Source organism: Phoenix dactylifera, chromosome 4 (assembly GCF_051530095.1).
Source record: "Phoenix dactylifera cultivar Ajwa chromosome 4, Ajwa_hap1_PhDact_Kaust_v1.1, whole genome shotgun sequence".
Classification (NCBI taxonomy): Eukaryota; Viridiplantae; Streptophyta; class Magnoliopsida; order Arecales; family Arecaceae; genus Phoenix; species Phoenix dactylifera.
In genome coordinates, this window is record NC_143193.1 from 7,742,208 (window position 1) to 7,814,296 (window position 72,089).

The window sequence follows — 72,089 nt, forward strand, 5'->3', positions numbered from 1 at the left end:
TTTCTGCTTCATGGCCAACGAAGACGAGGTAACTTCCGATACGCATCCTGATTTTTCTTTTGATGAACTTTATGATGCGTTCAATGAATTAATGATTGAGTATAAGAATATAAATGTTAAAAACAGAGAACTAAAAGTAACTAATCAAACTTATATTCATAAGCATGATTCATTAATTAAGGATAAAGATAATCTTACCAAAGAAAATCTAGAACTTAAGACAAGCAATCAACTTTTAATTAAGAAGACTAACACCTTAACTAAAGATAATGAAAAACTAACTAAGGAACTTTCAAACCATAAACAAGTCTTAAACAAGGATCTAACAAAAGAACTAAATGATTTAAAAACAGAAAATCAAACATTAACTAAAGAACTTAACAAATACAAACCCTTAGTTGAAAAATTTACATATAGTTCAGAAAAGTTAAACATGATACTAAATAGTCAACGTGCAGTATTTAATAAAGCAGGCTTAGGGTACAAACCAAGGAATAAGCAAAAACTTCTTAGTAATTTCTTTGTTAAAGCTGGGGAAACAAAAACTAAGAAAATCACCTGTTTCTGTTGTGGAAATATAGGACATAAAGCAAATACATGTGACTATAGGAAAAGGAAAACTAAAAGAAAAATTAAAAGGGTATGGGTTCCAAAAGGAACCAACTTGACTAACCATGAAGGACCCAAGAAAACTTGGGTACCTAAGATGACATGATTTGCTTGTGTAGGAGTGTCTTGCAGCCAAGGTCAACAAAAATTGCTGGTATTTGGATAGTGGCTGCTCAAGGCACATGACGGGTGATAAAGACCAATTTTTCACCCTTGAAGCTAAGAAGGGAGGTGTTGTGACGTTTGGAGACAACAACCAAGGTCACATCATTGGCATTGGTAAAGTTCAAATCACCCCTTCTACTTTTATAGATAATGTTAGATATGTTGATGGTCTTAAACATAACTTGTTAAGCATTAGTCAATTATGTGATAAAGGATATGATGTTATGTTTAAACCATCACTATGTATTGTAACAAATCCTAATGATAATAGTTTGGTCTTTAAAGGGATTAGACGTGGAAATGTATATGTTGTAGACCTAGAAGATCTTGCAAAACATAACCAATGTCTAGTTGTAAATGAAACCAAAGAAAATGATGCTAGTTGGTTATGGCACCGTAAGTTAGGTCATGCAAGCATGGACACAATAACTAAACTAGTTAAAAGAGACTCCGTGATAGGTTTGCCAAAATTAAAATTTGAAAAGAACAAAATCTGTGAAGCATGTCAATTTGGCAAACAATCTAGGAATTCTTTTAAATCCATAAAATGTGTCTCTACCTCTAGGCCTCTAGAATTATTACATATGGACTTATTTGGTCCTACTAGAACAACAAGCCTAGGTGGAAATAAATATGGTCTAGTTATAGTAGATGATTACTCTAGGTACACATGGGTCATGTTTCTAGCGCATAAGGATCAAGCATTTTCTATGTTTAAGAAGTTCCACAAGGAAGTAACAAATGCTAGAGAATCCTCAGTTATAGCTATTAGAAGTGACCATGGTACCGAATTCGAAAATCAATTATTTGATGAATTCTGTAGCAAAAAGGGGATAACCCATAATTTCTCAGCACCTAGGACACCACAGCAAAATGGAGTTGTTGAAAGGAAAAATAGAACACTAGAGGAAATGGCTAGAACGATGTTATGTGAAAGTAACCTCCCTAAGTATTTTTGGGGAGAAGCCATTAATACTTCTTGCCATATATTAAATAGAGTTCTATTAAGACCCATCATAAAGAAAACACCATATGAACTGTGGAAAAACAGAAAACCAAAGGTTAACTATTTTCATGTTTTTGGATGTAGGTGTTTTGTACATAATAATGGGAAAGATAATCTAGGGAAATTTGACCCTAAATCTGATGAAGGAATATTCCTAGGTTATTCTACAACTAGTAAAGCCTATAGAATCTTTAATAAAAGAACTCTAGTTATAGAAGAATCCATACATGTTGTTTTTGATGACTCTAGTGACATCTCATCTAGTAAGAAGGTTAATTTTGATGATGATATTGAAATACTTGAAGAAAAGATAGATGAGATGGGATTACGAGATGATAATCAAAAGTTGATTGAAGGAGAATCATCAAACCAAGAGCCTATAGTGGATCATGGGCTAACTAAAGCTTGGAGGTATGCTCACGGGCATCCTAAGGAACTAATTCTAGATGATCCATCACAACCGGTTAGGACTAGAGCATCCCTTAGGAATATGAATAATCATCTAGCCTTTGTTTCACACTTTGAGCCCAAACATATAGAAGAAGCCGAAAATGATGTAAATTGGATAAATGCAATGCAAGAAGAACTAAACCAATTTACTAGAAACAAAGTGTGGGATCTAGTAGAGAGACCTTCTGAATATCCAATTATTGGTACAAAATGGATATATAAAAATAAGCTAGATGAAAATGGAATTGTTATACGGAATAAGGCTAGACTAGTAGCAAAGGGTTATAATCAAGAAGAAGGTATAGACTTTGATGAAACCTTTGCTCCCGTAGCTAGACTTGAGGCTATTAGACTATTATTAGCATATGCATGCTCTAAAGATTTCAAACTATTTCAAATGGATGTAAAGAGTGCATTTTTAAATGGGTATATTAATGAGGAGGTGTATGTAGAACAACCTCCTGGTTTCGAAAATCATCAATACCCTAATCATGTGTATAAACTAAACAAAGCACTTTATGGGTTAAAACAAGCACCTAGAGCATGGTATGAGAGACTTAGTAAATTCCTATTAGAACATGAATTCTCTAGGGGAAATGTAGACACAACATTATTTCTGAAAAGACAAAATAAGGATATGTTGTTAGTACAGATTTATGTTGATGATATCATTTTCGGTGCCACTAACAATCGCCTCTGCGAAGAATTTGCTGATTTGATGCAGAGTGAGTTTGAAATGAGCATGATGGGAGAACTGAACTACTTCCTCGGGCTTCAAATCAAACAATCTGAAGAAGGCATCTTCATCAATCAAGTAAAATATATCAAGGAGATGCTCAAGAAGTTTGATATGGAGGGAAACAAATCAATCAGCACCCCCATGAGCTCATCATGTAAGTTAGACCAAGATGAATCAGGTAAATCCGTCGATCAAAAACTTTATAGAGGTATGATAGGTTCTTTACTGTATCTTACTGCAAGTAGACCTGATATTATGTTTAGTGTGTGCATGTGTGCTAGATATCAGGCTAATCCTAAAGAATCACACCTAGCTGCAGTTAAAAGAATCTTTAAATACTTAATAGGAACTAAGAACATAGGACTGTGGTACTCTAAAGAATCTAGCCTAAACTTAATAGGGTACACAGATTCAGACTTCGCTGGATGTAAACTTGATAGAAAAAGTACCAGCGGGTCTTGTCAATTTCTAGGAGAAAACCTAATCTCATGGTTTAGCAAGAAACAAAACTCGGTTGCATTATCCACTGCAGAAGCTGAATATGTTGCAGCCGGGAGTTGTTGTGCTCAAATCTTATGGATTAAACAACAATTAGAAGATTATGGCATTAAACAAGATGAAATCCCCATTAATTGTGATAACACAAGTGCCATAAATCTAACTAAAAATCCAATTCAACACTCAAGAACTAAACACATTGAGATAAGACATCACTTCATAAGAGATCATGTATTGAATGGTGATGTGTCACTCCACTTTGTGTGTACTGATAATCAATTAGCAGATATTTTCACAAAACCCCTAAGTGAAGAGAGATTTAGTGTGCTTAGAAGGGGATTAGGAGTGATTGATCCATCCTAGTGGGAGTTACCACTAGATTAATTGATTTTGATGATGAGAATGAGGTTAAAAGAGAGTTTCTATTCAATGATCATCATATCAGTCCTTAATTAGGTGATTTTCCCTCATTTGGCGCGATTATAGCAAGAGTTTTAAGTGCGTGCCAAGGTTAGAGACGACTCGAGTAAGTTTCAGAGCCGGCTCCTAAGGGGGAGTCGACTCGCGCATTTGCGAGAGTCGACTCGCAAAGCTGGCAGCAAAAGGGGAGTCGACTCGCGCATATTCTGGAGTCGACTCGAGGTCGAGTCGACTCGCGACTCAGGGGAGTCGACTCGCAGTCGGGATCCGACTTTTTAACCCTAGGTTTGTCGTTTCGCAAACACTTTTCCTCAAGCCGCCACTGTTCACAAAGCCCTAGAGCCGACTCCTAGGTCATCCCCGATCGTCTCCAAGCCTTTTTCCCGTCGATTCTTCGCCGGACATTGAGTTTCCATCCGTTCCTAGGTCATTTCCGGTCCGTCCCGAGCTTCCTCTGTCCGTCCTTCATCGTCCTCAAGGTATTTTTATTCCCGTTTAGGTCAAGATGCCTCGTAAGGCCGTCGTTAGGAAGAGGTCCCGTCCCGCGGCCGTTCCCGAGCGGCGCTCCAAGGCGCGGCATGATCCCGCGAGGCAACCACCTCCGGATCGTTCCCCGCCTAGGGAGGTTCATGTTAGGCCATTGGCCGGGAAGGCCGTCTCCACCGGGAGGTATGTCGATTTTGACTTCCTCTCCCGGGAAGGGTTCACCATAGGCGATAGGCTTAGAGCCCAGGGTCTAGAGTACTTCCTCACCTTGGACCTTCCCACCTATCCTGGCCTAGTTCAAGAGTTCTATAGTACCGTCCATCGGGGAGATGGAGGTATTGAGGGCACGGTATTAGGTGTCCCATTACGTGTCACGGAGGATCTCGTTGCCCATATCCTCCACCTCCCACTGGTAGGGGTAGCTCCTGCACATCCTGAGGATAGATTTGAGGCCCTTACGATCGTCTTAGGGCAGCCACCTCAGTCCCCCCTAGATGAGGTATCTGCTAGCTCACTTCCTATTGAAGTGAGAATCCTCTTGAGCATTCTATCCAGGTCCATCTTCCCTAAGACAGGAAGATTTGATTTTGTGAATGAGAGGGACCTAGCTATTATGTCTCACATTCTTCAGGACACCCCGGTCAACTTCCCCAAGCTGATTTATAGGTATATGTGTGAGCCTTTAGATAGACCTAGGCTCTCCCTCCCATACGGGATGATATTCACTCTCCTGTTTAGGCAGTACGAAATTTCCATTCCTGAGAGGGAACCCTCTCGTGCCTTGCGATGGACTGATCGCTTGGGTACGGGGACCATGCACAGGATGGAATTTCGGAAGAAAGACGGGATCTGGGTTAGGAAGTCCACTCTCACTGCTCAGACCACCAGACCATCACCCAGTCCTGAGCCAGACTCTGATTACCCAGACTCTCCACATCATCCAGACCTTCCATCCACTCCTCCTGCTCCTACCACCTCTGCCGGACCTTCCTCCTCAGCTCCACCATCTATGGAGGTCCGTATTGATCCAGAGCAGCTCCGAGAGCTGCGGCAGGAGATCGTCCGAGATTTGAGGGACGAGCTGCTCCGGGAGCTCCGAGGTTCCGTGCCAGCTGCCACTCCTGCACCCACTCCTGCACCCACTCCATCCTCCGCATTGGTGCCATCCTTGACAGCCGTGACAGACATGACGGCTAAAGTGCGGGAAGAGATATATAATATCAGGGATTTGATGCAGGCCCAGTTCCGCAACATGAGGGAGATCAAGAGCACCACTCGACAGTTTCGAGAGGAGATAGGCCGTGACATGCACACCACTACCGAGGGGGCCGAGCGCTTGTCGAATGTGATTGTCGGCAAGCTGGACGCACTTCAGACCTCAGTGACTGGGCTTCAGACGTCGGTGACTGAGCTCTCCACTATGCACAGCAGAGCCACCTCGTCTATCATCACACAGCTTAGCCATGTCACAGAGGCAGTCGCCCTCCTCATGGAGCGGAGCAGATTGGGAGGAGGAGCCACATCCTCCAGAGGAGGAGACGCATCCTCGAGAGGAGGAGACGCATCCTCGAGAGGAGGAGCTACATCCTCGAGAGGAGGAGCTACATCCTCGAGAGGGGGAGCTACATCCTCGAGGAGGACATAGATGATTTTGAGTTGTGTTTTATCTTCTTTTGTATTGTTTTTGCCTTACTTATAGTATGCTCAAATGTATTCACCTTCATATCAATACAATGAGTAGACATCTTATCTTTATTTCTGTGCCAATTGACTGTGCCATTTGATGTTTGATTGTGCCATTTGTGCCATTGATTGTGTGTGTGATTACCTCCTTTTTGATATGATGACAAAAAGGGGGAGAAATATGTATAAAATATGTAATAAGGGGAGAAATATGGTTAAAATATGTAAAAGAACTCTTAAAAACACACACAAATTTGTTCTAAGTGGATTCGGTACCTCGAGGCTCATTATCTCTCTTTTGGGGCTCCTAATGGAGTAATCTCCAGAATCTATTCAAGGGATATTCGGAGATTAGCTTAATCGTACTCAAGAACAAATTGACAGATTTTCCCTCTAAAAACAAAAAATTCAGTTCAAAAATTTCAAAGCATTAAAAGGAAATTCAGAAAACTAAAACTAGTTGAATGCATATGTTGAGGGGGAGAATCTGAATTTTAATCAAGATAAATCATTGATAACATATAAGCCAAACAATTGATTGCATAATATGGAGGCTTATATAATTCCAAATGAAAGGGGGAGCTTTAACTCCGAAATTTAAATGTTTCACACCTTTCAAACTTGGATAAATTAAATTTTCAGACATTTGAATTCACTTGTGAATTTTATTTCATTATTTATTGAGCAATTCATTTTACGTATACTCAAAGTTTTGTCATCATCAAAAAGGGGGAGATTGTGGAGTGATTGATTAAAACCCCGTTTGATTTTGATGAGCTCAAAGCATTTGAGTATATCGTGTGATTACTAATGAATTCAATTGAGTGTTTCAGTGAAAATCCTGCTCAAGTGTTTCTAGACATGGTTTACAGTATTTTGGATAAGTTAAGAAGTCTGCTGAACCAATGTCTGAGACTCGAGTCGACTCCCGAGTTTCACGAGTCGACTCCAAGCGTATCAAGGTCACTGGCACGAGCTCGAGTCGACTCCTAATCAGTATGAGTCGACTCCGACTGAAAACAGACAGAAGGATAGAAGAGCAGTCTTTCAGATCTGAGATTCGAGTCGACTCCAGTGGAACGCGAGTCGACTCCCAGCGGTGCACAAAGAAAAAGTCAGAGAGTGTTTTATGGACTCTGAGATTCGAGTCGACTCCAGTGGAACGCGAGTCGACTCCCAGCGGTACACAAAGAAAGAGTCAGAGAGTATTTTATGGACTCTGAGATTCGAGTCGACTCCAGTGGAACGCGAGTCGACTCCCAGCGGTGCACAAAGAAAAAGTCAGAGAGTGTTTTATGGACTCTGAGATTCGAGTCGACTCCCGCATTACGCGAGTCGACTCCAAGATTGTGCGACCATCAACAGAGAAAACCATGTTACTGCCACTGAGATTCGAGTCGACTCCCAGACAGCTCGAGTCGACACCAAGACAAGCTTCACGTCAAAAGGCAGAAGACCAACTTTCGGAAACTGAGAGCCGAGTCGACTCCAAGGAAGTTCGAGTCGACTCCAAGACTGGATGAGCCAAAAGACAGAGAATCGGGAGTTCGGGCTCTGAGATTCGAGTCGACTCCCAGGACAGTCGAGTCGACTCGAGAGGGCAAAATTCAAATTTGTATCCACGGTCTACAGAGGAAAAGCCGACTCCAAAATTGCCAGGTCAGCGCCAGAAGTTGGCGAGTCGACTCCGGGCCAAGACGAGTCGACTCCCAGTCGTGACGGCAACTTTAATTCAAACTTGGAACAGTTGCCGAGTCGACTCCTGAAAAGCTTGAGTCGACTCCCGCTACAGCCGAGTCGACTCCTGATCGCGCGAGTCGACTCCAACCCACCAACGGTCACATTGTCAGGCTGCGCAGAGTGTGCAGAACGGCCAGAAAAAGTGGAGTAACGGCTAGTTTCCGTGGGGGTTGGCTTAAATAGCCACAGAAGACTGTAGCAAAATAGAGAACATACATTCCACTCCAAGCATTCAAGTCTTCAAGCTTTGCAAGTGCTCTTCAACGAGAAAAAGGGGAGATCAGCATTTACTGCGCCACCAACTTCTCCCCAGCATTCAAAGCTTCCTCCTCCTACATTCAAGTCGATCACTCATCCAAGAGGAGACCAGAGTCAAGAAGCCATTCCTCTACTTAAGCTTAAAAGCGTTTGAGGGCTTCTAAACTCATCCTTGAATATATTGTTTCATACCTGCTTTTGAGAAGCTTATTTTCTGTTTTCTTTCTACTACGTGTATTTACTTGGTTCAATCGGGGGATTGAATCAAGGGGATAAAGGTTAGTTGGTGAGCCAGTTTTAAAACCAACGTGTGAAAGGGTTTGATTGTGAGCCCGGGAAAACAATCGGGGTTGGTTCTAGTCGGTGAGCCTGGGAAAACCGACCGAGTTCGTTGTTAGCTCGTAAAACAACAAGTTTGGTTGTGAGCTTGCAAAACAACCGGCTGTAATCCAAGGGGGTTATAGTGTATTCCCAAGAGAAACTTGGGGAGTGGACGTAGGAGCAAGGGATAGCTCCGAACCACTATAAAACCTGTGTTTGTGATTGATTGTCTCTTCCTCTTCTCATTTCATATTGCTCACAGCACATAGTAATTAATTAAATAACTTGGCATAGTTTTTAATTAATCATCCATAACGTTTTAAATTATCCAAATTGTTTTAAAACCCAATTCACCCCCCCCTCTTGGGTTGTCTATCTGGGCAACACCCCATCCTTCATACGTGCGCTGAAAATAGCACAACTAATCTTGTGCTTTTCAACATCATCAGGAATACCGAAAGATTCATTCAACACTTGAATGATGTCTTCCGGCTGCGCATTCTCAAAATGCCTACTAAACTCATCATTCATTGCAGCGAACATAATGTAACGGACAGTGATATGATCACTGAGCCACTTCTGATAAGTGTCTCTGCCTGTACCCCGTGCATTAGCAGCGGGCTGCTCAGGTGCCGGATCTGTTATCACATAAAGGATCCATTCATGCTCTAGCACAATTTTCAGTTTTCTATACCAATTATTGAAATTTGGACCAGTCAACTTGTCATTATCCAATAATGAGCAAAGTGACAAATTAGTGGCCATTTCTGTATAAAAGAAAATTTGGCTATTAGTATATGAATTGACTAAACACATTAGACTTGGACTTTAGTCTAAAGGTACTCCCACTATTTTATACAAATTGGTAGCCTTTTACCTCCAATTCGAAAAATTACTCTTAATTCTTTAGTGGGCACTAGAACCCAATAGATCGTATATAGGCCCGAGTGTGGCTCGGCTAACCCATATGCACCTATTGGTAGGTTATAAACCAGTTGCTTCACCAAGCAACTTCTAGTGATAATTTTGTCCTAGGTTCTTCGGCAGGCGTGTGCCGCCTCCACCGAATATCCTAGTTAGGTCCAACCATTAAATGATAGGGTTAAGTCTAATCAACTAATAGACGACCAAGCCCGAGTGTGGCTCGGCTCACCTGACTGCCTATTGAAGGTACACTTAACTCATCATATATTGAATGACAATTCCAATGCTTGATAAGTACCAGGTGTGTCGCGCCTCCAATAATTATCAAAACATTGGACCCATTATCACCCAACTTAATGGGAGGCTATGACCTAGTTATCTCCATAACTATTTCATTTTAAGGACCTAATAATTTTAGCGGATTTCATAATTAGGATAGATGAGAAGATCCGGTTAGTCTAATTCTCCCACTGACTTCACCAAATCAGATTAGACTCAAACCGGTTAAGGAGGCACCTAAATCAGTCAAACTGATTTTTCTTATAGGCATGGGCTAACTCGAATCATTAAGCGATCCAATCAAAATGAGATTGACCATGTCGGTCAGGTAAGTAAGATCGGTGGAAGGGATATGCCATTAACTCGACAAAGACGAATCAGTGCGAGTAGCTCCCAATAAAAAACCATCGGTCAAAACTGCCAAACTTACCTTAGACATCGACTGGTTAATCAATTTTGATTTGATTACTCAAATGACTCGGGCTACACCTCTAAGCCTAAATCAAGTTTCATCTTGGTCTAATCAAAGACATGGACTTGATCGATCTACAACTATTGTAAATTGACCTAGAATTTCCTTGACCTAATTTAGTTACTACTTAATTAGATTTGATCAATTAATTCTATTTATCCATGTATGATTCTAACCTTAGGTCTAACCCAATCCTAGAAACTTGATTCAAGCTAACCCATATGCCCCAAGAATTATGCAATGTCAATTAATTGAGTTACAATTCTATTTCATAACACTTAATTTTTAATTAACTTTAGACTTATGAAAGTTTTGATCATTGCATATTTTTTTTTAATTATATATTAATTACAATCTTTCAGTTCTTAAAACATATTTTCAGATCTGAGTTTTTGTAATTAATCACATGTAATCAGATTTAATTCATATTTAAGTCATTATATTTAATGTTCATGCAACACATATACATAACAACATGAATTAATACAAACAACATACATCTGACGTATTTATTTTTTTATTTTTATTTTCAGATCTGATTTGTTTATTAAAATCAGAGATCATATGAATCATAAATTTTATTTAGATCTAATCTAAACAATATTATAATTTTAGATTTATTTATGTTACAAATCTTAACACAAACATGCATCATATGCATCCAAAATTTCAGATCTAGTTAATCATGCATATTCAGCAATTAAATCAATCATAAAAATACTTTAGATCTAATCTAAGCATGCTCATGATTTCAGATTTAATTACAAAAATTAAAACATAAAAGTTTAAACATGAACCTGGCTCTGATACTACTGAAAGTGAATCCTAGGTTCTTCGATGTTAAGCATGCTGAAATTTATTTTTTTTCTAAAAACCATGGCTGAACCTGATCGGGTTGCCTACGTACCCCTTCATAAGGGGGATCAAGCCATATGTAGTTCTTTTTCTAAAAATGCAGCGAAAAAATCGAATCAAACAATTTAATTCATGCATACTTACAAGATCAAATCTAGAAATCAGCACCTTCAGAACATATAGGATTATGCCGGAATCGTTTAAACAATTATGCTAAAACTTTCATGCATGATTAACTATTAGATCTGAAACTTAAGAACTCTATTCCGATTAATCTCCAAATATCCATCGAATGAATTCTGGAGATAACTCCGTGAGGAGCCCCAAAGTAGGGTAAAACCTCGGAAATTAGACCTAGACCCTGACTCCAAAATAAAATATTGATGTAGGATTAATACCTTTTATGATGGAAGAAACTTATAGATCTGATCCTTGACTTCACAGCCACACACACAAATGGCCTCTATGAGAAGTACACGCGAAGCCCTAGGTAGATCGTCTTCCACGGGAGTGCTAGCTCGCGCACGAACGTTGCAATGGCTGAAGCTTTCTCCTTCTAAACACTCAAGCTTTGATTGTTTTTCAAGGAGATGGAGGATAGACGTGAGGAAGAAGGAGAAGAAGGGATGGAGGCTCTCAGAAAATTTTTTCAAAATTTTTTTGAAAACTCTAAATATGGTATATCTTGAACCCAAGGCATGGGGGTCTTTTATAGCCAAAAGACCACCCCACGCCTCACACCTAATTTAGCCAACTAATTTGGCTGATAAAATTTCCAAAAAATTCTGGTGGTTTGGCAGCTAAGATGAGATAAGCATATCCAAATTTTGTGCATTTTGAATCCCTAAAAGATAGAAATTCATGCATCCAAAGTTCAGCCGTAGACCACCCTATTTCATGTACCATGCAATCCCTACAAATTAGGAAATTCATCTAAATCTTTTTAGAAAGATTTAAGGCACTAATTTTATAGAAAATATAGCCCCACGCCTCTTCTCTTCTCACGCCAATTTTTGGCCAAAAATAAAGAGGATAGGCTTAGAAAATATTAGGAATAAACTAAGATGTCATTCTTCTCCAAGAAGATAAGGATGGTTTCCTAAAATTTAGGGATTCTTCTCCTTATCCAATTCTGATTATTTGTAATCATAATCCTCATCAAATAAGGTCTTCTAATTGATTTAGATCAAGCCCAATCCAATTAGGTCAAGTTCCATCAATTGGGTCAAGCTCAATCTTCTTGGGTTGAACCCAATCCAATTAGGTCAAATCCTGATGCAGCCCAAATTGAATCCTATTCAATTTGGCTAAACCTAAGCCCAATTATTTAATCAAATTGAGTTCATTAACAATCTAATTGCTAATTAGTCCTCCAATAATTCAATAATTATTTTAATGCAATTTTTGCTTTGAATAATTTATCAATCGAATTGACCAAATTACTCCTGAATGATTCTTAATCATCAATCAGCCATTTGATCAACCTAGAAACTTCTATGCGTGTGACCACATAGGTTTGAACCTAAGTCGGTAGTATAGGAACGTCTTCCTATACTAATCGATGTGATCATCTAGCAATGGTACCCGACGTCCGAATAGGCCGAATATATGCGAAGCAAATATTCTATAACCCTGGACTATGGTTACTGTATAATTCAATCCCTTTGACTCCTAATGCCAGGATGACTTAGAGCTCACTGTCAACCCTATAATTAGTTCATCCATTATATGATTAACTTTAGATATCCCGTGACTCCTCACTGGGATTATTCTGGCCAAGATTTTGCTAAATTAATCACAAGATATTATCTCCTGTTTCCAGGAGGGATCAATTCCATCTCGACTCACAACTGACTACGCAAGTACTTGACTGCGCCCAGTGACCTTCCATCACTGAATTAGAAATTCAGATAGTCCGGTACCAAAGTAGAGTGAGTTGCTTGCTAGTCATAGGTTGTGATCTCAGGTTAGAGGGCCAAACTTATACCCATATCCACTCGGAACATCTTTTGACAGTAGAGCATTCCGGAATTGGTCACGTTCGGTAAAATATACTCCTACACTTCACCTGTGTGGCATACTAGTGTCTCCACACTCCTTGGTTAAGAGGACAACCAACGTATATGTCACACAACAACCTAATCTCGATAATGTTGTCGTCCTAGTAACAACATATCATTTGGTCGCGAACAAGTTTAAGGACTCAAAAATAAATTCTTCTTTATTATAACATAAGTCCTAAGGACTTCATCATATAAGAGTTCATTTGAAGATGAAATGATGAATAATGCCAAATAACACTTTATTAATTTGTCAATTCATTTACAAAATTCAATTCTCAATATGCTGACGATTGACATTTAGAATACAATTCCCAACAATTTTAGCCGCTAGTGAATCTAAGTTGCCTTTTAGGGTCCAAATACATATATAGTAAACTTTTGGATTCTAAGTGTTACTACTGTAAAATTTTGGGACCTGTTTATAATCTGTTAAGAATGCAGTGAATGAAAATGCTTGCTATCTGGTGCTAGGTATATCCTTAGCTCTCATATTGATATACTAGAATGCCACATTTTTATCATCGTCGAATCACATTTCAGCCATTAATGAATTCAAGTTGCTTTTGAGTTCCAAAAACATTACAGTAAACTTTTGGGATCCAAGTGTCACAATTGTAAACTTTTGTGGTTTGATTGTATTCTTTAAGAATGCAATGAATGGAAATTCTTGCTATCTAGTATTTGATATATCCTTATCTCTCATGTTTATAATAGTTTTGACATAGTAGAATCATATCCCGACTACTTAAGACGATACTTAAAGGCACTAACCAGCTGATACTCAAGCTGATACATAAGGGCACCATAGTTGATACTTTTATTCAATGCATTTTGATACATAAAGGTATGCAGTTTGTGGAATCACATTCAGATTATGGAATAACATTTTAGTTTATCAACTAATACTTAAGGTATGCATCCGGTATCTAGAGTTTCCAAAAAAATATAAAAACCAACTTTGTCCAAAGGAGGAATAGAAACTAAATTTCTGAAAAAAAAAGGGAATATAAAAGGTCCTAAGTCTAAGACAAATCCATAATCTAAGACTATCCTGTAGCATCCAACTACCTTGATATGTGAACGTGCTTGATTTCCAATGACATTGGATCGTTCACTTTCAATTAGAGGCTACTTGATTTCCAATGACATTGGATCGTTCACTTTCAATTAGAGGCTTTCTTGATAGGAAGCCCTACAAGTTGTTGGCAATATGCATAGATGCACAGAGTCAATCCATTAGGTAAAATTTAGAATATTTACTAAATTGGATTCAAAATGCATATAAGAGTAAGGGTACCTTTCTTTTGTAGCCATTTTTTATACTTTATGCATTTTTTTTTAGGTATCCCTTCTTTCTGTAGAAGAAACATTTGATAACCTTATTGATGGCTTTACTTAATGCCATAGATAATGCCTTCTTCCTTTTTTCTTTGGGTTCATCTTTTCTTTTACCTACTCTTCCACTAACTTATTGGGAAGCAAAGTTCACGTTCTCTATCTTCTTTCTTCTCAGTCTCTCCTTCTCTTGCACATATTTGGTCAGTAATCCATTAACTATCTAATCCTCATTATGTGTTTCATAGGAGACCTTAAAAGGAGAGAAGTGAGACTAAAGTGGACTAGGAATGCATCAGATATGGAAACCTTTATATCATTTAACTATGTTGCAATATCCCTGATCTCTATAATATGCTTACGTATACCAATTTTGTCTATATATCTCATGAAGACTAATCTCGTCATAAGGATGTTGGCCTTAGTCTTGTTAGAGCTTACAAATTAATGTTTCATGGCATCCAAGAAATCGCATAGCTTGTCACATGAAGGGATGGATCCTCTAATATGCCTAGCTACATTAGATTTCATTAGGAGCAAACTGAGGCGATTGGAATGTTCCCATTGCTAAAAAAAGCTCTTCTATTCTGGTGTGCTTTCATTCGTAAATGGTGAAGGTTTATCTGCTCAAAACACTAAATCAAGGTTAGCACATCCTAATGTGAGCATTATTCTTTCTTTCCATTCCAAAAAAATTGTTCCATTAAGAAAAAAATTTTCTACGCTGCCATCAATGATTATGGGAATCAATGCCGCAAATAATACATGTTTACGTTATCATCAAATAATGAGACTAAATAACAATTGAACTTTATTAAAATAAAATAAATTTCTTAATAATTAACTTTGGCGCGCAACCAGGTGCATCATTATATCTCTTTTTTGGACGAGTGTCATAATATGCTAGTGGCTACACCCAATCAATGATAGATCATCATCACTGGTGAACCTAGCAAGAGATGCATACTGGATACAAACAAACACCATACCTTTGAGCATGAAAGTAATACTACTCCTGCCATCTCACTTGTCTAAGTATCGAACATGAAGACGCTTCTTTGGGAAGGACTAAAAATTTCAATAGCTTAGATACAATTATGATGCTTTAAAACTAATATTGGATCAATTATATTTATGAAGAAAGATACATTATAGAAAATTTCTAATTTTTCATGTCCAAGGTCACATTGGTGATCACACTGAGAAATCAAACCAAAAATTTTCAAATATTTATAAATAGTGTCAATCAATTTGCCATGCAAAACATGGCATGAACATATAAATAATTGATCATCAAAAATATGAAATTATGCCTACAATACTCTATTTGCATATAAACAAATTAAACGGCATATTGTTATTCAGTCCAAATATAAAAGTACCAGAAAATTTGCAATAGCAAATGAAAGAACTTTTATGTAAGAAAATCATATGAGGAACCATAACATAATTATGGAAGGATCATTACATAATAAATATTTATTAAAGTGATCAAATGCAATTTTATAAGGATCTTTATGGATAAAACACGTCTTTAGCGACTACAATACAATTTCCTTTTTTTTTAAAGGAACTAATCGGATTTCGGATTTCGGGTCCAAACCCAAAACCCAGAACTGTTTTCGCTTTCTCCTTCCTCCCTTCTTCTCCTACCGAGAATGGCGGAGGCATAGAGGGATCCAGGGGCGACTCCCTCACCAACTCATCTCCACCGAGGATCCGTCGGCTGGTCCCAACCGGCGGCCAGTGTCTTGGATCATCACTTCAACCGCCGATTTGCCGGTGGTTAGTTGCTGTGCAACCTCTTCTCTCCACCCGCAGAACCCCCTAGTGGATCCCTTCTTAATCGTCGTCACGGCGGCCGTCAAGAGGACCATGTAGGCTAGCGGATCGCCGGCGGCCTGCCGGTCCAAGTCCGCCGAGGGGGGGGGGGGGTCGCAGCGGACGCCGTCAACGATCGGAAAAGGAGACGGACTAGATCTAAGAGGTGACTTTCCGGTGTGGCGGCATGACGGCAGCTCGCCTAGGCTGCTGTCGGATGCAGACCAGAGGTCCGTCCCCCCGCCAGCCTCATGTAGGGGAGGACGACGGCGAAGATCCACCATCCTTCCTCTCTTCCCATTTTGGCTCCCACCATCGTTCCTTACGTCTTCTTGTTTTTTTTTTCCTTTATTTATTTATTTATCATTCAAAAATGATTCAATGGATAATATTTAATTCAACAAAAAAATTCAGTCTTCACGCTTAACAACCCTAAACTCCTATACAACAATATTAACTATACGGAGCAATAAAATTTGCATAAGTTTCTCATTGTCCAAAAGCATCATTTTGAATTTTTTAAACCTAACCCAACTTAGAGTCTTGATGGGAAGGACCTCACGAGCACTCGTGGATGAGTTGGGGACCAAACCCGTAGGGTGTCATTTTATAATGTGCCTTCATAGGATTTTTTTTTTATAACATTCCTCGCCCATCAAAGAGGCTATCAGAATAATAATTCTGGACCTTATCTAAAATGGCTAGCCAGAAGGTATTATTTGAATTTTTTGATTCTATATAAGTATCCAAGATCTACCCAGTGAAGAACTGATATGAGACTAAACATACGCCTGCACAAGTCATCACTTACTCGTCCCATTTAAGCCATGGTGTCCTCGCCAAGCTAAGTATCCAAATCAATTCAAATCCAATCGCAAATACTATGGTTAGCTCGTGATCAACTCAAATATACTTGTGCTGTAGTGTCCCCTAGTCTATATAGATTATGGGCCTAGTCCGCCCAAATACTATTTGTAACAATTCAAGACCTCATCTAAAATGGTTAGCCAAAAGATATTATTTGGGTTCCTTGATCCTATATAAGTATTCAAGATCTAACCAGTGAATAATCGATGTGGAATTAAACACACGCCCACAAAAGTCATCATATACTTCCTCTATTTAAGCCATGGCATCCTCGCTAAGCTAAGGATTCAAATTCATTCAAATTCAATCGCAAATACCACAATCAGCTCGTGATCAGCTTAAATATATCCATGCTATAGTATCCCCTAGTCTATATAGGTTATGGGCCTAGTCCGATTTGATATTCTTTGTAATAATCCAGGACCTCATCCAAAATGGCTAGCCAAAAAATATTATTTGGGTTCTTTGATCCTATATAAGTATTAAAGATCTACCGAACGAATAATTGATGTGGGACTAAATACATGCATGTATAAGTCATCACATATTAAAAATTAGGTAAGATCCGCCGAAACGTGGGGAGCTTTAACCGTGTGCATAACAAGAAAGCCCATAGAATGTTCCCATCCCTTTCAGAGGAGATGCCTTGGTTAAGGCCCCGTGTGCTTTAGCGGATCTCGCCCATACAGGTCACCACATAAAAAAGAAACATATGGCCTCATTGAGAGTCGAACTCAAGACCTTCTACTTACTAAACTGGAGAAGGGTTATGGTTTTCTTCCTTGCTTGCTCGGTTAGAGCCTCCATTTAGTAAGCGGGAGGTCTTGATTTCAGCTCTTAACGAGGGCATATGTTTTTCTTCTATGTCATGACATTTTTTGGGTGAGGTTTTGGATTGTTACATAGAGGCTAAGATAGGTGTTATCAAGTGGTTGAGTAATTCATGTATGATTTTAGAAGTTGCCTAAAAATGGGTGGTAGCCTAGCACTAAATTTGTGTACCATACAGATTTTAAGAAGCACCATGGTCAAGCCTATTTTCAAATCACAATAACTAGGTGTTCCTAATATAAAAATAATACAAGTTTCCAAAAAAGAGTATTCGAGCTAACTACTATAAATTGAATAATGTATTTAAGGGGGGGATGATCCCTTGAAGAATATGATTTTGCTTTTTCATATTAGCTAATATTATTCGATGCACTTGCATCTCTACGTCATGGATTTCTAAGTTGCATCCACCATGGGATTTATTATAGTGTGTTGAAAAACAACCATGCGAGGATATGCCAAGCCTTGCTGATTACCCAGTAAATGTGAATGCTGTCCAATATGCATCTTTAACGCGATATGCAATATAAAAGCTATGGCTATTGGAATATTTCAAAATTACAAGTCTACTCTTCTTTTGTCTTTTGTCTTTTGTCTATTGTACTTTATTTAGTTCTACATTGGAAAGAGATGAAACTCAAAAAATCTTTATATAGTATTCAACCTTTTAACTTGGTAAAACATCGTGTCTTTTAAATAAACACCTTTTTCTTTTCTATTTAAATCCTATCAGATCCGAGGATTAAGATAAGCAAATCTTATCTTCCTTTTCTTCATAATCTTTCTGTTTTCTATATTCCTGAGCGATTCTGAGCTGTTCGCTAGTATTGCTGCATCCGCAAGTGTACGCTTGGAATGATCCGGTTGTTGTATCCTGAAGGATAGGCCGCCATTACCTGCTACACCGAGATTCATTCTCCGAGGAGCGCGATATATTCTTAAGGACAATGATATCACGCCTCAACTGATAAGTTTTTTCTTACCATCTATTATTTTCGTAACAATGGCAAAATGAGGATTAACATGTTACTTGGCCATTGACAATCAAATTTATTCTTATAGTTGAATTACCAAAAATAATTTTCATTGCATAATATTTAGAAAAAAATATTATGCACTTTGATGTCATTAATATTCTTATATTTTTTGAGAAATTTTAAATGCCCCTAGATTCTAATTATATACGTGCAATAAACTGAATAAACTCAAACCTTGACAAACAAAGACCACCAAAACCCAAAAAAAATAAGCTTGCATATCAGTGCATTAAGCCCATCATCCTATTCTGTATTAACCAGTCCAATAGTTGTTATATAGGTGTGATTTTAAGTACGTATACACTGGAATTGGGGCATGGTCTATCCTCTTTAGCAATGAACTAAAAGATATAATTCACACAGAGTCGAGATCTTCTATAGTTTGCATTTAAACTTGACAGTTCAGATCCAATGTATTGATATTTGAGATACAGATGGTGGGACTTGTATCTCTTGCTCAGTTTAATCACCTATGGTTGGTGGATTGATGTGGATCCCTCTTATCTGTATCAAAAAAACTGCATCATAGAGGATCAGAAACTCCTCTAATGTACTCGTTATAGCTGGAACAATCTAAAACAACAATTATATAAAAACATGGATGGATCCAAGAATAAGACAGTAATTCTGATAAGCCGGCTTGGATTGCTCCGGTCAACGTGGTATAGGGTTATAATTTCTCTCTAACCATGGGCGGATCCACATGCTTTAGCCGTCCTGCCCTTTGTTTATCTGGAAGCTGAGAGGTTGACGTTTCATTGGTTTCACAGGCAGGGCCCACATTTGCATGTGCACGAATTCCAGAGTGACGTCACCATACGCGTGGGGCCCTTGGGCCAGCATCCATGCGCTCGGAAAATAAATGCTTCGGGGCGGGACCCGCTCCTTTGCCACATTTGTTTTTGAAAGGACTCGGTGTTCTATTTATTTATGTATTTGCAGTAAAATCGGCAATCCATTGTCCGTTGAAAACTTTGCAATCTAAAAAATGCTGTGGTAAATAGAGCAACTGTATCCAACGGTAAAATCGGCAAACTGGTTCTTAAGGGTGCAAATGGATTAGGTTGGACCGGATCATGGATGACCCGACCTAATTTGGTTCGTTGTTCGGATCTTAATTTTGGACCTGTACCCAACCTAATAGAAATTCGGATCAGATCGGGTTGGGTTCACGGCTACAATTTTTAACCCAATAGGTCAATCGGATTGAGTCGAATCCATGTATAACTCAGTCCCAACCCAAAGATTCAAGTCTGGGTCAGATTTTTAAGTGGCATTCCAGGATTTCTAACTAAACCAATCACCAATTTTTGGTAAACTAAGCGGCCGACTTTTGGACTGGTAAAGTGAGTAAACTGTGTGATGATCTGGTAGGTGATGAGTACCATAAAACATATAAAGTAGAACACAAAATCCACATACTTTTTGGGATTGTTGACCCCACCCTATCATCATACTCTGATATCTGCTACTTTTTAAGTTTCTGCTGTGGCCTGTGTGTAAGATTTTATTCATAATAATCTAAATATTCTGCCACTATGAGATAAGCCTTAGAGAGCAGTATTGTTACCTAGGAGAATTCTTTTAATCCCATGTGGTTTTAGGTGTGGTTTATTTTTGGAGTACTTTGTCTGATCTCTACGTTAAGGAGCCTTATTTTTTATATATTTTCGCTGCTTATTTTGTACATAATTATCTTCAAAATAATTTTGGATCATTAATAAAAGCCAGGTGTTTTTTTAAACCTCCCTTATCATCAAAGGAAAAAAAAAGGTCATACAAATTTTGCTTCTTCTTACTGTAAAATAAATGCCGTCTCGGAGAGCAACTTGAACAAGTTCTGTGCTAAATATTACAACAAGAGAAGTTCGGGGAATCCTACTTTGGATCTTGAACTAATCGATCCGATCATTTCAAAAAGTCACAACTAAAAAAATAGATGGAATAGTTTTGGGAAAACTATACTAATAGTCATAAAGTGATCATGGGAATGGTATTGCATTATCTAGAGGAGAAAGAAGGGAGGATGAAGGAGATGTAGGGCAAGATGCAGTTCTAGAGTTTCGAAGGAGGGGGATACCTCGAGAGTCGGACGAACACGACAAAGCCATCGGACGCTGAAGTCACCGAACGACGCCGAAGAGACTGATTCGCTGCACGAACTAAGGTGGAGATCGATCGCAATGGGAGATGCTCATGGATGGCCACGCTCACGAACAGTCAATGGCCGATGGTCTGGGAGGATTGAAGAATAGTCACGTCTAGAGATGGGGAGGAGTAGTCACAGTCGCGATGGCCAACCGCCGCTGGGAGCGAGAGCCCCAACAGGAAAGAGAGAGAGAGAGATGGCCGATGGAAACAAATAGGAGATTTCAATCCTAGGTATTTGCGATTTGAGAATTGGAGGAGACTAAGGTTGAAGTGAGCGGGTCACAATTCACGGACGAGTCATGGGTCTCGCAGTGTGTAGATGGGTCACGGGCCTCGTGGCGCATGGACGGGTCACGACCTAACACGTTTTCCAAATTTTGGTTGGGTTGGGTTGGATTATAAGATTAGAAATCTAAAATTCTCCCAAAAAATCAAATAGATTAAGTCGGGTCAGGTCGGTTCCGAATTTAGTTAACCCAGGCTCGATCCGAAAAATGAAATAGATCTAATCTTAGAAACCGACCTTGCCCCATGGGTCCTTTAACATGGGTCAGTTTGGATCTAAACGGGTTGGGTCGGATCGGATCACGAGTCAACCAGATCTATTTGCAGTCTTACTGGTTCCGTCTTCTATACCAGACTCGATGGTCTACAGCAGCAACCCAGCAAAATATATAAATTTAAACAATGACTGTATAACAATATAGTTAGTACTGGAGCTCACCATGTTATAGATATCATGTGATTGTTTTCATGTCATAATGGTTGCTATACGGTGACAATGTAGTGGACCTAACACCATTATCCTATCTTTTTTTCGTTATGATATCGTTGTAGCTATAAGTATAATAATTATCAAAAGATTAACTAATTTCAAATCAAAGAAGATAAAATAAATAATGATCGCTATAATCATTACATTAGCATTTTGTTGAAGGTTTAATACAAGGGAATTGAAATAAGAAATATTTCTATGCGCCTACCAATCCCATGGTGGCTCATGGTATAAACCACAATTTTGGTGCCACGTATCTGAGCTCCGTAGTATTTTAGATCCCTTTCATGCCCAGCCTCCTTCCCCACCTCCTCCCGCTAAATTTGGCCGTCCCCTCCCCCTTTTCCCCCATTCCGATTTTGCCCCCACCCCCTCTCTTACAGAGAGAAAATCCACCCATTCTTCTCTCCCATCTAATACTAGAGAGAGAGAGAGAGAGAGAGAGAGAGAGAGAGAGAGAGATCTGGATGTCTCCGCCTCCGCCCAACTACGAGTTTCAGGAATGGTGGAATAAGGAGCGCGAGAAGGTCTACGGCCTCCTCGCCTCGCCGCCCGACGACCCCTCCATCACCTCCTCCTCCTCCGCCGACGCCGCCTGGGCCGCCGTCGAGGTACGCACCCCCACCACCCCCGTTGCCGCCGGCAAGTCCCGCGGCCGCAGCCCCCGCCAGCTCTCCTGGCTCCTCCTCCTCCGCCTCCACCACTCCGCCGCGCTCCTCGCCTCCCTCCCCGTCCGCCTCCTCGCCCTCCTCCTCACCGCCGCCCGCCGGATCTCTTCCGCCCCTGTCTCATCCTCCCCTGACTCTCGCCTCTACCGCGCGATCCGTGCCTTCCTCGTCCTCGCCGTCCTGCTCCTACTCGTCGAGCTCCTCGCCTACTTCAAAGGCTGGCACTTTAGCCCCCCTTCCTACGCCTCCTCCGCCGAGGCCCTCGAGCGCCTCTACGCCAATTGGCTCCACATCCGGGCCCAGTACCTCGCCCCCCCGGTCCAGGCCATGGCCAATGTGTGCATCGTCCTCTTCTTGATCCAGTCCGTGGATCGGGTCGTCCTTATGCTTGGCTGCATCTATATACGGCTCCGGGGTTTGAAGCCCGGGGCAGCGGTGGAGTACAATGATGGGGATGTGGAGGGTGGGCGGGCGGTCGAGAACTACCCCATGGTTCTGGTCCAGATCCCCATGTGCAATGAGCGGGAGGTAAGGATATCAATTCAAGAATTTTTTTTCCTCAATTTCAAGAGCAAATCTGGATTTATCTATACGAATATCAAGCTATTGCTGGCTAACTTCGGTAATAAAGATTGGATCTTTGTATTTATTATTATTATTATTAATTGGAAGGGCACTTGCTTGCCTTATATAATCCAATAACCCTACCAAAAAGTAGATGATTGACTTTCGAGGAGCTAATTTTTCATGAGTGGATTTCCGTAACTTAAATGTAGCTTTTCCTAATGAAGAAAAAATCTAGAAAAACATGTCTTTAAGATGCGCAAAGGTGCCTTAGGCAAAGTGCAATTAACATCATTTCTTTTTCTTTGATTTTTTTTGGTGTGATAATTTTTTGAGCTTACAATGGTTGCTGGATAACAACTAGAATGATGAATTAAAATTGTGATTTCACTTCTCTACAATTTAATGGCCATGGTGACATCCATGTAAACTAGAAACTTTCATTACTAAGTTTGGTGGGCAGATTAAACCTTTATAGTTTATGTTAGGTTGAGAGGTTCTGACAATAATGTTGTGCCTCAAGATTTGCTTTTGCTCTAATGTTCTTTGGTCCGATTCAACTTCAACATACTCTTTTTTGGTCTAAGTGTGCTAAAGTTTTCAGGCCACATAGTGATCTTGTCATGATTTCCTAGCCAAAAAGTTCTACTTTTATCAATGGGTGCATCATACATTGTTAATTTAGAAAGATATGACCTTTCAACTATTTTTTGAGAAAGTGATTTTGGAGCTCACCATGCCTCAGGCCTCAACATGAGACAGTCTAACAATACCTTTTGGCTCAAGGATGAGGATATAAAAGTGAGGTGATGCAATGCAACCCTGGAGAACACTGGTATGCAAAGCACAAACACTAATGCTGATCTAAAACCTTTTGTTGACTAACTTATACTGATGAAAGGTAAACGACACAACTAAAATCACGCTGGAATTAATTCATCATGCAGCAAGTACGTGAAATAATGGGTAAAAACTAATATGCATTATATCTAGAAAATATGCAATTTTGACCTATATCTATGAGCTGATAATACCTCAGATCAGTAAATTTACGCATCAAAATTTTTGGACAACATTCAAGGTTCACGAAGGTGTTTTAGAAGATTTCTTGGTGATGAATTGATGTTTGTTAGAGCTGATATTGCTTCCATCTACTTTCTGATCACTCCCTTGTTTTCGACCTATATCTACTTTCTCGTAACAATTCTGAGCATTGGTCAGTTCTCAATTGGAGCAAACAGCTAGAGATTAGCCCATCAAAGGTGCTAGCTGCTTTAATCAATGTTTGAGCTATTTAGGTTGCTTTAGGCAAGTGAACTAGATAAATTAAAGGGAAAAAAGAAACGAAGAAGAAAGGGAAAGGAAGATAAACAAAAGAAGAAGATGGATTGGATAAAAAAGATATTACTAATCTTACATCATACTTCTCACACTTTCTTGAGCCTCATGTTCTAGGGGAAAAAAGCAAACAACTTTTTACTTGGTAAGACATTATGACCTCAGAAGTGGATGGCTAGGATATACATAACAGTCAATTGCTTATTGTTTTGCAAATAAATCCTTTTTTATATGACCTCCAACACATAGTATGCGGTGCTTCAAGTCCATCTATAGGTTCAAATGACTCTTCTATTATTATGAGTATACCTTAAATTCCTATTGATTCCTAGCACTAGAATTTAGTTGGGCCATGTCTGGTCTCTATGCAGGCCAGACCTAGACCGAAAAAATTTCGGGCTTTGGGCTTGTATCGAATCTCGATTGGGCTAGCGTGAAGAGGGGGGAGAGAGTGGAGAGGGGAGAGAGATCGGGTGGGAGAGAGAGGATTGAGAGAGGGGAGAGAGGGAGGGAGAGAGGAGAGAGAGTGTAGAGGGGAGAGAGATTGGGAGGGAGAGAGATCTAGTGGGAGAAAAATGAGAGGGGAGAGAGAGATTAGGAGGGAGAGAGGAGAGAGAATAGAGAAGAGAGAGAGAGATCGAGTAGGGGAGAGGAGAGAGGGGAGGGACATTGAGGGAAAGAGGGTACAGAAGAGAGCGATAGCAAAGAAGGGAGAGAGATTGAATGGGAGAGAGAGGACTGAGGAGAGATGGAGAGGGGAGAGAGATTAGAGAGGAGAGAGGGGGAGAGAGATATTGAGTGGGAGATGGAGGAGAGAGGGGAGGAGCAGAGTGGGGGGAGAGATTAGGTGGGAAAGAGAAGAGCGAGGAGAGAGACCTGTGAGGGGAGAGAGCGGAGAGGGGAATGAGAGATTGGGTGAGAGAGAGATTGAGTGGGGTTTCTTGGGCTTGGTTTTGACTTGGTCCAGACTTGGGCTTTGAGTTTCGTTACAAGCTGGGCTCGGCCAAGCATCGGCCACAGGTCATTCCAAATTACTTCGGGTTCTATGTTCAAGCCCAAGCCCGACTTGAACTACCTTGAGCCCATGGCTTGACTGGAAACCAGCCCAACTTGATGGGCGTTGGGCTAGTTTGGGCCTATTTCCAACCTTTTTTGATCCCCACCATGAGCGATATATGTTATAAAAAAGATATAAACCAAATCTTAACTTCATAAAATGTTGATATCATCTCTAGTGGTGCTGCCAATATGTATGTACGTACACCCACACATATATATACATAAATTTCATAGATACATTTATGTATATATTTATATGCTTATATGTATATATAGGGGCCAATCCCTTATGGTTTTGCAAAAGTGTCCCCCTTATACAACAAGAGAAGCAAAATACTCTTATAACTTACAAACATTAGGCAGCATATATGTTACAATTTGATTACTACCAATGGAAGGGTAGGCATTCTTTTGTACTCAATTTTGCACACTATTGTCTTAAGACTCAAATGCCTTGCTTAATTATGGTACTTATGTCATTGTATGTCTTCACTGAGGTTTTTGCACATTTGTAGCATGTAAAGTTGGTCATTGGCAATGTTCATTGAGAGTCTTTAAATACAACATTGTACCCTTTGCCTTACTCTTCATCAAAATTTCTTATTCACAAATATAATTTTCCATAAAAGGATGGTTATGCTTACCTAATTTGAGAACATTAACGACCCTTAGGGCTCCACTATCTTACAAAATGATTGGTGACAAATTACATGCACACATACACACACTAAAATTACATGTTATTTCTATTTAGGGAATCTATGGGTTGATGTTAATAGCTAGAAAAATTATGAAATTTTTGAGAAACATTGTGAGCAAATCATGGAGATCATAAAGGTTCGACCAACTAGCTAGAATTTGAGTTATGTAGTAATCCTTTCCATTTAGAAAACACACTCTAAACTAGACTATGAGAATACAAGCCTAGGTTATGAAAGTTCAGCTTGGATGAAAGTATCATGGTACATTAAGTAAGGATTATTTTTATGAGGCCTAATGACGATACATAATGACAATTTTGTTGGAAGAAAAATCTTTTATTTTTTGTTTGGATAAGCATGTGGGTGGTAATGAGAGTTTTCTATAGAAAGAGTTAGAATGATTAATCTTTTTTTCCTAATATATGTGTGTATGCACACACACATATAAGTTACATGTATACAATTGTTTACCACTAAGATTTTCCCATGTTGACTCATTGAAATTAGTCCACAAGTGAATACAAAAACCAAAACTTTGTTATTCTGTGGAAATAATGGTTCATTAAGGAAAATAATGCAAGTTTTATATAGTTATATGAGCCTTGTACATGTTGTCAATAGGTAATATTATTTAAAGTGGGGATATAAAATTATGGGGGTCAACAGGGATTAGAATTGATTTTTGGGTGATTAAAGAGGCATCTAATCCTATGGATGGACCTGGAGGACTTGGTACTATGAGTCAATGGCTTTTGAGTCTTTAAAAAGCCATTGAAGCCTATTTCACTTTTTTTATGGATGGACCTGGAGGACTTGATATTATAAAACTAATGGCTTTTGAGTCTTTAAAAAACCATTAAAGCCTGTTTCACCTTTTGCATATTCTCCTTTTAGAAATTTTTTTTCATATTTTTAAATATATATTTTCTTGCATGACCCTCCTTTCATTTTATTGATTGCTTCTTGACCCACTAAATTTTATCACCTAAGTTTTCCTAGGCATGCATATTTGACATTTGGGTTCCAAGCATCTTTAGATCCATGTAACATAAATAGTTCTTTAGTCAGTAAATACTCTCGAATCACCAATGTTCAAATGGTATCATGCATTTAAACAGTCTATAAAAACGTTGAGCATTAAAAAATTATTTAGTCTCAAAACAAGACTTAATGTAGTGGCAAGTCATTATTCTCTTATACTTTACTCATCTACATAAAATGTTTCGAGGATGTTGATTCGCTTAAATTTTTTTCAACTGAAATTATTGTGTGAATATCAACATTCAAGTGATTTAAACTCTTTTTAAATTTGAAAGTCTGAACTTGGTTTATCTATTGCTGAGGCTACAACCGTAAAAGCTTGACCTTCTTAGAAAGTTGAAAATTTGTTCACTTGTTGGTACATGTGAATAATTTGGTGGAGATATGGTTGTTAATTTCATTTTTCTTAAATATTTCTATAAAATATTGAAAAGCCTTGTATGCTGAGAATCTAACATAGAAGAATGGTTATCAGATCTATTATAGATTGCATCACTGATAACATGGTAAGGTATCTATATCATATTCATAAGGAAGAGGGATCCCTCTCTACTCTTCATGATTTTTTTTTTTCTTTTTTAACTCAGGATTTCTTTTTATAGTAAAAGGAGTTAGCAGAAGATAACAATGATGGAAATGATTGGCCCCTGGACCTGAGAATATAAAATAGAATAATGGCTACTGTCGCTATTTTGGATTGAACTACTACTAATATGCTAAGATGTCTAATATCCTATTCATAAAGAAAAGGTCTCTTTTTCCTTCATGATTATTTTATTTTATTTTATTTTTGTAGAAGGAATAAAACATGATAACAATGATTTTGCATGCTTATGTCAAGACATATAGAGGTGTCCTATCGAGAAATGTATCATATCGGCCAGCCATTGATGCAATATTGATTTTTTGAGGTTTGAATCCTTCGAAGACAAGGAAGGAGACCATGTCTCTCCATTATGAGGTCCTAAGTTATCAATCCCAATATTATCTTAACATTAGAGACTATGCAAGGACCTTTAATTCCCTCTCAGGGTAGGTATGCACATGTGACTTTTCCTTTAAAGTTTTAATCTGTGAAAGTCTGGCATTAGAGCAGTTCTAGAATAAAAGGAGCTTTTAGGCTTCTCCAAAAGGTATGAATATCATGAATATTATTCTACAAGGAGTTCAAGCCATGGCCAGTTACAAGATAATCCAATTAGTGTGATGTTAAGGGGGTCGTTTGCTTAGATGAAAAGGGATGGGGGGTTATTGCTGTGATTTTTTTTTGTTTTTTTCTCTTTTTTGGGGGTGGTGGTGGGGGGGAGGGGTGAGGGGGCAGTCTGCCTCCCTATGCAAGTTTGTAAATGGTTTTTGGCTCTACACCTACCCATTTAAGTCACCACCTATAATCATCCTATCTCCCTTCAGAATATTTTATAGTAATGCACCAATCTCCTCCCAAAATTGTTTTTAATTCTCTCCTTGAAATGGTCTTCTAGTGCATTGACTTAACTACATTAGCTTAAACTAACTTAATAACTATTAGTCTATTACATATCCTTTTTACATTCACAAACTAACCCTTCTTTTCTTTAACTAATAGTATTTCATGTTGTTATCCTTCCCTGCATGCAAAAGTCTGTAGCCATCACCGACATGCTTTCCAGCTTTCCATTTGGTTTCTTGTAAATGAGCAAGCGTTGTTCCTCTTTCATAGCATCATATTCACTAGCTCTCTATTCTTTTCAATTGGGCATCATTGTGCCTTATTATTTTAGGAGGCACCCAAAACCTAAATAACCCTTGCCTATTTGCCTCCGAAACCGGGTTACATTTCCATGGTCGTATATGGGAGATGACCTAGCAAAGCTCATTCTTCACTATAACCAGGTCCCTTTTTGGTCCATCACTTATGGGTGGCAACATAGCCAACCCTTGCCCACTTCTCACCACAATTGGTTAGGTTGTGGCTAGTCACATAAAACAAGGGATGCACGCACATTCACAAAAATGAAATTTGGATCTGTTTCTAGTTTTTTACATGTTTAGCATAAGCTATATAAGAAAGAAAATCGTTCAGGGCATTTGTGAAAAGCTTGTTGTTTTTGGAATGAATGCACTATTGTTGATTTGGTTCCCTCTTACAGACTAACATAGTAAGAGATCTTGTCAGTGCTAGAATTATGAGATGATCACATGCCACCATTTTTGTTATAGCTGGATGATCTAATTGGAATTGTGTATGGTAGACATGCTTGCAACTTAAGGGAAAATTGTTATAGTATAATACTAAATTGAAAAATGTCCTTTGGTCAATAAGTTAGGTAGTAAAGAGAGCCTGAGCATATAAATGCAATGGAGAAATAAGGATAGGAATGGAAATAATTACATTAAAAAAAACATGGGAGTTTTCCAGTTAAGGTTGTCATGGTGGGTAACTTAGTTAGTATGGGAAATGTTTTACCTAGACTTTTGGCAGCTAGACACTTGACACCGGTGCCAAGTGTTGAAGTGTCCTCAAGTCTTGGACATGAAAACCTTCAGAAATCTAGGCATAGGGACATAATATATAAATATAAATATATATATATTGTACACACACATATATACATGTATGCATGTGTTTGTGTTTGTGTGTGTATATTATGTTTGTGTTTATGGATGTATTTACATATGTACATACATATATATTTATATGTTTTACTACTTATTCAAGAAAAGAGAAACTTAAAATTATGGATAGTTTTACATGTACATTTAAAACAAAAGGACACAATACTTGAAATTCCCAGAAAAACTTAAGGATACTTCATTAAGTCCAGCACTTAAAACTACGTCCCTTGCACGACCCTATGAAAAAACTGCCATGTGTTGGGCACTTTTTGCTGGCATCAGTAGGATGCTTCCAAGTAGAGTGTCTAGCCATATCATGTTGCGCCATATCGGGTCCAAGTGCCCAGAAGTGTCAGCACTTTTAGACAGCTTAAAAATGGAGTGTCCTGATAGCATTATTGGGCATGTGCGGGTAAGGTTTTAAGGAGGACAAGATAAGAACTAGTTAGCTTTTGTGTTGACATTCAAGGGGAGTGGAAGACTTAACATGAATGGGGACAATAAATATTTAGAAGAGTTGGAACTAGAGGATGTAACCCTTGATAAGAGTGAATGGAAAATGATTTCAATCTCAAATAACAAGAAAAGAAATTGTTTACTACGGTTAATATTATTAGCTTTTACTAGAATCTTTTTAATTTATGTGTAAAATTCTTAGTTGATAATTGGATGATCAATAATTTGCCTCCCCTCCTCAATCTTTCTTTCACTCTGCCCTCTCTCTCTCTCTCAGCTCTTGTTAGTACAATAGAGGTTTTGGATTCTTTTCAGGGCAGATATTGTTGTTTACCTAGAAAACTGTGAATATGAGATAAAACTTTTTTCCTTCATTGATCATTTTTATTGTATTCTAAAGGACTTTTATCTTCTGGGCCTGTTTTTTTGTTGACTTTTCTTTACCGTTAGAGGTTTAACTATTTAAAAGACAGCCAATAAGTCTAGAAGCTCACTTGAAAATATCTGTTAATATATACTTTGTTGTTTCAGAGATGACAAGAAAATCGTTGAACTGATCATAAGCGATTGTTTGAACACCTTTTGAACAAGCAATAACATGACTAGATATTAAAAATATCGCTAGATGTTGCATTTTTCAATTTTTTTGCAAAGAAACATGATATTATCACTCTATTTTGAATATAACAAATCATTGAAACACATGTTGAAACCTATATTTTAGTGTTATATCTGATTTTTCAGATGAAAAATAGAAAACTTTACGCCATAGGATTGAAAGTTTTTCTGCCACTAAGTATCCTAAGGTATGTCACCAAGGTCTAATACGAACTTATTCTTTATCAATTGTAGTTCATGGGGAGAATATTTTCAAAACTTGTTTCTCCAGATAAGTTTCTAATGATATAGTTGTACAAACCTATTATTCTTGATTCTAAATCAGTTTCTTTTTTTGTATGGAATGCAACTCTATGTTGAACTGCACAGGTTTACCAGCAGTCAATTGCAGCAGTATGCATTCTGGACTGGCCAAAGGAGAGAATGCTCATCCAAGTTTTGGATGACTCTGATGATATGGATGTGCAGCTCCTCATAAAGGCAGAAGTCCAGAAATGGCAACAAAAAGGTGTTCGCATATTGTATAGGCACCGGCTTATTCGCACAGGCTACAAGGCAGGGAACTTGAATTCTGCTATGAGCTGCGACTATGCGAAGGACTACGAGTTTGTTGCGATATTCGATGCAGATTTTCAGCCCACACCTGATTTCTTGAAGAAGACAATCCCACATTTTAAGGTAGCCTATTAACAAAGCACTGTAAACATACAAAACAAAAGGATAGAAGGTGCTATTAAGACATAGGTTCTAAAAATTAAAATAAATGGACAATTACACCAAGAATACAGTAATCAAAACACAGTTATGTAAAGCATGTGATGCCGAAGACTGCAATAATCTATTAAAGTGTAAAGTTGGTAGATAAGATTGAGTTTGAGAACATGCCTCATGAACAAAGGAGGCTGCTAGAAAGATATGTACAATTTGTTAATATTTCAAAGAACATGTTATATGATGGATTCCAAATTATCCTAATCCAATTGAGTTTCTGTTAAATTTTCTTCTACAGGGGAATGATGATCTGGCATTGGTCCAAGCTAGATGGGCTTTCGTCAACAAGGATGAAAATCTGCTCACAAGGCTGCAGAACATAAATTTGTCATTCCATTTTGAGGTTGAACAACAGGTAAATGGTTGCTTCATCAATTTCTTTGGCTTCAATGGTACTGCTGGTGTATGGAGAATAAAAGCTCTTGAAGAATCTGGTGGCTGGTTGGAGAGAACCACCGTGGAGGACATGGATATTGCTGTTCGTGCTCATCTTTGTGGATGGAAATTTATCTTTCTAAATGATGTAAAGGTTTGATCATGAACTGCTGCTTGGAAGTTCTGGGACACTTTTCTTTTAGAAAATCATTATAATTATTACATGTTTTTATGCAGTGCCTTTGTGAACTTCCAGAATCCTATGAGGCTTACAAGAAACAGCAACACCGATGGCATTCAGGTCCAATGCAACTATTCCGATTGTGCTTTATTGACATCCTTCATTCGAAGGTAGGGATTCCATCGAGATCTTATGTCACAAAGGATGGCAATCAAAGTTGGGTTGTGCTTTTCCTATATTAACATACAGTAATGTTTTGGTTCTCACATTTTCTCCCCTTTTGTTTTCTAAATTTAGGTAAGCTTGTTGAAGAAGGCCAATTTGATTTTTCTGTTCTTCCTCCTGCGGAAGCTGATCCTGCCGTTCTACTCATTCACTCTCTTCTGCATTATCCTCCCACTGACCATGTTCCTGCCTGAAGCTCAATTGCCAGCTTGGGTTGTATGTTATGTGCCTGGTATTATGTCTCTCGTGAACATCCTTCCAGCTCCAAGGTCATTCCCGTTTATAGTTCCCTACCTACTTTTTGAGAACACAATGTCGGTCACCAAATTCAATGCCATGATATCAGGACTTTTTAAATTTGGGAGTTCATATGAATGGATAGTCACTAAGAAGCTGGGGAGGTCATCAGAAGCAGATTTAGTTTCCTTTGCTAAAAAGGATCCTGATCCCCAAGCAGAAGGTAGGGGCCTTCACAGAGCATCTTCGGATTCAGGCCTTTCAGAATTAAACAAATTGGAGACAACTAAGCAGCATGGGAAGATCAAGAGGAACCGTTTGTACCGGAAGGAACTTGCCCTTGCATTCATACTATTAACCGCTTCTGCCAGAAGCCTATTGTCTGCTCAAGGGATTCATTTCTATTTCTTATTGTTTCAAGGAGTCACTTTCCTTGTTGTTGGGCTTGATCTGATTGGAGAGCAGGTAAGCTAACCACAGTATTATGGTTCAAGCTATGGCCAAAAGGCTTTATGAAACTACCGTGCGCTCACCCAACTGCCTCCTTTTACAAAAGCGACCAGTGGCTGCTTCCAAGGCCCTCTGATGGAAGGTCACATTGACCCAAAAGAGGATTGATCTATCAGATTGGTTGCTTTCAGCCATTGATTCAATTGTTTTCCGGTTCGTGGTGTTGTATCATTTAGTTCTTCTCACGTAGCTATTGGATCAGAGTGGATCCTTTGCTTGGCTGGGGAAGACTGTAGTGCCCAACTGTACCAAAGGAGGCATTATCTATGAGTTTTTCCATTGTTTTCCCCCTCCCTTTTTTATGTATGATTCATAGATAGATTTGAAGATTTTTTTCTCCCTTGAACGTTTCATTGGGGATGAACTGGTATTCTTCGATAGCTATCATATAGAAGACAATCAAAGTAATTCATGTCTGTTTAAGTGAGGAGGCTGTAATGTTATTTTTGTTTCAGTGAGCAAGTAAAAGTTAGCTATGATGTTGTTTAAGCCGTGTGCCCTTTTGTTACCGTATTACCTTGCACGAATGGAGAGATTGCCATGAGGCTTTTGTTTGTTTCATGTTATCTATTTACCACTTGCAAAATGTCTGGAAGCATAAGACAGTGAGAATCCCCGTTATTCATGGAGAGTATAATTAGGCAAAGTTTGTGAAAAGATTTTTCTAAAAAAATAGAGGTGAAAGTAGATCGGATAATATTTGTTCGGATATTGTAATAAATAAGATTTTTATAAGATTTTTTATTTGAATACCAATTTTATTAGTAATTTTATTTAATTTTATATAGCACTCATGAACTTGTAAAGAAAATAAATAACTACATTAATATGCTATTAACTCGATTTATCATTCATTTAGTAATATCTTTAATTTTGTAGTCATAAAGTTTGATTATCTGGTTTAAATCAATATTTATATCCATACTTTCGATATCCGATTTGTATCCATATCCATTTAAAATAAATATGGAAATGATTTTTTGCATCTGACTAACATCCGTATCTTTATCTGTATTTGTTAGATAAAATAAATATGGATATGGATATACTAATATATGATCCATATTCAATCCAATTTTAGTCTTATTGAAAAATTTTTTTTGTCATGAATGTAGTCCTAAAAATATGAATTTTTTTTCTCTCGTAATATTGTTACTTTTAGTGACAGCCTAACAGGTCAACTAGCCTATGGATGTTTTTTCCCCCCTCAGCTTTTTCTTTTTCTTCTACTTTTTTCTCTTCCTAAGGAATTGTAGAGATGCCTAAAGCCCCATTTGGAGGAGCTGTTGGCAGTAGAGCTTTTGGAAGTAGAGATTTTATAAAAAGCTGTTTGTTTGTTTGATAACTATATTTTTAAAGTGCTGTGCCACTTTAACATGTGTTTGGTAAACAAACTGAGAATGTACTTTTGGTATGATAAAATGATATAAATATATATTATATTTAAATATATATTAATATATTTTACCATAAAAGATATTGCATAGTATTATACAACAAAGCATCATAAAATATAATATATATTAATATATTAATATATGATATAGTATAATATTACCGTAATGTAATATAATATTATTATAATATAGTGATATAATATTGTATACTATAGCATAATAATTTAATATAATATTAAATTATTTAACATAACATATCAATGTATTATGATATAATGTAATAAATATTATATTTATAGTATAATACAATAATAAAGATATAAAATATTATAATTATTAGCATAAATTATTTTTTATAATATAACAAATTTTCTAGCTAGGTAATAAAATTGGTTAAACAATTATTAAAGGGACAGTTTATGTGATTGTTATATTTTATCATGGGTATTTTGGTCAAAAAAAAGTTTTCTGATGAGGCCTAAAAGCGCTTTTTCAAAAAGCTTCAAAATGGAGTTTCTCCAAAAAATCTGGTTTTAGCTTTCTTTCCGAAATTTTTACTAAATACCCCTATTTCATTTAAAAGTATTTTTGGAGGGCTAGAAACTATTTTTTGGCCATCAAAAAGCTCTTCCAAACGGGGCCTAACCCATATAATAAATACTAGTCTAAAGTAATTTGAGACATATAATAAGAGTAGAGCTATGGGGCTCCCATGATGTGCACACGAGCAGCTCCTTGCCACATGGCATAAGAAGAATGGGGCAACTTATGGATTTTGGCAATGAAATCAAACCAAAGTGCTGGCATTGTACGCCACATTTTACTTTGGGAGCCACAGGTGCAAGCATTTACCATACATGCCTGGGGATCTATGGTTACTAGGGTTTTGAGTAACCCGAGATACTTATTTTCAAAATACAATTTTCTGAAAAAGAGCTTGGCAGCACCTTTGTTTGCAAAACATAAATTTCCTAATAATTTCTTTATAATTTTTTTAAAAAAAGGGTTTGGCAGCACCTTTGCATTTCTAAGACAGATTGGTCATTGATGCAGTTGGAGCAAGCATTAGAGTTCACTTCTGCATCTATCAGATTCTTAGCATAGGTTGGCATGTCCTTGGAGCATCAACAGGTAAGAGGGCACAAATTTCTAGATTTCAGTTCTTCAACCTTATTAACAAATTTGGCTCTCCACTTCTATGATCACCATAAGATAGCATGGTATGGTAAACTATGATCATATCATCCAGGAGAAGTCAGAGATTCAGTCAACCTTTGCTAAGGTTGACAATGGGTTTAGAGCCAAAAATGTGGCCCGAAGGGGCCTCATTGCTGTTTGATGTGGATATATTTACAGGGCTTAACGTTTCCACGGTTGAGCCCGGCACCGAATTCCTTCTTCCTTCACCTATACATCCACTAGCATCCATATGTAAAACATCACAAACCTGAAGTGGAACTGATTGGGCCATTTTCTAGGAGTTAGGGTCTGAATGGTTAGCCACCAATAAGCCATCTAGTCTAATGCCCTGTTTGTCTCCTCGTAGACGTGAGTGGCCTCGAATGAGCTCAACATGGCGATTATCCTCCTCAAATTCTCTAGCATGTGGTGAGAGACATCAAGATCCATCAAATACCTTCGAAAGCACTTCAGTGAAAATACTTGCTTTCTCTCTTTTATGCCTACTAGGAGGAAAAACGAAAGAGAAAAATAATGGAATGGAAATTAGGTCTGCAATGATTCAATGCTAAGACCTAACCTTGGCGACCACCCAAGGGTTTGTGGCCAAAGCCTAAGCTCTATCTTCAACTACCTCAAACCGGAGTAGAATATGACCCTTGAAGAGGGCAATCATCTTAAACTCTAGACCATCGTCTCATTCTTCCTCCCCTTCTATGCATCACCTCTTTGTTACAACTTGTCATAGCATTCTTGCTTAGGTATTGTATATTGATATGGTGGAAAACAAGCTCAATAACACGGCAGGACTGGACTTGCCCTGCTCAGAACTAATGTGGTACTCGACAGTCGAACTTGGTCTACCTTGAATAATATAAGGGTCAGAATAAGCAGACTAAGAAACGACTGACTTCTGAGATTACACATTGCCCGATGCAAAATTCTGCAGCCCGAACAAATAGCCATTCAGCTCGGGCCGACCTGAGTCCTCTAATCTCAAGCAGCGGCTTTCTACTCTATACAGAAGTGCACTTCCTTCATCACATCGATGATTAAAGATTATTATAATGGTTCTAAGCGGTTATGCCGTATCTTTAGGCGGTAATATATGGTCATAGATGGTTATGGTACGACTCCATTTTGTTACAACATGATCCTCAGAAAATTCTAGACTTCATGACTATATATAGACTTAGAATCCCTTTATGAAAAGTATGACGACAACATATAGCATCACTATGACTCTTTTATCCTCTCTTTTCAAATACTATTATCCAAAACTCCCCTATTCGACTTAAGCATTGGAGGGTCTGACGGGAGCCAATCTAGCAAGTCCTAACCGGTTATTGTTTTGGAGATTGATGGAGGCGATCCATATCATTGACCCAAAGATTGGCGGCAAAATATATGTTAGAAGGAAAAAGAAAATTCCCATGTGGGAGCTATAAACGGGCATCTGCATGAGACCGGATAGCTCCGTTGCCACTAAAGAAGTCGGAGAATAATTATCCAACATCTCTTCCTTGTTGCTTGTAGACACTCTAAAGACATGCCAACCTACTGCTAAGAATTTGATGGTGGTGTTGAGGCAAACCTAAATAGTTATTCTTGTAATTGTTATGAATGATCATGTTGTTTTGGTACTGTAGAGATGCCGCCAAGTCTTCTTTCTTGAATAATTCTAAGCAAATTATGAGAAAAATGGACCCTGATATTTGTTGCATTTCAGAGACAAATAATATTGGGTAACTCAATCCTCCGAGCATGGTGCTGCTTTGGTAATCATTGGAACTTCTGGGCAACCCTATGGAACGCTTTTGCGCATTGTAGTTTTTGGAAAAGGCTTTAACGCAGGTGAATTATTTCAACACTATTAAGGATTCAGCCATTTATTTGATTTCATTACTAACTTTTAATCCTTGGGTTTTAGATGTAGTATTTTCCAATATTTGTGGCTCTCGATGATGCTTATTCCAGCATTTGGCTTCAAGTGCAATTTCTCTCTACTTGCTTGGTCAGAGAAGAAAGATGGAAAGGAATTCATGGAGGACCAAATTAGAGTGCCATGTTTTCTTTAGGAATAATAGTTTATTACATTTAGGATATTTTGGATTCCTTATACTTGGAGTAACCATAGGCATGAAAGAGCTAGAATGCAGTGTAAATAATATTCTAGAATCCATGAGAAAATGAATATATTGTCATTAAGTGGCATGCATCATGCTGGGCGATTGGGATGAGGTTTGACAACAATTATTGAATCTCCTTAATCAAAACCTTTAGTTCCCCAGCTGCTATTAGCTTTGCACTTGAGATATTGTAGTGTGATAGCCTCTGAGCACCAAGGAGCAGTAGTTTCCCATGATCATTTTGCAGCTCGTAAGACTTTCGAAGGTAGCTCCTGCATTGCTATCAGTGACGGAACCATCGAAATTGAGCTTGATAACATGGTGGTGGGGGGTAGCCAAGAGACTAAAAAGATTGTCAAAACTACATGAGCCATTGCCACCCCAGCACCCCATTGTTGATGAGTTAGTCATACTAGCTTGGACGAATTCAAAAGATAGTCGAATGTTACTTTTCACTAGCTTATCAGGAGTGGTACGTTTCCCTAGAAGATGTGCTCTGGATGCAACACAAGAATCACCAAGTGTAGAACAAGACTTTCTTCTGAATCATAGGAATCCTCGAGCTGGATATGGTGATTTAGGAACTCTTCTAATGACTACGAAGCATTACCAAGATGGATGAACTAAGAGAGAAATGATCATACTTGCTGCACCATGGTGCAAGAGATTAAAATGAGACCAATATCCTAAAGCTGATGATTACAGAAATCACACCCGAAATCTTGGTTGCCAAGAGGAAACCTTCCAACAAAACATTTGAACTCGAGGTACAACTGGAAATTTACAAATCCATGGAAAGGATGACACTGCTTGGATTGAAAAGAGAGTTTGATCATCCTGTAAAAGTCCTCTGCTTTCACATTTTGCCTTGAGTTAGTAACCCAACAGAGCCGATCAATGCACTCAACTGTAGGAATTGCCATGCCCAATACTCGTTGTGCACTACCTTGAAAAGGATGACCTCAGTTGAATTGGTGAGATACCATTGCTTTTGGTCCGTAATAAACTCAGCTACCTTCATATTATCCACAATATGATTAATGTTCAGGGGCAAAGAAAGTCAATTAAGAGGAATATTATATAAGGTAGGAATCACTAAATATGTTGATTGACTGTCCATTACCAAACTTCTATTCGAACTTAGTTCCAATCACTATTCCTGTAGTAATCATTCCAAAGACCATGAAACCTATATTTGCAGTGGACCAACTGGATCCAGAGGCTGATGGGATTGAGTAGCAGATGACTGGCTGCTTTTCCAAACTTAGCAATGTGCTGGCTTCATAGGTGTTGGAGAACAAGTCCGAGCTTCCATGCATCCTAGTTGAAGTAGGCCGAAATCGCACACTTGTAGGTCACAATACTCCTAGGTGAGTTCCAGACTACCGTTAGGCCAGTTAAGAGGGATACAAGGTGGCAATAATTGATTCACAAGTGTTCAAAAGAGAGAACATTTTATAAAACTAGGTCAAACTTGCAATGTTAAGTGTAGTCCAGTGCATATCAGTCCAAAAGATAGCTTCACTTTGATTAGCATAGAATGAATTTCAATCTTAAACCATTCCACTATATCTGATACTTTCCATCACCATCTGAATTTTCTTAATCAAAGCTTGGATGAGGAACTTACAGGAAAAATATCGAAGTGGTGTTAATATAATTGAAGATCAAAAATTCGATAATAATGGCAAAACTATCAAGTAGTTGGATAATAGTTAGTATGCCATCCGATCTATTCTGATGGCAATAAACCCATTTTCAAATCCAAATTGAGTCTCGGAAGCATTGAAATCATTGTAATTTGAGCTCTGATGACAACTTTTATGTAAAACTTTAAATTGAAGTTTTTCTTCAGCAGACTTTTTTTTAACTTTTGAAAAACAACATAAAATATTTAAAAAAATTTATCAAACAACTCAAAATCATCCCAACAAAAAAAACTTTTGCCGCTCCAAAAGCCATGTCAAATGAGACCTAAGCCAACATAGCAAGTAGAGATGGAACAAAATAAGAATCCTCCGAAGCCGACAACCCCTACCATATTAACCTTTAGAAAATAAAATCGGCAAATGCTTTCTCATTAGCAGTACCCTCAATCTTGACGTTAATAATTACATCAGCTATGCTCAGTTAAAGTTACTTAAAGCTGAAATCTAGCAATGCTCTTTGGCTATCCTGCAGCCAACAAACATGTGGAAGGGCCCTTCAAAACTTAAATATGAGGATACGCAAATGTCATCCCAATCAAATGGCTTGTGTTACAAAGCTCTACCACGAGGTTTACAGAATCACAGACGTACCATAAAGCGAGCTCAACAAGGCCCCGCATGCACATTTCCCAGGCATTTTTGCAAACGTCGCTAAGTTTTTGAGAAGGATCATCTCCTCACGTCTACGAAATCTGAGCAGTGAGCTACAGAATCAAAAGGAAATGCTAAACATATCGACTGCCCTCAACATATGAGCATTTTGAACCAGGATATGGAATGTTCCTACGCTGCATCCTGTAATTCATCAGAATGGAGGGTCTACCCCTCGCTTTCCAAGCTTATAGAGGCCTCAGCCAACGGCACCATCATCATCCGTTAGTACTTTGTGATAAATATATACCATCTGACCCCAACAGTGGCTTTCGCTTACCAAGGGAAAAAGGAAATCACAATACAACAGCTTAAGAGCATACACATATAAACCTTCAGTGATCCGAGGGGGAAAAGTGGTGCCAAGCTAATTGAGTGCTTATTGTCATTAAAAACTTCTGTTGCTGCAAGAAGGAAATACAAAACTCTGATGGATTTAAATCATATTTTCATCAAGCAAAAGTGGCGCTTCCACAGCCTATAATCATAGGAGGAAGAGAAACAAGCCTGCAGTGGGAAAGATTTCTGAGTTGAATATGCAAAAATTTGCCTTCATCATTAAAGCAATTCGTCCATTGAGAACCTTTTGCAGTAGAACTAAAAAAAGAAGTTTTTTTTTCATTAATCTTTAAAACTGATGTCAAAGGGCAAAAGCACCTATTAATAAGAAAAAGAGTACTTGCGCAGTATCTCCACATTCAACTTCCATTTGGATAGTAGACCAAATTGGACTACCTTCAACAACCTCTCCCAAGCCTACCTTGAGATACAAATCTAAGCGCACAGATTCTGACTGCATATTATAGCTGGCAATGATAATGAGAGTTACTGAAGAGGTGAAGCAATTACCAGAACAGATACCTTCTGTAACACACAAACCATAGAGCACGAAACAAAGTAGTACCACCAAAAGGTATGTTTGGAGGTTAGTGGTTGGTCTCCGAGGTCGGAGCATATGAAAAACCATCCTTTGTGGCAGCAGCAGTAGCAGGTGCAGGAGGCGCACCAGTAGGTGTGAAGCTTGCAGTTGCAGCTGATGATGGATTGGCTTGATACATAACAGGATTGATCAGAGGGGCAGCACCATTTGAGGTGGCGGTCGTTGTAGCCCCGGAAGCTGGAGGTGCCAATGTAGGAGGTCTAGGAAAGTTGTGCATCTGCATTGGCATAGAAGTTGCACCAGGTGGCATAGCAGATGGAGGATAAGTTGGAACATTAGGGGCAACACCATAACCTGCCAATGCCCATACGAATTGAATTATGTCAACTGACATATACTCAGATGATATCTTGATATATACATCCATAAATTATACTAGTAGCTCATGTATAAAAAAAAAAAAACACGGAAAAAAGTGTCTGAAGGCAGATTCAAGGAGGAAAGAACAGAAGAATGCTTGTAAAGTTGGAGAAAAAGAAAGAACATCAAAATTTCCTTAAAGATGCATAATTTTCTACATTCTTTTTTTATTTATTCCCCAATTTTAATGCAATTTTCTTGCCTTAGGTGCTCAGTAAAATGTTTGGGTCCCATAAAATTACTATATCCAAAAAAAAATTCTAAGAAAATCAAACATGACTTACCAAAGGCAAAAATAACAAGGACATAATTAGAAAGTGTGTTAAAAGCTCCACCAAACACCAATTAATCTTAAAATAACAGCAAGAAATGTCTGAGCATATCATGCCTTCAAATATGTTGTTTATAGCTCCAATGCCGACTCATGTCAAAGAAAGAACATCAAAATTTCCTTAAAGATGCATAATTTTCTACATTCTTTTTTATTTATTCCCCAATTCTAATGCAATTTTCTTGCCTTAAGTGCTCATTAAAATGTTTGGGTCCCATAAAATTACTATATCTAGAAAAAAATTCTAAGAAAATCAAAAATGACTTACCAAAGGCAAAAATAACAAGGACATAATTAGAAAGTGTGCTAAAAGCTCCACCAAACACCAATTAATCTTAAAATAACAGCAAGAAATGTCTGAGCATATCGTGCCTTCAAATATGTTGTTTGCAGCTCCAATGCCGATTCATGTCAAATAGAAACTTAGATATTAAATAATAATATGCAAATAAAGCATATTGCAATTGAAATTAAACATGATGCCACAACTAGCCCTTCCAATTCCTACATCAAAGATTGTACCATTAACTATACCGACTCCTAGGGCTGCTGGGAATTTGAACCCAAACCTACCAGCATAACCCCACACTGGTCAGGTACAGGTTATGCAAGAGAGACCTGCTGATGAGTTGTGGTCATATTCAGGTCAACATGCTGAAGCCATCAGGTCAGGATCCGGTCAACATGCTGAACTCGTTCATTCACCATATATATTTATTAAATATATAGTTAATCTAAAAAAATGCTGGATACACAAATCCCTAATTCCTCCTTTCCATCTTATCTCTTCTTCTCCTTCTTGTCTCTCCCTTTTCCTCTCCTCATTCCACATCTCCCTCTCCTCAACTTCCAGATCCTCTCTACCAGCCATCTCCTCTAGTCAAGTCCATCTCCCAATCCCAGTACAAAGCCTTGAATCTACTCAAGGACAATCCCAACAGTGAGATACATGCCGTGGGCTATTGTAGAGGAAAGCATAGCTACCTAGGTCGCTGGGTGCCATGAATCAAAACTTATGATGCCAGATAGCTTGGCATGAAAGCTAGGGGGAGGATGGGATCAATTCTTAAGTTGCCCTCAGCATGGGGGCTGGTGAGAGGGTGACAACAACGTTGGATCATGTCATTAGTGGCATAAGAACCAACAAGAGGGCAAGACCAGTGCTGGATCTAGTCAATGTTGGGCCAACAAGAGTGTAAAGTCAGCATTAGAACAGGTTTAGCAGGATAAATTCTATACACCATTGGCAATCAGGAAGATGAGGCAATGAGGAAGAAAGCAGTCATCCAGCACACAGGTCAGATATGGGCCGGCATGGTCAACTCACTGATAGGTTCAAGTCAAAGGGTCTGACCTACTACCCCAACTCAACCGCACATTCCCACCCTTCTTCCCACCCAGTCCTGCCAAAAAAAAGCAAATAAAATTCAATAAAAAGAAGCTGTATCCTGCAAATAGAATTAGCCCATGTCTCTTCAACATGTTATATTAATTATTCATAGAAAAGCAACCTGTTTAATTCCTATTGAAAAATCTGTAAATTGAATTCCACCACCCTAAGATAATCTTCTCAACTAATTCCAAAAGATTATGCAATCAGATCTTATAGAAATGACGCATTTCCTTTCTTATTCCAAACATGCCATTTAGTAACTTGGAAGACTTAAGTATTTCAACAAAACATTATTATTTGATGATGTAACTATCCCAACAAGGAAAACAATATGAAATTATGAATACCTTTAGCCAGAAAGTAAGACAGGCCTTTCAGTCTCCAGAGTTGTGATGGGGACTCAATAGTTTCTCATGATGAACTTAAAGGTATACATGTTAATGTTGAAAAAAGGATGTGTAATCAAAATAAAACAGGCAGCACTAGGAGATTTATCCAGTCAAAGGAAAAGGGGATTCTGGTACAATTGGCCAGGTGGATGTTTTATGTTGTGGTTCTCTCCTGAGGAAGCAGGATCAATGATTTAGTAGCATAACTTCTATTTCCTGAGCTCCTCTCTTTCTGTATTTTGGAGATGATTCCCACAAAAAATTAAAGTTGAGACTCCACTAGATTGTAATTATTACTAAACCTAGTAAATTAGAATGAAATCATTTGTTATCGCATTACCCTACAAAATCAGGCTTTGAACTAAGAAAACCCAAGGTTGGAAAATCAGCAGATGTGATCACATCCACAATCCAGTGGGGCAGATTTCCACCCTGGACTAAAGCAAAAACCACAAGATTGGGAGATAATGAGAAAAAGATCCCTTGTATCTTCTTACTAAATCCTGGCTACCCACCTCCTCAAATATCAAAAATGGTGTTCTGCCTTCAACAAAATCATGCTCTGTTATTACCATGACATAAAAGTTATCCTAACTCAGGGTTCCTATGGAATGCATGCAGGCTCCCTCATATGATAGTATTCCCAATCCTCCTACAAGTCTACAACATTATTCTAGACAGGCTATTAGGCTCGCCTATAAAATGCTATGAGCAAGTAACAAAAAATTACATTAAAAGTTCAACCCAAACTTGGTTAAAGGCTTGTTTACAAATGAATGAGTTCTAAAATTGATATAACAAAGCAACCTGCCATGATGGGATATATTTCTATTAAGTTTGCGGTCAACTATGAAAAAAGAACATGAATACAGGATAAAGATACGACTCGTTACGGATAAGTGGATACAACAAATTGAGAAAAAGTAACGTATGATGTGGCTAGGATATGTAAACGAGTATGCATGTATATATATATATATATATATATATATATATATATCATCAAAAAAGAGTATGTATATGTGTGTGTGTGTGTGTGTGTGTATGTGTGTGTATTTTACACATACATGCATGCATATATACATATATACACATATATATATGAATCTAAAAAAAGATAGAGCATAGTAGGCAATTGAAATAACATAGCCTATCCTTCATATTTTACAAATTAGTCATCATTCAAATTTGTAAAACATAACCCATATTTCATATTTTAAAATTAATATCATGGATAGAAAACTGACCTTTCCTCTCATGTTTGGAAGTATCCAAGAAGCATCCAGATTCCAGAGTATTGTTTTTAATTTTGAAAAATAGACACTTAACAAAAGTATCGGGCCCATATCTAAAAAGTATCTAACTAGCATTCATATCTGAAAACTATCCGATATGATCATGGCATGTGTTTTGAAGTATCCATTTTTCATTAACAATTAAAGTTGCCAATACTAGGTACAAGTTGTATAATAAATTCTTCATGTCATAATAAGAACAATACATAGTCAAATTTGCTATCTCATTGATCCCATAAGCATAGTTGTCATGACCATTTTAAATTTCATCCACAACAGATCATTTTTCGGTCTAGAAATACATAAAAAATTGAGGACAATTATTCTGAAATTGTCTTGATGGTATGATGCAATGTCCTCTGTCTCGGTACCGGATCTCATACCGGTACCATCCTATTATAGTGCCGGTATGTGGTACGGTACGGTAAGGTTCAATGCACCGAGTGTCGGTACAGTACGAAACGGTAAGGTTTGACATTTTGAGTGTCAAAATGGTATGGTACCAAGTACCATACATTTGCTACAGTTCAGTATCAACCGATATGACAAACCTTGGTATGATGATATCTTAAAAGTATTTCACAACTTTACCACGTCACAACCTCTAGCTATGTGATTTACTTATTTCAGGTGAAACTACTAGTTTTTTTAAAAGATTAGGTACAAGGAAACTTATTTCATACAAGAAAAAAATGGAATTACTCTCACTGTCAACAACCCTATTCTAGAAATAAGATTGCAAGTTTGACCAGAATTTTATTCCAGACACAATTATTCAACTATAGCATCTGAAATCAATTGGAAGTTTCTTGGTCTTCTTGTAAAACAATCAAGGTGTATTTCCTTGTGGTTTAGAAGTGCCAAATTGAAGAGGCTTTTGCTATAGCTTTAATAGTACAAGATTTCATTGTGTGTCAGGTTTAATAGCTGGTACTCAAGAGAGAAGCTTTTCACTGTGGTGCCACCTTCTATTGCCACAAAATCACAGTCGTATCTCCATATTATACGCATGTAAAAATATACAATTATATGTGTGCATGTGTGTACATATGCATGCACATATGCATATATGTATATCTATATACATATGTACATAGATGCTTATATCTTTACCCTATATATAAAAGCAGGATGGGAATCTTTTATCATCCTCCACTCCCACTCTTTGTTTGGCCTCTACATTATATTAATTGCTTGATCCCATCCTCTCTCCCCCTCTCCCTAATCCGACACTTCCGTGCCACAAGTTTTCATCCCATGCTTCAAAATAATGGCTGTTATAATGATATAATGATTTTGGCTCCCCTTCATTATATTTATATTATATCTAATATTGAGACAAAATATGATGGGTAACAGGTTATTTAATAATTTCACTAGTATTTTGGCTCCCATTATGCAGCATGTTCACTATTTTTTCAAAATATTTTTTTCTAAATTCATTTTTTCAAATTTTCCATCCAAAAAGATTTGTACCATCTGAAGACATTTTTTTATCAAGCAATAATTTATACAATAACATTGTTATTTGTACTACAACATTGTTACAGCGACCTTTATAATAGTTATTACTTTAATATTAAATAACTTTAAATCTCACACAATGGGGAAAATACCGATTTGTCATAACTGTATTCTTCTTTTCCTTCTAAGCGAGACAGAGAGGGAGGGAGGGAGACCCCACCATACTAAAATTACCCAAGTCCAAATTTTTGTAAAAATATATACAAAATGCCTTACTTCTGCATGCATGTATTTTGCATGTTAAAGACAATTCAGAAAGTATGACCCAGCCAATCACAAAATGGGGGCAGCCAGATCATCTAGAGTATTCCAAACATGAAACAACTGAGCATTCCTATTTCTCAAATCACAGTGTTATCAGCACAATCAAGCAATAGAAGAAACCAGCAAAATTAAATCAACACACCGGCAAATGGGCGTGGCAAAACAGGAGGCCTAACTCCTGGTAGCAATGGTGAGGTCATAGGCGCCTGAGAGGATGCTCCAGCAGTCAAGATAGGTGGAGTTAAAACTGGAAGGCGGGGCCTCTGAGGGTTTCCCGGGAGGGACATCAGGTGTTGGTTAAAAGTTGCACCCACTTGGAATGCTGCAGCCTGCCCAAGATGCTCTTTAATTCTTTGATCAATTAAGCTTTGAGTTTGTTGCTCCTCAAATTGTTGATAATATGAACGAACATTTGCCTGAAGTTATCCACAAATTCACAAGATACGTTAAGAAAAACAGTAGCAAGAGGGAGGAAACATTTCAAAATAAGGAAGCATTAGAACCTTGTGTTTGTAGCCAGCGTTATGTTGTTTTCTGACCGATGGCTGCACCATTAAGACAGTAAGAAAATGAAAGATCTCATGTTTGACGATACAAAATATAAGATGGTCAAATGCTGGACTACTGCAAATGTAGAGGCTCATTTATCTGCTAGGCAGAAAACTAATAGAAGCTAATGAATGATTAATAATAGCAAGCAGGTTAAAAATGGGGTGACATTTTCATTTCGCTCCAAACTGAATGCAGGAGAAAATACATAAGCTTGGTAATGCTTATTGAGCAGATTGACATTGCATAAGTTCTACACTAGAACAAAAAACAAAGAAAAAGTAGAACATTCAAGCCCAAAGTTAGAGAAGCATCATTATTCATAAAAGCAATGGAGAAAAGAGAAAACTAAAACCAGATAACATACTGACAAGCATATAGATACTGCCTTACCATTTGAATAAACATAAATAGCGCAACAATCTATAAAGTGATTATTGTTGTAAATAAGATGATGAATCATAAAAATTAATGTTAAAGAACAAAAACAAGATAAGGATTGCTAAATATACATTATTGATGGTTCAAACTACAAGGCCCCACCCATAATACTAATAGAAAGCTTATTACAAGGATTTAGTGTAAATTTAATAAGAACAACTCCTTAGAGTAAATGAAGAATCAATTCATTATTTATAAAATTGATCATTGAAGTGATAAGTGTATGTTTGCTTAACTGCACTTTCAAACATGTAACTTCTTCCCAGATCTTCATCAAGGAACAACTCATCTAGTTGTCTAATGTTCAGAGCTTCTTTTTGACAGTTATTTTTCAGAGATACAGTTAAAATATATGATTGGTTTTAGATTGAAATAGTACATGACTAGAGAAGATTGAACTTTCCCAAAATTGCTCCAAGATAAAGCCATGTGAAAAGAAAGACAGGCTGCAAGACAGGACTAAACAGCAATGCAACCAAAAGACCATCATCCTAGATGAATCTGGCACAAAAAGCAGGGCGACAGCATATTCATGATCTCAAACCTAATCCATTTCTATCATGGAAACTGCTGCCAAACTCTATGGCCTAACTAGTGTCAAAATCATTCACGTACTGTCAAAACCACTCAGCAACTCCGTAGTCCATGCTCGACATTCTATAAGTCCCTTCCGGCCAAAAGGACTAGAAAATGGCATGTGAATGATATTTTGTAACAAATCATTTAAAATTTTCCAGTCAGTAAAAGTAATTTGGAAGAAGAGGATCAGCAGACCAAACCTAGGGCTGCACCTCATTCACCTGAATCCTGAATTAATTGGACATGTCTTACAAAAGCTAATTGAATTGTGAAGAGAAGGTGGGGGGATTCCACCTTGTTTTTCCTTTATTATTACAGAAGAAGCCATTGAGCCCTATGACAGGTACATAATTTATTGCTAATAGGAACAGAAAAAGCAATATCTACAAGAGGGCTTGGATCTAAGTGTGAACATTTGCAGTCCAAATGATTATCTGCGAAGTCGTAGAAACCTTCTGTTTATGACAAAACTGTAAATGAGTTTCTTTATGAAAACATCTGGCTCCTGCCACATCCATCCTCCTGAAATTTTATTCTGTCAAGCCACAAATATCTTTATCATATTAAACCACACTTACATTTTCATTGCCATCCATCTCCTTCAACCTGCAAAGCATGTGCTTGAGTCTTTTCTTATTTTAAATAGAAAAAAGGAAGTCCTCTGACTGCTTAAACTCACTCTCATTCGGATCCATCCCAAACAATCAGTCCAAGCTATCTGTTATCACTGAATACTAGCATAATCATAATGGCTGACACATTAAACAAATATGAAAGGACAATGCATTTATACATCGTCTTGCTTCTCAAATAGAAAAGTTCCTCCAGCTTCCGAAATGGCTTCCCCATATTAGACACTCTTCCTTGTAGATGAGATAGGACAAAACTTTACTTGACAACCATTATTGAACCACAACCACTTACCAAAAACTGATTTAATTCCTTATGAGAACAAATGCCTACTTCCTCCTAAATGTTTACAAACTCTCTCCTGACTACCTAATACCCATCTCTCCGAATATGCAGGTATTCATCTAATTGATCAGACCCATTAGTAAAAGATAAAAAAATCTTAGACTTCTTTAAAGGAAAGGGTATCCATCGGGAGGGGAAAAAAGCCTTCTCATGTTTTTAATCATTGATAACCTATGTAGTGATAGTCTATCCAAATCCTTATAATACCTTTTAAGTTCTAGTATTCTTGTGATCACTTTTCTTTGGAAAAATATTTCAATCATATGTTATTGGAAAAATTTAAAACTATATTTGATTGTTACTTAGTAATATCAGTGATTTTGCTGCACCAAAGAGGCACCATAGTATACTACACATCGAAGCCAACTTTTTCTAGTGCGTAACCAAAACCAAATCAAAGAAACAATCCTAGATGATATCAACATGAATAATCAAGGTCAGATGGACTGGTATGACGAGCTCGTATCAGCCAGGCAACAAGTTTGGAATAGTACTGGACGTACCGTACTAAGCCATCTGACCCATGGAGAGGGAGAGGGAGAGGGAGAGGGAGAGGAGAGGGGGGAGGAAGGGAGGGAGGGAGGGAGAGGAGCTTATGGAGAGGGGGGAAAGGGAGACGGAGAGGGAGGCAGAGAGAAAGAGAGAGGAAGGGAAGGATAAGGGGGCTTACGGAGAGGGAGAGAGGGAGAAGGACAGGAAGGGAGAGAGAGGGGGGGAGGCTTACCTCGAGGGTGAGGGCGCCACAACATCAAAGAGGGAGGAGAGAGTGGGAGCTAGAGAGTCCTCTTGAAGGCTCTAGAAGATTCAATCAAAGTGCGGGAGGGGGATAGATGAGGGTTTTATAGACCGAACCAACCCGATAAACCGAACCGTCCTAATTTGGTGTCAGTTCGGTTCGATACAGGCCAAAACGCATGGTTCGGTGAATGTTGTGCATAATAGTACTCTTGCTCTTGGTGGTTCTATTATTTTTGGATTCTCATAACAAAAGTACCAACTAAAGCCTCGACCATCAAGAGCCACAATGTCCATGCACAACTCTGAGTTTCAAGGTAGTTCTGCCACAGTAGCTCCATGACAAGGCTCCTCCATGCCACTACATTATCTTGCTCCTCAAGCTGAGATTTTAATGCGCCACACCACTTCCACAATCAAGCATCACATTCAAATGTATTGACTCCCACTTCACCCACAATTAGACATGCTTGCCAGGCGGGCTGGGCTAGGTTCGAGTCGGGCTCAACTCCAGGTATGACTAAAATTAGCCAGACCTTCGGACCTACTTCCTAGGATCGAGCTCAGTAGCTTTGAGCTTCGGACTAGGCCTCGAGCTTTTTGGACCATGTGGGCTGCGGTGATGAGAGACGAGTTGTAAGGCTAAAAGAGTCAAACCAAAGAGGAGAAGAGAGCTTTCTGAGATGTCAAGATGCAAGGGTTTGGGGAATGGCAGTGCGAAGCGCCATTGCAAGGTCCTCCCTCCTCTGAGAAAACATCCATGACGTCTTACATGGCGAAGCAGCATGAAGCGCATCAACGACCTCATCAACAAGGAAATGAGAGGTGTCCTCAAGATCTTCCTTGAGAATGTCACCGGCGACACCATCATCGACACCGAACATGCCCACTCGAAGATTGTCACTACCATGGATGTCGTCTACACCCTCAAGCGCCAAGGCCGCACCCTCCACGGCTTCACATCCTTGCTGCTCCTGGATCCCATCTCCTCCCACTATCGATTGCAATCCAACCTAATGTCGTCACAATCCAGCAAACCCAAACCAGTTTTCCATTGTCCCCACCCCTCAATGCCGAACCCTAGAATGATTTAGAGAGAGAGAGAGACGAAGGCAAAGAAAAAGGAACTCGAGCTTTGTGATGGAAGAGGTTGCCATGATAAGGAGATGCCATAAATTGACATCGAAGTGGGCTAGGGCATCAAAGTGGGATAGGGTGAGGTGAATATGATATATATATTATTTCTATATAGATTACGGGCTCGGGCTGGGTCGATGTAAACCCGAGCCCAACCAGTTTAATAGATGGGCCCAGATTTTGGGCCTGGTCCAGCCCATCGAGCTTAAAACCTAGGCCCAAGCCTGTCCAAAATGCTTTGAGCTCATGCAGGTTACTGATTTTTGACTAGGTCTGCTTACGATGTGCTACTATAAGTCATGAATGCTCTCTATACGCAAGAAAACCATGTCTAAAACTATTGTTTTTTAAACATATGCCATGTCTATCTTTGTATATGAGGAAACTATGTCTAACACTTGCTTCTTTAGGTCCTATCATTTTGATTTATCATCATGTGAGGATGTTAGCAGATTATGTGGATGAACCTCATAGTAGTTTTGAGTGTTTGAACATGTCAGATAGCTAAGTAGCTCTTCACGGAATCTGTATCATAACTTCCTCTCATAATATTGAAAGATTCACAGGAGAGTAGTAGTATGAGAGGCTGGCACAATAAACATGGATCAGTAAGTCAGATTTACTTGCCTTGTTAATGGGAAATAAAAGAAGAAAACTCCAACAGCCCCAAGTATATCAGAAGAATGAGCTCTTTTATTTACATCGAATATATCAAACTTTGAAAGGAGTTTGACCTCTAACTGTCTTGAAATGTCAAACATTGTATTTGCAAACTTAAGAAAGAAATGTAGAGCCCACTCTAATTGAAGACACCCATCTCAGCCCAAATTCTAATCAAATCATCCTTAAGTGCTTCTTTATCTAGAACCCTAAAACTTCTAACCATTTACAATGCAGCAAGTATCAACAAACTGCTGCTCAATCAAAACTTAGACCCTGTTTGATGGTATTTCACAGACTTAAAACAAAGCCTTGGAACCTTCCATTTCTACAATCTTTATTGCGTTGAATTGTATTATCGGAACGACCTTCAAGCATCCTCAAGCGTGGCATTTATCTAGCTCCTCTTAAAACTAGAACTAAATAGTTTATAAATATTTATCCTTAAAGCAGAGTTTCATGAACAAGACCTTGACCATGAAATGCAGTTCCTAAACATTAATCCACAAACTTACGGCAATGAACAAGCCATTTCAATAACTCATGAAATTCTTCAAAGCTCCAGCCGCCACATGCTGCAGGTCATTCAATTAGTCCTTTTTTCTCATATATGACAAGTTTTTAAGTCATGCATAAACTTGCTGACAACAACTTCCTCTCTACAAATAGTATAACAACTTCTAATGTTATTCGATAATGCATAGTTTCTTAAACACATACTTGCAAGCTAGACTATGCAAGGGTTGCAAGTAAACAAGAGTGACAATTACTGCTAACAAACATGATCCAAATTGAGTCACTGCAAACTGCTCAGATTTTCCTCAACAATTAGGAAACTCTTATCAAAGGAAATAGAGAAAAAAGTAAGGTAATCCTTCATTACTATATCATACCTAAAAAACCACGCCTACTCGTCAACAAAAGGGGAAAAAAGAGTTAAATGGGAGGAAAACCTTAAATTTTGTCTCTAGCAAACCACTCCGAAAGGAAGAGCAATAATTATTTTTCACTTTCTTGCAAACCTTTATATAACCATTCTCTTATGCTTCCATTCAAAAACATAATGTGGCAAATCCAAAGTTTATTAATTTCCACCTATCCATAAGAAAAGATTCCATGATTTCCAAAGCAACCCACATATTACAGATAAATATAGAAGACATCTAAACTAGCCATAAAAAATCAAAGAAACCTAAATTGGAAAAAAAACACTGAGGTATTAATTTATCTACCATCACATCAGCAAAATAGATAAATAAATAAAATCCATGCAAAATATCCAAAAAAATTATAAAATACTTAGCCCTTTGCATTCAAAAGGCGATGTTTCAAAGACAATAATCATGAACACCACTACAAAACTCCTCAAAACAGCTACGAACCACACGCTTTTCGGCTATCATCATTTCCACTAAGAGGTTACAACAAAGGACCCAAACATCAAGAATTAAACAACATATAACAAAAAGAACAGTAACTGCGGAAAAATAAACGGAATGAGAAGCCACACACACGCGGAAAAAAAAACTTACCGAATCGTGAGTGAGATAAGTGTCGCAGTAGTCGCAATAGTATCTGAAAAACAAAAGGGAAAAAAAAAGCTAGAGAAGATAAGAATTTTGGGCGAAAGATTCGAAGACGACGGGAATGGGAGAAGCGATCGCATTACCGAGGCATGGCGAGAGGCACGGATCGAGCTCCTCCCTTTGAGATCAAATTGAAAGCGAACAGGGGGCGAATCAAGGGTTTGGGAGACGATCGCGCAGAAGTGGAAGAACCCTAGTTTTATTTTGGGTGGCCGGGCTGGCGACGAAGGGATGGCCGAGAGAAGAGAAGGAAGCAGTGCGCCACTAGGCTGTCAGCGGAGATCGCCGCCGGGAATCAGATGGCGGCCGCGTTGGGGAAGGCGATGATGTCGCCAGAGAGAGCGGGGTGGGGGGGGAGTGCGCGGGGTAAGACGTCGATCTCTTTCTCTTGATCTGATTTATTATTAGCTCCGGGTACAGCCATCTAAGGCTCTAAGCCGACACTGCCTGAGCCGACATTGCCAACCAGAGCAACAAAAACGAAAAGCCAAAAAAAAAAAGCACGCCTGTTTTTTACTCTTTTGTAAGCCTAGTTATGTATAAAGATATACAAAACTCGCCTGGTTTACAAAAAGAGAAGAAAGAAAGTACGGCCAATAAAAAATAAAAAAATATTTTATATTTAGTTGGAGATTTTGAATGAAAAAATAGAAAAAATAATTTTTAAATAAAAATATTTTTTATATTTTATAAAAAAAATATATGAAGAACATGGTAAACTCACTTTATCATGAACTAGAAATTATGGTTATTTTTTTACGAAAAATATTCTTAAATCATTATGATCTTCTTAATAGCTATTTTAATTATTAATTTTAAATAATAAAAATATTATTAAAAAGTATCATAATATAAAAAAGTTATAATAATTTTAATACAAAAGTATACTAATAACTATTAAAATTTACCAAAATATAAAAAAGTTGTCTTATTATTAAAAATTTCTAGCACTCTAAGAACTCAACCCAATAAATATTTTTAATATTTACATTTAAATATTTTTGATATAAAAATATTTTTAAATATTTTAGATTTAAAAAATTAAAAAAATATTAAAAATTATGCATGTGATGTTTTATAGGTATTTTACACAACTTTGTTAAGGGCATAACAGGTATTTTATATATTTATTAGAAAAATAGATGCTCTGCCAAACATAAGTCACTCTGAAAAATTTATTTTTCATGTCACTTTTTTATGATCAATCAAGCATGCAAAAATTATTTTCTTAGTTATCATATATCCAGACATCAGTTTTCTAAAAAAATATTTTGGTGAGATAAAATTCTTTCCGCAAACCAAATGAATCCACAAAGCAAATACATCTAGATATTTCAGTAAAAGCAAAATCTAACAACTTTCGTGGATATTCAGGGATTCAGGTGACTTTGCTGCCATGGTCAGCTACAAAATCGGTAAGCAGTCTGCTAGCAGTGTATAGCATTGAAGTTAATAGCTACAAAGCTGAGGCTCCATATAATAAGAAGCAGGAGAAGATAATCTTCCATGTCAAACTAGTATGTAACCTACATAGCGTGGCGGGGTTTACCTAAAATGGGAGGGAAAAAATTGATACCTTATCAACATATATTTTTTATAATAAAAATACTAATTTCTTTTAGCAAATGAACTTACATTAGTCTTAATGTTCATAGCATATCACCACGACCTTGTACAGACTGGTGTTGAGCAGAAGAGGGCTAGGCGCATTCAACCCCAGTGTCTGGATTGCCAAGTGGACGAGACGGTGGATCATGTTCTGTTCCAGTGTGTGCGGGCTTGGGGTCTGGAGGCTCGTCGAGATCCTGCAGAATGCCTAGAGTCGGATGGGGTCGTTCCTACAGGCAGTTTGTCGGTGGTTCAGTGCCCCCTAGATGCACCAGATGGCCATTGGAGCGACATGCACAGCTTACCATATCTGATTGGCAAAAAATGCTTAAACTTTTGGTGAGAGCAGTCTATCCCTAAGGTTCATCATGGAGCGCGCTCGGGTACAAGCAGCAAAGATCACTTACTCAGGCTTAGCACATGGGCCTTTGATAGCTTGGGACACCTAAGGGGCTCGTTTTGCTCAGGCAGCGCTTTATATGGTGTTCTTCATTTAGGAGGCTCCATCTCCAAGCTTTCTCAAGGTCAACTTCAATGAATCCGTGCTAGACGGTGGCAGGAGAGGAGGTGTTGGGTTTGTCATTATGGGCCTGAACTCTAGGGTAGTGGCTGCTGGTGGTTGCCAGATTTTTGATATCTCGATTTCTGGAGCAGAGCTGTGGGCGGCTTGGGCTAGTCTGAGCCATGCTCGGCATGTGTTATAGGCCAGCTCGATTATATTAGAGGGTGACTCGGCCACCGTGATCAGTTGGATCCAGAGTGGCCCGAGCGGCGGTGGAGGGGGACACTCCTGCTTTAGGATATTTGGACTATAGTGAGTGACGCTGTGGCCTTTCAGGCTAGGCATGTATTCAGAGAGGTTAATGGAGTTGTGGAGTGGGTGGCTTCTTATGTGGCCTATCACTCTGGGGGTACTTTATGGGCCGGAGAGGAGAAGTTGCCGAGAGCACTCCAAGACTTGTTGTTTTCCGATTTTATTAGGTATATCCATACTCGAACTGTATAAAATGCCTGCTTTAGCAAAAAAAAACTGTGAATAGTCATGATAACTTGGTCATTTATCAGGATACGATCAATGCTCGACAGCTGGTTGTCCACATTGGGATTTATTGAATCCCAAATCCTTGCTAGTCTGACTTTTATTTTCCAATTGCATTTGTCCAGCGATAAATGCGATAGCAAATTGTATTCCATATCTCTTGTAATTTTGGTTATATATATATATATATATATATATATATATATATATATATATATAAAATAAGATATGCATAAGAGAACTATGAAAGTAGACAAAAAATAATGATATTTGATTATTCACAATATATTAATATGTAGTAAAGAATTATCTGAAGGTAAGTTGGAAAAATTTCTCGATAAATAATATTTTTTGTATAATTATGAAGATTTATACATTCATTTTTTATTAAAATCTTGAGCTCCATATGTGATGTAACTTGTGAAAGTGAAACATAAAGCTGACCATGAGCAAACACTAGCCTAGGTAGGTATAATCCAATTGTTTTCAATGTTTGACCTTGACTTTTGTTAATTACCACGGCATCACGAAGTCTCACTAGAAATTGTCCTCTTGAAAAAGCGACCATTTTGGTTCTGTTACTTACATAATAATACGTGGAATGTAAACTTTGGTACCAATATGACTACCAGTGATGATTCTTGCATCAATTACTTTGGTAGTTAACAATGTCATTATTAATCTAGTACCATTACGAAGGCCTGCACTCTGATTAATATTTTGCAACAACATTATTGGAACACCTATTTTTAACTGCAAATCATGATGTGGAATACTGTTAAATTTCAAAGAGTTTAGAAATTCAACAGGATAAAGAACATTTTTGGCGGCAACATCTGTCGACATTCTGCAGCTTGCATCGAAACTCAAAAATACTTTTTCTTCATCCGGTACCAAAGAAAGTAGATACATGTTTATCTCATCAATAGTTTCATTTTTAGGTGTGATGATAGCTCTCTCTTCTAAATACATAGAAGTGTCATAGTTTTCTTCAAAATTTGGATAAGCTGCAGGTTGTCCGGAATCTTTATAATCTTTGTTAGTTTTTATAAACAGGTTGTCTAAAATCTTTATCCAAGTTGGTTCTTCTTCGTCTTCTTCTAGTTTAATAGTAGGAGCTTTTCCATCACCAATATCTAGAATCCATCTACCAAAATTAGCTATTGATATCTTTGATTCTTTATCCAAGTCATTATTTAACAATCGCATATATTTTTTTCAAAACAAAAAACTTGCAGTAATCCCATAAGTATGATCGACTTATCGATGCATCAATTGTTTCTGCTCTACTTCCTCCAACAACAACAAAAAGAACTTGTCTAAAATCTTCTCCAAGAAGCACAAATTTTCCACTGAACAGTTTATCTTTAGTACTTGAATCTCCTTTTTCCAAAATATCTTGTAAAAAACTATCAAGTGCTTCAAAACAATTTTTGTGATTCATAGGAGCTTCATCCCAAACTACTAAACTTGTAGAGTCAATTAGTTTTACAAGTTGAGTACCTTTTTTTTATTTTACATGTAGAACGTTCGTCAACCTGAATTGGTATCTTGAATCTTGAATGTGTTGTTATAACAAAAGTGATGCTATGCCAGAAGAAGCAACGGTCAAAACAATTTTTTCTTTAGATCGAATTTTTGAAACTATTGTTTGGCAAAGATAGGTTTTTCCTGTTACTCCATGATCGTATGCAAAAATAATCCACCTTTGTCTTCATCTATAGCATTCAAAACAGCATCATAAATAGTTTTTTGTTCTTCATTAGCCTGCTAAATAATACCAAGTGTTCTTGCTACAGTTCATATACATCATAATCTAGCTTCTTTCTCAATAGTCTATTATTATTTACTTCTTTTGCTATAATTCTATTGGGCATTGGAAGAGAACAACAATTCTTGTTAAATGATTTCTCTAGTTCCCACCAAACATAATTCTTCACCTGCGATTCTAAGATTTGTAGATTAGATAGTTTTAACATGTTTTTTAACCTATAAATGATATCCTCTGCAAGAATTTTGCATTGCTTTTTAATTAATTTACTCGGATCAGCTACTTCCTTGTAAACAACTAAGGTTACAAAAAGTTGTCTAAATTCAGATGTTGTTGCCCAATAGGAAGCTTCATCCAATGCTTTGTGCCATTCTTTATCATCACCTAATAAACCAAGTGCATTACATGCAGATTGGAACGTAGGATGGATAATACCATTTACAACCCTGATCTCATCATAATTTCTAGATCCTTGAATCACATTTAAAAGCATTCTTAAATAATATAATTTACCAGAACTGGGATGAACATAAATAATTTTGCCAATTCGTATTTTTTGTTTTCTTCTTGTCCAAATCTTGTCCTTAGAATTCCACGCCCATTTTGTAGGAAACTTTGCATAGGTCAGATTTCGAGCATCTTCAAAAATTTCATTAGTTTGCATCCATTCTGTAAACGTTATTTTTCTACATCTTTTGTTGCAACAACGGATGACAAACTTTGACTTCCATGATAGGTAATTCTGTTCATATAGGGGAGATGCACAACCAGTCGCTTAACAGTTGGGTCTCTAAAATGAATATCAAATTGAAATAATCTCCATATAGCTTTGTATGCTGCCAGATATCTACAGTCTAAATAAGGTTTTAACTTCATCGACTTGTTCATATCGCCGCTCACCAGTGACACTATTAATTAACACATTTTCTGTTATAACAACTCTCACCTTAATTTACATGCTTAAACAAATATTTAATCATTGTTGATTTATTACAACATTCAACATTTATGTGTGCCAGATAATGTATGATTAGATCCAAATTATGTGGAGCAACAAATCTGTTATCAAGTTTAATCTTGTTTTTCATAGTATATCGTTCATCATTGCTTCTCCTATAAATAGCAAGTCCACTTTCATCAACTGTTGTCTCATTTTGAAATTTTTTTGGGAAATATTTTGAACATTGTCATTTGATCATACATGGAGATTTAGGATAGTCTAATCCACATGGACCATGCATCATAAACTTAACATCATTTTCATATCCAATTGGATCAGTAGTTTTGTCAAGTATTCCGACTCTTGAAAATTTATGTTCTGGATCTAACCAAAGCAAGATATGAACATGTGGTAAGCCATGTTTCTAAAATTATATTGTGTACAAAGCTGCAAATAACATTAAAAATATCATATTAGAATATCAATTGCTATCATATTCATAAATATGTACAGAAAAATTAATCGTAAAAAAAGAACTTCATACCCCCAACTATTTTTCCAAAATGTTGTTTTCTCATAATATCTGACATCAATTCCTCAAGTTTCATTTTAAAAACTCTGCTAACAATATCCGGTCTATCTTCGAGTCTTTGACCAAGAATTAGATTCAAAGCAGCATGAATTTTCAGCCATTGTGCACTGCAAATAAATGTGATAAATAGATCTGGATGCCCATGCCATCTGCAAATAGATATTGAATCTTGATAATTTTGATGTTATATCTCGGACCGCCAATAAAGCTTGATGGTAATATAATCCTTTTTCCAGTTGCAGCCCCATCAACATCACCTCTAATTACTGCATCTTTGTGCCTTGATAAATTTCTGATCAAAGATTTGTTTGATTTCTTCTGATGTAGTCCAATCTTTCTTCTTCAATGCATGAAAAAGCATCGACTGTATATTGTTGAAATTACCTTCCCCCCTTATTAAAGTTTTTCCTTTATTGATTCTCTGCTGTAATCTGTAAGTATAAAATTCTCTCATGATAACATACTACCTCATAATTGAATATTTGCATGAACATTCTTTATATTTGATATCAGTTCTAAAACCATCCTCCTCACCAAATGGAAATAAGATCGGGTACTGCATAACCATGAAGCTAGGATGTAAGTCACTGATGTATTTCAATCCTTCTATTTTAACATTGGCTTCATCTCTCTATCCCTATCTCTCTTTATTTGTGTTTATATATCTTATTTGATTGGCTTGATCGTCGAGATTTACTATTATTGTGATTGTTAGTATTTATTTTAATTTGCCATTATTTTTATAGACACCTAATTTACCCCTCCCTCTTAGGTGTTGATTTTAATGGCATGGTCACACTTGCTTGCCATATCTCTTTCCCTCCCTTGAATTCTCTACCAAGTTTGTTTGATGAAGTGAGAGTTTGAAAAAACATGGTTTAGGCTCTTCTAGTGAGTGAGACAGATATGGTGAGGCTCAGTACGGGTACAAAAGGTTGGAGATCATACCTCAACATTGTTGGCATTGCAGCTATTAGATCCATCCTACTGATTCACAAAATTTGCCTATATACAAGGAGCATATTTTACCCTTGGATGATTGATTGAAAAAAATATACGTACCATATCAATCTTTTCATATGGTATAGACCTCTTTTCATTGCATTTTTTTTCGTATGCTATGCTTTTACTAAGAGCCATGTCGGTTAGTTTTGAATAGGGCTGGAACTAGAAATGGGCTCGGACTAGCTCGAGGCCCATCATGTTCGGTCGACTTCGAGTCAGGCTATAGGCTAGATTTGGAAAATTTTGGACTAGATTTGGGCTTAAATGTAGAGCCTATGTATTTTTTGGGCTAGGCTCAAGTAATACCATTGGCCTAGCTTGGGCTCGGCCCAAGCCCGAGCTCGAACAAAGTCCAAAATGAAGCCCACATAGGCCTAGACCTAGCCTAATATATTTCCAAAATAGGCCAACCTCTTAGTGGCTCAATCTGACTCTTTACTATTTTACATTACGTGGCTTGACTGATTCACAGGCTTGTCGAATCCGCTAATTGCTAACCTCCCCATCCTAGAAATCTCGAAGGCTCGACAACTTGTATGCCTTGAACGAAGTCTCTCCTCTTCACTTCACAACTCCAATAGGGTTTCTTCTCTCATTCTCCACCTCTGCAACCTCTCCATCCTCGTCACCTTTGGTCTGGTGTGAAAGCCATTCCCTTTGAATCGTGTCATCGTCCGTCGCTATTGCCTCTTGTCGTTCTCCAGAATTTGCCCCATCGTTGATGGCTAGGTTCGGGCTAGGCCAGTTTTTGGCCTAAACAGAAAATTCAGGCTGGCTCAATCAGGTTTGGGTTAACTGGTCTGTGCCTAGATTTTTCAAAAAAAAATGGGCCTAAGTCCAACCCTAAGCCCCAAAAAGACTTGGAGCATGGCCCGCCCTAGCCTGGCCTATTTCGAGCGGAGGTTCAACTAAGGAGCCATGTCGGTGCACTCCATGATCCATGATCCAGGTAGCATATTCTCCTGGCAGCACCCACTTAATTTAGATTGAAGGCAGCTCGCTTGAGTAGGATAATAGATTATATGTGGATGTCATTGGAGGCTTCATAGCTATCATCAAGGTGCGACTTCAAGCTTGCATGACCATATAGCCATATAGTAAGTTCCAGAATGACATGAGTCGTTGTTTCAGTAGCATGTCCACAAGCTTCATACGTGTGGGAAGTACTGATGCCTCTGATCCATGCAATAAGTCCCTCTCCAGTAATCAATGCCAAGCAAACTTCAACCAAAAAGTGCCACCCATGACAGGCCAAGAGGTATATGAATAGTTTCTTGCAGGGTTGAAGCAAACTGCTGGCAAGGCTCATTTTGTTTCCACATGGGCCCTATTTCTGATACATGGACCCTGTGGTTGGTGGTTGTTATCCTAAGAAGTAGGAGAAGAAGAAAAAGAAGAGAAAAAAAAGAGTGGAGGAATTCTTTCTGGAATTGTCCTTATTTAAAAATGACAAGTAATTTCCTCTATTTTTGATGGTGTTATTGCATATTATATATATATATATATATATATATATATATATATATATATATATATATATATATATATATATATATATATATATATATATATATATATATATATATATATAAGATAAAAGGAGGCACGATCAACTCGTGCTATAATTATCTAAGTCAAAATTTTCGAAGATGTACCATCCAAGGCTAGAAATTAGAACCTCTATTTGGTAAAAAACAAGGGCAACGCCCTAATTCACTGTGTTGTACATTGAATTGTAGCCTGCAGGTTATCCTTTTTTTGAACAAAATGATAGCTGGCCACCCAACATTTCACCAATTAATAAAAGGAGACAAAGCAATTTGCAAGAAGAGAATAAGGGCCTTATAGGGCATTCATCATATTTAAGAAAAAGGTCATTCACTTCATCTACATTTTTAATATTTAGGAAAAAGTGCCATGTTATTATCAACCACTATTAGATAATGTCAACAGGTATTTTTCGCATGTCCTAGTTTCTCATTTCAGATTACCTGCAAAAGCTTCATCCAATCCAAACTCAAAAACACATGAACAATTTTTTTTTTTCCAAAACACTTTCCCTTTCACCGTAGAATAAGTAAAGCTTGATCAGGCAATAAAAGAGTTGGAAAGTTTCTAAATCTATAGACAACAATACCCACTACAAAAATTCTGCCTTTTCTCATGAAACAATTTGGTCACAAAACCGTTTTCTTTCATCACTAAGTATCTTTAGTGAATTAAAAATATTTATTACTACGTGGTCATTAAAGTCTTACAGCTAAAAGTTTTAGTGACCAAAATATAAAGTCATAAAAAAAATATTATATTTAGTGATGGAACATAAATGGTTGTTGAAGGCAATCATTAATGATAATTATGTTTATGGCAAAAGATTGAAAAATTATTGTTAAAGAGCCCAAGATGATGATTTGATTAAAAATCAATGACCAAAATGAGCTTTTATGAGGATATAATGTTACCCCTAAAACCTTTCTTTTGTGACAAATTTTTGTTAGTCACAAAAAGCCGATACAATTAGTGATGAAATAAAAAAGATCATTAAAGACAAACATTTGTGATGATTTTTTTTGATGACAAAAGATCGAAAAATTATCGATAAATAACCCAAAAATGACAAGGTGATAAAGAATTTGTGAGCAATAATAGGCTTTTATGAAAATTGTTTTTCGTCACTGAAAGGATTCCCTTGTATTGAGTTTTGCAACAATATTTTTAGCAAAATAACAAGAAAAAATAAGTCAAAGCAACAACAAAAGAACTCAAAATTTTATGTGGATCGGCAATGACCTATCTAAATCCATGCAGCGTGTACCATCTTCACTAAAAAAAAAATTACGAAAAATACAAGAAAAAGTATTGCTTAGATTTAATTCCAAACCCAAGCCCTATAACCATCGTACACCCCTCTCAACTCTCTTTCTCAACCCATGAACAAGCAATATACTGCCTTGCAATTTGTTTTGGTGCAAATAGAATAAAACCCTAAATAAATTTAGGTTATCCCACAACTGTTAGATTAAGACCCTCTGATGGTTGTAATAAAAGATACAAGAAATAACACTTTATGATAAGTTTATGCTGGTTACAATAAAACTTATATAATTAGTGACGAACCAAAAACAATATCTAAAGGCAAACTTTAATAACGACCTTTTTGGTGATAACAATTAAAAAATGGCCGGTAATAACCTGATAATTTGGTAAGGAATTAATGACCAACAAGATTTTTTTTATGATGATTCACTTTTATCACACAAAACTTTCTTTTGTGATGAATTGTTAATGATCACTAAACCCTACTTGTTTTTGTGATGGGATGCAAGAAGATTATTGGTGCCGACTATGATTCATCACTATTTTTTTTGTTTCTACGTAATATGTATACAATTGAACTTGAAACCTGGTAATACAATGATAAAAACATAAAAGCATGATCTTCCCATGTTTAGGTGACAGCAGCAAAATGCAGGCTAAGATTGACCAAAAGAACATTTTTTTTATTACATATTGCACTGGTTCCATGCCATCATCATCTCTGGATGTGTCCTTTTCACTAGACATAGAAGAATCAGAAAGGAGAGCTTCTGTGATCGCAGCTGCTAGAATATTTTAGATAAGGAGTTGCAACCTAGAGCTGGTACCCAACCCCCATTCTCAATGCCTAACTGTAAGGCCAAATGCTCGAACTCCATGTTGATTTGTTCTAAAGTTTCAATAGGCCCGGTTACAAAGCTGTTTTAGGATGGACAGCATGTGATATGCATGATAGACATGAAGACTGAGCCTGTGCATGGTACAAAGAACTTTGCTTCATGTCCAGATAACCTATACTATCAATTCGATGTTGAGTGGGGTAAAAGGTAAGTGCAGATGGACTAAAGCTGCAAATGGGTTGGGTTGATCTGTGACTCGACCCAATCCGACCCAACCTGCTTAGACTCGATCTGAATTGAAGGACCCGCGAGGCTAGGTCAGATCCTAAAATTGGACTCATTCTATTTTTCAGATCGGATCTGGGTTTACTAAATCTCGACCCGACCCAACCCGTTTTTTGGGGTCAATTTTGAACCGTTTACCCAACGACCCGATCCGACCTGAACCCGAATTACCCATTTAGGCCCGCAAGCCCACAATTTACGGTATACTAGAAACGGTCACCCCCGTGTCGCTGTTGTTTATGGGGATTAGTACCCGTAGCGGGTAAAAACCAAGCTAAAAACGTTGTTTATTCAAAAAAAAGAGAAAAGAAACAAAAGAAATGAAAGCAGTAAAAGAAGGCGGGGGGAGTGGTATAGCAGTACTTATCTCGAGCCCTAGATCACGCCTCCCCAGGGCAACAGCCGATCGGAAGAACTTGCAGAGTGAGCTACTAGCAAACTAATGTCCAGAAGAACTCCTTATCCACCTAATTCTTGGATTAAAGCCCCGCGCAACCCACTAACAAAACCATCAAAAAGAAAAGCAGTGGTCATATAGGATCAAGATAAAGAATGCACCTGGAAAAATTCACTGCCCAGATTAAGTTGAAAAAAGAGGTCTCGAAGCTCCCCCAAGATCATGGAGCTCTCCAATGGCAACGTGTGCATTTCTAAAGCCACTCTCTGAGGGGATTCTAGCTGGATTTAGGGTTTCTTGAAGGGATTACGGGGAGAAGACAAACAAACCACATCCATTACCCACAAGGCCACGTCGATGGGGACAATTAGATGAGCCTCCCCCTCTCTTATATGCATACTACATTCCAAAGGGCTTCGCACCTGCTCCCGCATTCATGCCTCCCCATGGCAACAGCCGATCGTCATATAACACGTGGCGAAATGTCATGTTGCCCTTAATAATGATGGGACGACTATAAATAATGGCTTAGTTTTTTCGGAGGTTTTTTGGGCTACAGGATAGTAGAAATGGAAGGAGCCACAGTGCTGTTTCGATTCCAGGAGGGCGGAAGATTCGTTCAGGCTTTTTACCCTTCTGTCTTCTTCCACTTCCTTTTTAGTGGTAGTAGCAGCAGCAGCAAGAAAATCTTTCTCTGCTAACTCCATGCCTTGCCTTCATTCATAAATCAAAGCTGTAAGTCCGAACTCGACCCAAATCCGGACTCGGATCCAACCCGGACCAAACCCGACTTGGACCCGAATTTTTTGGGTTGGGTCCGGGTTATACATAGACCCGACCTGATCCGAATGATCCGTTGGGTCAAAAATTGTAGCCATGGATCCGACCTAATCTGATCTTTAATTAGGTCAGGTCTGGGTCTAAGATTAGGACCCAAACAAGAAACCGGGTCGGGTCAGGGTCACGCAAGACCCGACCAAACCCATTTGCACCCCTAAGATGGACATCTATCTAGCTGTGCCCTTAAGCAACAAGAATTGGATGGAACATCATATCCCCAAGCCAATATCATTGCTGAAGCACAAGCGTTATGACAAGCAACAATGATTGATAGGATAATTTCAATAAGTGATTATACATAGGGAGGATGCTTAGCCATGAGCACTAATCAAATAAAGAATTAGGAGGTTTTCTAGGAGAAACTTAGAAGATTCTGGAGTTAAATACATGCCAAAGGAAATGTCTAAGAAATTTGGTGGCTAAGGCATGGAGGCTGTAACAACTCAAGACCTCATCCAAAATAACTAGCCGTAATATATTATTTTTGATTCTATATAAGTACTCAAGATCTACCCAGCAAATAGTCCTGACATTCTCGTCAGAATGAGGGTTCAAATTCATTCAAATCTAATCACATGCACCATGATCGGTTCGTGGTCAGCCCTAATAGATTTATGCTCCAGTGTTTCTTAGCCCACATAGGTTATGAGCCGGATATGTTCTGATACCATTTGTAATAATTCAGGATCGCACCTAAAAAGGTTGGCTCGAAGGTATTATTTGGGTTTCTTGATTCTATAAAAGTACCCAAGATCTATCCAGCGAATAACTGACGTGGAACTAAACATATGCTCATACTCATAGAGACAGCAATCAGCAGCAACATGCATGGAGAATGATGCGGGGTAGTGGAGCAAAAGGCACCTCCAGAAACGTTGTTTTTTCAGATAATTCTAGGATTATTAGGATAATGAGACTTGAGAAAAAATTAGATGTCATTGGCTATTTACATGAATATGCCACTATATAACTTACGTGCTTAAGGTATGGGAAACTCCAAATCTACAACTTCCTTTTTTTTCATTCAAAAAAAACTAACCGGCTCCTTTTTGATAGACTTATTTTCTTTTCTCTTTCTTCTTTCCACATCTGAATGGAACAACCATCTCATTTATATTCACAAAGTCTAAAACACTCTCCCCCTCCTTCGTTTATATCAAACAGAGGATGAGATTTTTTTCTAGTCATTTTAATGTGGACTAAGTAAGTTATGGATAGATTATGGCTAGAAAAGGAAGTACATATAAATTTAAAAAGAAAGTTGCAAAAGCCTCCGTGCCATTGAGTCTTCACAGTTTCTCTGGTAACTAACATTTCTAACAACCCTAGTAAAGCTTTTTTATTAGTTGAGTCAAGTTGAATTTAAGGGAATTAAATAGGACCTAAGGGGATTCAAATCTGTAAAATAAGTTCAACCTTTGCCACCACAAGCATAGTTATTAAGGCATCAAAAGGTCGCAGGTTGTCAAATCCAAGATCAAGTTTATTCTACTTAAATTTTTGTTGTTCTTTCAATGAACACAAACTGTGTACTTCTAGGGATAGGTTGGGAATCTAGGTTTGTGTTAGGATTTTGTTATTTTCATAAAGAGAGATTTTGAGTCTATGAAATGCAATTTTTGGAGCTGTTACATAGATTTAATTGAGAGTTGGCTGTAGGCCCTTTAGTGCTTACTGGTTAGAATCTAAGGAAAAGACACATAAATCGTCCATAGACATTTTTTTCTGGAGATGTAGATGAAATAATTGATCACCTCCTTTTGTCCTAGAATTAATTTGTCTGAGTATCTTTGACCTTTTCTGTAGGGAAAAAATTAGAATTTCTACTGTTGCTCCATTCCACAAGAGCAGCACATTGGTCTATTGGATGAGAATTTGGGGAAAAAGGACTTGCATATAGATGCATCATTACACCCACTTCACATTGCTTTTGCCCAAATGCCCAAGATGTATCGTGTAGCTTAAGGATGCTCTCTCCGTAGTTTAGTTTTGAGGTAAACTCTTCTCCCTTATCCTTGCGTAATTGCTTTGCTATATATGATGGTTTTCTCTAGAATACAGTATGTCTGTGCCATGTTATCTTGGTATTCTTAGTTGAACAACTATGTGTTTGATGGCCTCGTCAAGTAGTATATAACCTTTCCAATTCAAGACAACATGCAGAAAATATATCCATCCATATTCAATATCCCAAATAAATGAGCCTGAATGTCTGACGACAGGGGAACCCGCCCAGTGTGCTACAATGTTCAATTTCCTAAATGAACTTGAAGGATTGCAGGGTGCTTCTTATGTATGGGATGAAAATTCTCTACTTAGGTTCGACGATATGCAAACTAGCTAATAACCATCCTCGATGAAAAAAAATATAAAATATATAAATAAATCTACCTCATTCTATCAACTTAAGTTTTTAGGACAAATGGTGATTTCAATATAGTACCAGAGTAGAGGTACCACACTTTCAAACTCGCTGCACCGAACTTCCGAAGGCATCTCGTCAACAAAAGGTCTATTCCACCCGTTGGTCCAAATCATAAAAGCCACCTCATACTTAGGGCTGTTAATGAGCCGAGCTGCTCGGGCTCGGCTCGATAAAAGCTCGGCTCGGGCGCGGCTCGTTAGTCAAATGAGCCCGGGCCCGAGCCCAATATGAGGCTCGTTTACACTCGAGCCCGAGCCCGAGCTCGAGCCCGAGCAGCTCACAAGCCCAAACGAGCTCTAGTCTTCCACTGAAAAATCTTATTTCAGCACCATAATTCATAAAAATCTAACCACATAAAGAAAAATAGCTTATTATCGAGCCCGAGCCTGAGCTCGAGCTCGGGCTCGTTCTAGAGCTCGTAATTGAAACGAGCTTTACGAGCTCAAGCTCGAGCCTTTGCTTTGCCAAGCAAGCCCGAGCTCGAGCCCAATATAGAGCTCATTACCGAGCCCGAGCCCGAGCTTCTGTGAAACGAGCCGAGCCGAGCTCTCCCAGGCTTGGGCTCGGCTCGGCTCGTTGATAGCCCTACTCATACCAAACTTTCCTCTGGATCTCCTCCAGCCGTGTTCTTAGTGCGATCACATTTTGATGAAAGTATTAGCTAATGTAGACATACTCTTAGCCACTATACAGCTTTTTTTCTTTTGTTCTTAGGTTCTGTTTGACATTGCTATAGGTAGTGGAGCATTTATTCATAGATTTCGAGGTGGAGCACTAGTTGACCCTTAGCTACTCTCTCTCTCAGGATGATTGGATGCAAAACCTTTGCAACGAAGACGAAGTATAGGTTGCTAGCATTGTATAGAGCCTCAAGCGATTTAGATCGACGTGATCGTTTGAGCAATCAGTTCAACCACCACGTATTGACCTGACGTTCAATGCTGAACCATCATTAGGATCGCTATCAGCAAAGCATCTAATAGCCGCTTCAAAAATTCCGCGATAATGATACCACTTCGAGAAGGGCAGTTGCTAACATGCAATCATAAATGTACTCTCTAGAAGTCTTTTGAAGCTAACAAGACAGCTCTGGTTGATCAGCTTCCCGACTCGCTTTAGCTTGTCAGATTTGTTTGAGGAAAGCTACTTCCTTCATCTGAGCCAATCATGTCAGCTCGGCTTTGGAACCAATCTCAGCTGACGAGGCAAATTGACCAATGAAAGCTGGCCACCTAGTTGTAAGCTGACCATTTAAAGCTTGCCATGTGGTCGACCTAAAAGGAGTGTAGAGAGTCCTTTCCATTTCAAACTCTCTCCCTAGTTGGCAATGACTCAATCGTAATCGCCAATTATTTTTTAACAAATGCGATACCTAAGCAAATCCCCGCGACCAAGAAGCGCGGGCGTGATTCACGAGCAAGATATGTAGGATGTTACCATATCGATCAGCGTATAACCTCGAACTACTCGGCGATGGCCTTTGACCCTTACATATATATTGCATTCTCGGGGCCCTCCTAATAAGTTTTCTTTTGACTCTCTTATGTTATCTCTCCGCACCTCTCAAGTTTCCTTCTATCTTTTGAGAGCCGCGTTTAACTTAGGCATTGGAGAGTCCCCCGCCAAACATATTCCTGTGGGTGGACTTCCTTATCTTTACTATTTTAGGTTGGAGCCAACATCAGAGCACTAGTTAGAGTAGCACCTTTGCCATCCAAAGCCAACATAGAGGCGCTCAACATTGGAATCATTGCCAACCGAGCATGGTAGCCATCAGATCATCGCCGCAGAGGTGCGCAGTGACCCCATCCAATCTTCTTGATTTGAATAACGAATAAGCCAAGATCTCCAACGACCTCATAAGCTCGGCACTTTGGTTAGACCGATTTCCAGCAGTAACAACTATATTTCTATTATATTTTTAAAACATAATTAAATATTAATATGATAATAATAGGTTTAATAATACATCATAAATATTGTATATATGATATCAAATATAATATTGCTGAACAGGATATTTTTATTTCTAAATTTTAGCCTAGGATCATTATCCTAAAGTGATCTTGGATACCTATCCTCAATGATAGGTTTTCCATCACTAGGTTGGATGGGCAATGATTTGAGAAGTAAAAATAATTTAAAATAACTGTTATATATAATTACTATGATGCAACTAAACATTCGTGATCTCGCCATCTCCACCCTATTACTTCTGATTTTCAGGTATCTCCCAGCACCAAACACCCCGGCAGCATTTTGGTTGCATCGTCCCGACTTGTGTTGCCTTTCTTTGTTAACACAACTATAGGCACAGCGGCCTCACACCCAGTTAAAAACAAACCAATTTGTATGAGAAAGTCAGATCTGCCGTCCAAATCCCCATTAAAAGATCCTATCCATTCACACGTATCGTCATACTTACTCGTCGCTTTGCCTAGTCTGACGCATGCTACAAACGGATACGATCGGCTTACGTGGAACACGGATGGCAGATCCCTCACTCGCATAGAATTATCTATGTGCGACCAAGGAAAGAACTGTCCTATATAATGCGTCTCCAAGAGATCCCTAGGGTTTCGCAGCAGGAGAGGGAGCGAGGGTGACAGAGCGGCCGGGAAGTCCCGAAGAGAGAGAAAGAGAGAGAGGCCTTCCTCGCCTCCGCCAACATGGGTAAAGATTAAACCCTAGAATCGTCTCCTCTGCGACGAAATTAAGCCGAAGATCTCTACGATTCCTCTGCGGCTCACGTTCATGGCCTTCTCGTTTTGTTCGCAGGTATCTCGCGAGACTCTATGCACAAGAGGCGCGCGACGGGAGGGAAGAAGAAGGCCTGGAGGAAGAAGAGAAAGTAAGCCTCATTTTAGCTTCGTAAAGGACACGGTCTATTGCATTATCCATTCTCAATCGATTGTTGGAGCATACTCTTGAATCATCTGATTTATTGACTGTTTTTCTCTCTTTTACTCGTTTGATCATTGTTCTTTTTGATATATAGTTTGTTATTTGCTTCTAAATTGGATTTTTCTTGCATCATAGTTCGATTTGTCGCCGCTTTTTGTTTGAAGGTCGGTTTTTTCGCGATATGTTCTACATTGAAGCTTTCCTCCGATGAATTGTTTGCTTATCTTTCTTGCTTTTTGAATCACTAGAGTTGATCCGATTCTTATGTACTTGTAGAGTGAGTATCTCTTGCAATTTTTTCCAATATCTTATCATTTTTGGGTGAAAATCTCAGTTATGTCTAAGTTTTTATTTTTGGGGGTTTCTTCTCTTTGCTGACTTACTGAGTTTCTTGTGTTTAAAGTGAGTCTCTTTGTCTATATTGGTTTCTCAAGTAGAAGATTTGCCCTTAATTTTCACGAAAAATTGTTGTTTCCTTATGCATCTTCATTTCAGTAACGTCTCATGCGATGTACGAGTTGAGCTGAGGAATTGAATTTTTTTGCTGCTTAATTTAATGTATAACCATCTTTTGTGACATGGCCTTTTTTCCCGAAGTGTTTTCTGGGTTTGTTCTATATTCTGAATCATTTTGTGGGTTTTGGTAGTTCGCTTTATTTAGATAGGATTTTCCCTTAAAAGCATTTGTTAATGTTTATTTCATTAGTTTTCATGAAATGATGTTGTTTGTTCTCATGTGGTTTAATGTTGGTTCTGTCTTACCTTGAAGGTATGAGTTGGGCCGCCAACCTGCAAACACTAAGCTTTCCAGCAACAAGACAGTCCGGAGGGTTCGTGTTCGTGGAGGTAATGTGAAGTGGAGGGCCCTCCGTTTGGATACTGGAAATTACTCTTGGGGGAGTGAGGCTGTGACTCGCAAGACTCGTATCCTTGATGTCGTGTACAATGCCTCAAACAATGAGCTTGTGAGGACACAGACCCTGGTGAAGAGTGCCATTATCCAGATTGATGCTGCCCCCTTCAAGCAATGGTACCTCCAGCACTATGGTGTAGAAATTGGTAGGAAGAAGAAGGCCCCAGCGGCCACAAAGAAGGAAGCAACAGAGGTATCATTCTCTTGCTGTTGTATTATCCAATCTGACTGATGCTTGTGCAGTACTTATCTAATTAAAATTGGTTTCACCTTTTGTATTCATGATTTGAGTTATTAGTATTTTGGTTGGTAGAGTTCAATTTAATCCTTTCAACTGGAACTTTAGTTGAATACCTTCTTTACTTAT

General features: G+C 38.1%; 3 protein-coding genes and 2 pseudogenes across 4 annotated transcripts in view; 2 read left to right on the forward strand and 3 right to left on the reverse strand.

Moving 5' to 3' along the window:
• Positions 1 to 22,049: 22,049 nt before the first annotated feature.
• Positions 22,050 to 33,613, forward strand: CSLC6 (Cellulose-synthase-like C6). Of its 2 annotated transcripts, none has more exons than XM_008811425.6 (5): positions 22,050 to 22,981; positions 31,195 to 31,503; positions 31,835 to 32,119; positions 32,209 to 32,322; positions 32,450 to 33,613. In XM_008811425.6, the coding sequence occupies exons 1-5, from the start codon at positions 22,073 to 22,075 to the stop codon at positions 33,086 to 33,088; spliced, it is 2,256 nt and encodes a 751-aa protein (XP_008809647.2). In that variant the 5' UTR covers positions 22,050 to 22,072; the 3' UTR covers positions 33,089 to 33,613. The 2 variants fall into 2 exon arrangements, with proteins under 2 accessions (XP_008809647.2, XP_008809646.2); XM_008811424.6 differs by having other exon boundaries at positions 22,094 to 22,981; positions 31,835 to 32,125.
• Positions 33,614 to 40,781: 7,168 nt separating this feature from the next.
• On the reverse strand, positions 40,782 to 53,866 carry LOC103721282 (U1 small nuclear ribonucleoprotein C-like). The gene is made up of 5 exons (XM_008811423.6): positions 53,431 to 53,866; positions 53,294 to 53,336; positions 47,189 to 47,230; positions 46,828 to 47,101; positions 40,782 to 41,423 (listed from the first exon to the last, which is right to left on the reverse strand). The coding sequence occupies exons 1-5, from the start codon at positions 53,436 to 53,438 to the stop codon at positions 41,116 to 41,118; spliced, it is 675 nt and encodes a 224-aa protein (XP_008809645.1). The 5' UTR covers positions 53,439 to 53,866; the 3' UTR covers positions 40,782 to 41,115.
• A 3,320-nt stretch (positions 53,867 to 57,186) lies between these two features.
• On the reverse strand, positions 57,187 to 58,429 carry LOC149753629 (uncharacterized; annotated as a pseudogene).
• A 706-nt stretch (positions 58,430 to 59,135) lies between these two features.
• Positions 59,136 to 60,437, reverse strand: LOC148703689 (uncharacterized; annotated as a pseudogene).
• Positions 60,438 to 70,463: 10,026 nt separating this feature from the next.
• Positions 70,464 to 72,089, forward strand: part of LOC103721281 (small ribosomal subunit protein eS8) — a 4,363-nt gene continuing 2,737 nt past the window's right edge. The window contains exons 1-3 of the mRNA XM_008811422.6: positions 70,464 to 70,578; positions 70,684 to 70,756; positions 71,579 to 71,915. Of these exons, the coding sequence (XP_008809644.1) occupies positions 70,575 to 70,578; positions 70,684 to 70,756; positions 71,579 to 71,915 (414 nt within the window). The 5' untranslated portion in view covers positions 70,464 to 70,574. The remainder of the gene's footprint in view (positions 70,579 to 70,683; positions 70,757 to 71,578; positions 71,916 to 72,089) is intronic.

Coding starts and splice junctions, on each gene's coding strand:
- LOC103721282 (XM_008811423.6), bottom strand. Junction 47,231..53,293: donor CTTATCTCACTCACGATTCG/GTAAGTTTTTTT, acceptor TTAATGGTGCAG/CCATCGGTCAGAAAACAACA. Junction 41,424..46,827: donor TTTGCCACGCCCATTTGCCG/GTGTGTTGATTT, acceptor GGGCATTGGCAG/GTTATGGTGTTGCCCCTAAT.
- CSLC6 (XM_008811425.6), top strand. CDS start 22,073: ATGCCCAGCCTCCTTCCCCACCTCCTCCCGCTAAATTTGGCCGTCCCC. Junction 31,504..31,834: donor AGACAATCCCACATTTTAAG/GTAGCCTATTAA, acceptor TTTCTTCTACAG/GGGAATGATGATCTGGCATT. Junction 32,323..32,449: donor TTGACATCCTTCATTCGAAG/GTAGGGATTCCA, acceptor TTCTAAATTTAG/GTAAGCTTGTTGAAGAAGGC.